Source organism: Stegostoma tigrinum, chromosome 29 (genome assembly GCF_030684315.1).
Source record: "Stegostoma tigrinum isolate sSteTig4 chromosome 29, sSteTig4.hap1, whole genome shotgun sequence".
NCBI classification, from domain to species: domain Eukaryota; kingdom Metazoa; phylum Chordata; class Chondrichthyes; order Orectolobiformes; family Stegostomatidae; genus Stegostoma; species Stegostoma tigrinum.
Window position 1 is genome coordinate 36144515 of NC_081382.1, and position 60948 is coordinate 36205462.

The following is a 60948-nucleotide window of genomic DNA, read 5'->3' on the forward strand; positions in this document are numbered from 1 at the left end:
ATGGGAACTGCAGATGCTGGGAGAATCCAAGATAATAAAATGTGAGGCTGGATGAACACAGCAGGCCAAGCAGCATCTCAGGAGCACAAAAGCTGACGTTTCAGGCCTAGACCCTTCATCAGAGAGGGGTATGGGGAGAGGGTTCTAGAATAAATAGGGAGAGAGGGGGAGGCAGACCGAAGATGGAGAGAAAAGAAGATAGGTGGAGAGGCAAGGCTGAAGAGATTACAAGAGAGTTGCAGTGAGAGAGAGATTCCCTGAGGTTGGTCTGGAGGTTGGAGGGTAACTTCTTCAGGTTAGGCGTCCCTGGAAGAGGCTTCGCAGTGAGGTTAAAATTGTGATCTGCAGCATCTGCAGTTCCCGTTATCTCTGATCACAATAACCTGAAGAAGTTACCCTCCTCCCTCCAGACCAACCTCAGGGAATTTTTCTCCCACTGCAACTCTCTTGTAATCTCTTCAGCCTTGCCTCTCCACCTATCTTCTTTTCTCTCCATCTTCGGTCCGCCTCCCCCTCTCTCCCTATTTATTCCAGAACTCTCTCCCCATACCCCTCTCTGATGAAGGGTCTAGGCCCGAAACGTCAGCTTTTGTGCTCCTGAGATGCTGCTTGGCCTGCTGTGTGCATCCAGCTTCACACTTGGTTAACTTGTATATTGGTGTCATTTTAAGGGCTCACATTTTACTCTCCTCTTAAGCTGCTCACTGTTTTGGCCCACTGCACTTCCTATTCACTCATTGAAGATGCCTCTCCACCTCGCATGGTTCTACATGGTCACAAACAGCTGCTGTACCCATTCCTTTACATTCAATGCTTCTGTTTCTCTAGTGCAGGAGACAATAGTTCACAGCTGAGCCTTGGGGTCCTAGACTGGCAGGGTATGCTGGATATGAAAATCTTCAGTGTCTTTGAGAAACAGGCCATTGAGGTCACTGGGGAAGGCTAGGATTACTCCTGTGTAATGAGACATACCAATGCGCTAGTAGCCCAGGAAGGAACTTTGTGTTTTGCTCTTCTCAGGAAGGCAAAAGCCTTGCTCTTTGAAAGCTATTCTGCATATTCAATGAATTATTTCTTTACTTTTCTGTAATTAACTTTCTGCAGGCCTGTCAGTGATACAACTATTAAGCAATTGTATAGAATGGTGCCTTTTGCAAATATTTCTTCACTTGCACTGTTCTAATTAGTCCTGTAGGACTGGAGAATGGACTCTGAAATGAAAGATGGGCAGTAATTTCAACCAGCAAAATCATGAATTGCATTGCAATTGCTACATCTTAGTTCCTCTCTCATAATTAGCAAAGTGCCAGCCTTTAGCCAATTCGATATTCTTCACACAATTTCAAGAATTGTCTGCACGCACTGGATACTGCAAAAGCCAAGGACACTGACAACCTTCCAGCAATAATATTGAAGGCTTGTGCGCCAGAATTTACTTAACCAAGCTGTTTCCAGACAGCTACAACACTGGCACCTACTGTACAAAGTGGAAAGTTCCCTAGGTATGTCCTTTGTACAAAAGGCAGGACAGATTCAACTGTATTAAATACTATCCTTTCAGTCCATTCTGTGTCATCAGTAAAGTGATGGAATGGGCCATCAACTGTGCTATCAAGTGGCACTTACCGAGCAATAACCTGCTCACTGATGCTCAGTTTGGGTTTCTCTAGGGTCATTGACCTCATTACAGCCTTGGTTCAAGCTTGGACAAAGAAACTGACTTATAGAAGTGAGGCAAGAATGACAGCCCTTGATATCCAGGTCACATTTGGCTGAGTGTAGCATCAAGGGGCCCTTGCTAAACTAGAGTCAATGGGAATTTGAGGAACAGTCTCTAGTGGCTGGGGTCATGCCTGGCACAAAGGTGATGGTTGTGATGTTGAAGACCAGTATCTCAACTCCAGGACACTCTGCAGGAGTTCCTCTGAGTGGGGCCAACCATCTTCAGCTCCTTCATCAGTGACCTTCCCTCCATCAGAAGGTCAGAATTGGGGATGATTGCACAATGATTAAGACCAGATACTAAAGCTGTCCATGTCTAAGTGCAGCAAGATCTGGACAATATACAAGTCTGGGCTGACAAGTAGAAAGTAACATCCATGCCACACAAATGCCAGACAATGGTCATCTCCAATGAGAGACAATCCAACAATTACCATTGACATTCATTGAATTAACATCACCGACACCCCGATCCCTCATCATATTCCTGCAGTTACCATTGACTGGAAGCTGAATTGGTCTCAGCATTTAAATACGGTGGCTAGAAAAGCAGGTCGAAGACAAGAAATCCTACAGTGAGTAACTCACCTCCTGAGTCCCCAAAGCCTATCCATCACTTATACAGCATGTCAGGAGTGTGATGGCATACCCTTCACTTGCCTGAGTGAATGCAGCTCCAACAACATTCAAGAACCTTGGCACCATCCAGGGCAAAGAAGCCTGCACATCACCACATCCACAAACATTCAGTCCCTTCACCACTGACACTTAGTAACAATATTGTGTACCATCTACAAGATGTACTGCAGAAATTCATCCAAGGTTCTTAGATGGCACCTCCCAAATCCACAACCACTTCCATCTAGAAGGACATGGGCAGTAGATACATCGAACACCAACATCTGGATGTTCCCCTCCAAGCCACTCCCCATCCTGTCTTGGAAATATATCACTGTTTCTTCAGTGTCACTGGATCAAATTCCTGGCATTCCTTCCCTAAGAGCATTGTGGGTCTGCCTACAGAACACGGACTGCAGCGATTCAGGAAGACAGCTCACCACCACCTTCTCAAGGGCAGTTAGGGATAGGCAATAATATTGAACCCAGCCACATCTCATGCATGAACTTAAAAAGAATTGTTGCCCAGCTCATGAAACTGCTTGGCTTTTCGCTAAGATTTGCTTGGCAGCCTTGGATTCTAGTGATATGTATTACGTAACAAGTCTCATACTTTGGGGGAGGTGCCAAAGAGGGAGGAGACTTATTGCATTGTCTCAGCACTGGTGACAGACCTTGCTAGACTCCTGCATCTGAACAGTGCCTGTGAACATTGATCTGACAGAAATGACACAGAGAATGAGCACCAGCTATTACAGGTATGATATTGGTAAAAGCACATTATTAAATGAACCTATCCATGGGTAGACTACTAGATTACTTACATGTAAATGTGTAGAATTTGAATTGAAATAACTAATCTTTATATATGGAGATGAATTTATTTGTTATCCTTAATCATTTAGATAGATGCGTTGATTATCAAATTCTACCCTAAATGTATTGCTGCTTAACTGCTTTGGAAATATTTCTTTTCCTGAACTATCCATGAGTATAATGAGTGTCTTGAAATGCTGGGATTGTGCTTAACATAAAGGATTTGCACAATCTAAGTTAAATATGCTTTATATAGATGCCCGATACTTTTTTCCCAATTAGCTCACTACCCTGTAAAGATACTATTTGTTCAGGTCTTGCAGTGAGCTCTATTTAAAGCCTCCTGACAGCACTTGACAATTGCATCTTGTCACCTTTTGGTTCCATTGTCTAGAGTATACCTCTGCCTTTTCAGTAATTATCCTGAGCTCGTGTCCCACCTTGTCCCTGGCATTAAATGTGAGCAGGCAGCTTTCCCCACGCCTTTGATTCAAAGATAGAAAGTACTGGGAAAACTCAGCAGATCTGGCAGCATCTTTAAAGAGAGAAATGGAGTTAAGTTTTCAAGTTCAGTGACCCTTCATCAGCCTGATGTTTCCGGCTCTTCCCGTCCTTGTTTCAGATCTCCAGCGTGTGCAGTACTTTGTTTTATTGTACTGCGGATTCAGCAGGTGAACTCGCCTTCCACTTCACCCTCTTCCTTTTGGGGAACACATGATAGCTGACACACTGGCAGAGATCACCACCCCATGTACAGAGGGTACAAACCCACATCCTCCTGGGTCTTGATGCTATTTAATGGTGCACCCACATTTTAGTTTACTCGAGCATTTCGCCGCTCTTAGATCCTTGAGATGAGCTTTCCCTTGATATTTCAGTGGATTGTGTCATTTCAACTCTATTGTTGGTCTCCTCTGTAAGTATGTAAACATATTGCAAACTTTTTACACACGTTTACAACTTCTTATCACAAACGCTCCAGGGGTGATTAGCAAATGGCTTCAGTCTCTGTCAAGTATCTCATGAAACCTCATCCATTCCCGTTACTGGATGAATATTGACTGGATTAACATTGGGACTCAGAATGCTGCAAGTTGATGGACTAGTTGTCGCCATTCAGCTGGCAAGCCTAGCCACTCATTACGGTTTCAATTAATGTTTTCCCCATTCAATCTCATCCATTCCTGCCCTGTGGATGCTGACTGGCTACAGCTGGGTTTGTCAGCTGCCTGAAGGCAGCTTACTCAAATTGCCATCTTCAAGCTGTGAGTCAACAACGTAAGTACTTAAGGGGGCTTTCATATGCTAGAGCCAAATCTAACAATGAAGGGAGGCTACATCTTCACACCTACTTTCCCCGCACCCTCTAGGACATCCATCACTGAGGATTTGTCGGCAATGAGCCAGAACCTGGGAATCCCTGGGCAAAGCTCTGTGAAGCACCCACAGCACATGGGCTGCAGTCATTCATACCATTCCTCTCCTCAGGGACATTCTACCCTATGGCACCAGTACCTGCAGGTTGACAGTGGATCTGCTTGGTCACCTGAAGGGCAGAAAACCACTGTTTCCACCGTGGGCAGGACATTGCATGAAATAGTAGGATCTGGCACGCTGGAAGGCCATTCGGGCGGCTCAGTGGTTCGCACTGCTGCTTCACAGCGCCAGGGACCCAGGTTCAATTCCACCCTCAGGTGACTGTCTACGCAGAGTTTGCGCATTCTCCCCATGTCTGCATGGGTTTCCTCTGGTTTCCTCCCACAGTCCAAAGAAGTGCCGGTTAGGTGGATTGGTCACTGTAAATTGCCCATAGTGTCCAAGGATGGGCAGGCTAGGTGGATTAGCCATGGGACATATGAGGTTAGATGGATAGGTTGGTGGTATGGGTTTGGGTGGAATGCTCTTTGGAGGGTCGGTATGGACTCAATGGGCCAAACAGCCTCCTTCTGCACTGTAGGGATTCTATGATTCTTTCTTCCTCTGTCACCTCATTAAAACATTAGTACCAATGTTGCAAATTGAGTGTGGATATGTGCGAACTCAAAGTATGGTTAAGAGCAGCTGATGCTCCTGTGAGAGAGGGTTGATCCATGGAAGAGAATAACGAAGAGTGTGACTAAATCAAAGCGACAGAGTGGCTCCCATTTCCCCCTTGACTGGTTGAACATTGACCACATTAACATTGGGACTTAAAAATGCTGCAACTTGCTGGGCTAGTTGTTGTCATTCTAGTTGCAAACGTCCCCAGTCAGTACAGTTAATGGCACCATGCTTCCAGCAGAGCTGCAGATTGTATCTAAAGCGTTTTCTTTGGTCTTGCCTGAAATTGGGCCATTTGTGGATTGAGGGAACAGGATTTGGTGAGAGCGGTCCTGTCAGTTGAGCAACACCTCCTCAAGGTCAACTAGGGATGGGCAATAAATGTGGCTGTCCAATATAGATAAAAATACTCATCAGGAGCTCCCTCCTGGATGCTTGTGATTTCAATCACAATATTCCCTTTGCTTATGTGGCAGAGGGTTAGTCAACACAGCATATGTTGGGGGTTCTCAACTCATGTTATTTAGCTGGGTTCTCAAAAAATAAATAGAAAAAGAATCACTGGTTGTAAGGAGAGGCTTGGTCATTTATCATGGGGCTGGACAGCATTTACTAACACAAATTTATCATTGGGATGATATCAGCATGTCTTTGGGGAGAGCTCGCTTTGTTGGATGGAACATGTTTGCATTTATTATTCAAGGAGATAAATTAGTCTGCCTAAAAATACAATGGCAGGTTCCTGGAATTGTGCCATTTGATAGAGTTTCGTGTTTCAGATTTCTCTAACTTGTGAAGCTGCTAGGAGACTAACACCTTCAGCTGTCATTTTGGGTATCAGCCTACACAATTTCAAATTCCCATGAAACATACATAGTTGCACTGTACTGTACTAGCATTTCAGCAGCTTGTTCAATTATTTATTGTCAGTGTTTGTGTAGTGTCGACACTCTCTAACATCAAACACCTGAGAAACCATTTCAAAATTAACCCGATAACAGGCAACGTGGAGTCTTAGTGTGGATTATATGCCAGTAGGTTCCACTCATGCCAAATACTCAGCTGATAAAACAAACACACTTAGCATCTGGAGGCCTCTGACCAGCAGTGTACCACAAGGATTGATGCTGGGTCCATTGCTTTTTGTCACTTATATAAATGATTTGGATGTGAACTTAGGAGGTACAGTTAGTAAGTTGCAGATAACACCAAAATTGTAGGTGTCGTGGACAGTGAAGAAGGTTACCTCAAAGTGCAATGGGATCTTGATCAAATGTGCCAATGGACTGAGGAGTGGCAGATGGAGTTTAATTTAGATGAGTGTGAGGTGTTGCGTTTTGGAAAGGCAAATCAGGGCAGGGTCGATACACTTAATGGTAAGGTCTGGGGAGTGTTGCTGAACAAACAGACTTCAGAGTGCAGGTTCATCATTCCTTGAAAATGGATTCCCAGATGGATAGATTAGTGAAGAAGGCTTTTGGTCTGCTTTCCTTTATTGGTCAGTACATTGAGTATAGGAGTTGGGAGGTCATGTTGCAGCTGTACAGGACATTGGTCAGGCCACTTTAGGAATACTGTGTGCAATTCTGGTATCCCTGCTATTGAAAAGATGTTGTGAAACTTGAAAGGGTTCAGCAAAGATTTATAAGGATGTTGCCAGGTTTGGAGGGTTTGAGCTATAAGGAGAGGCTAAATAGGCTGGGGCTGTTTTCCCTGGAGGGTCAGAGGCTGAGTGGTGACTTGATAGAAGTTTATAAAATCACCAGGAACATGGATAGGATGAGTAGGCAAGGTCTTTTCCCCAAGGTGGGAGAGTCAAAAACTAGGGAGCATAGGGTTAAGGTGAGAGGGGAAAGATTTAAAAGGGACCTAAGGGGCAGCATTTTCACACAAAGGGTGGTGCATGTATGGAATGAACTGCCAGAGGAAGTGGTGGAGGCTGGTACAGTTACAACATTTAAAAGGCATCTGGATGGGCATATGAGTAGGGTTTAAAGGGGTATGGGCCAAATGCTGGCAAATGGGAACTAGATTAATTTAGGATATCTGGTCAGCATGGATGAGTTGGACTGGAGGGTCTGTTTTTGTGCTGTACAGCTCTGTAACTGTATGTAGTTTGATTCATCTTATAAGCTCTTCAATCTTCCTCTCTGTGTGTGCTGTGTCCTGTCTGCCTATTTGTCTCAATGTCCATTCAAATGTTAATTGGTATGTGTGTACATGTGTTTGTATCTATCATTCTATGAATGCTTGCAAGTATTTAACTCTCTGCATACCAGTCCGGGTGTAAAATTATGTCAACCTGAATTTTTCTACAGATGCCACAGTACATGTAAGTATGTGAATATTTAACCACTGATTACCTGACACTTCACTTACATTCTGGAGAAGAGGGGCTGCCAAATAACAAAGGTTGGAATCTTATCGAAGTCTGACCACCATGGGCTGTACCGAGCTGTGAAGAAGAAGTCCAGCAAGACCTATCCAAACGCCAGGAGCAAAGTGCTCCATCTTCTAAGATAACAAGGTGTAGAGCTGGATGAACACAGCAGGCCAAGCAGCATCAGAGGAGCAGGAGAACTGACGTTTCAGGCCTAGATCCTTCTTCAGAAAAGCAGGGTCTTGGCCTGAAACGTCAGCTTTCCTGCTCCTATGATGCTGCTTGGCCTGCTGTGCCCATCCAGCTTTACACCTTGTTATCTCAGATTCTCCAGCAGTTGCAGTTCCTACTATCTTTGCTCCACCTTTTATCCTTTTTTTATAAGCAGTTTAGTGAGATTCCCTCTTGGGAGTAGCATAGTGCCAATCAACAAGGATTGAATCTCATTAAATACCTTGGTGACAGCCCAACTCACCTCAGTAATACTTAATCTTGTATCTGGCAGACTTGCCAAAGAAGCCATGCATGAGGAAATGCAACACAGAGATCGGAGCAGGTACCTGGAGGCTTCAGCTCACTGCTTTCTCTGAAGGAGCTCCATGTTGGACACCAGCATCTCAGGGCACATTCCATGACCACCAGTCTCACCTCGCCCACATCCACAGATGTTGGCATCCAACATGTGCCAACCTCTAAGACCCTTCATGCCACAGCTCTGATCTACTTACAGGATACTTCTACACTTCATTACCACACCTTGGACTACACCAAAAATTACCATTGTAATGTGGCAGCAAACACACTGTGTATTCAGGGACAGACGCCCAGCCCAAGGACTGAGCCAGGCTGTATCTCTACACTGTTCACATGTTGTCTGAGTGTTCACTCACTCTGAGCTTGTCTGAACACTCACAGCATCCTTTTTGCACTTTGCCTCCTCAGCCAGAGACCTGAGGCTCATGTTACTTCTGTCTTGCCTTGCTAATTAGTGCAAACACAAAAGAATCTAGTCAAGTTAAGGAAGAGTTAAGAGAAAGCAGAGTAATTGTTTCCCTTCTTCAGAATAAAGGAAGAACCTGCTGAAGACCCTTTGAAAATGGGTCACTGGACCTGCAACATTAACTCTGCTTCCTGTCTACAGAAGCTGCCAGACCTGCAGAGCTTTCACTGCAATTTCTGTTGTTTCCATCTTTCTCGGGTTCTCTAGATGACAGCAGATCCACAATTCTCCTGTTTTACAGTTAACGTTTGTTGAATCTTTATATTTATTTTTTTCACAGTCCATTGATCTCATGCCAAGACGACCATCCTGTCGACTATTTTTCCAAAGTGAACCAGGGAAAACGACGTCCCCAGAGAGGAGATGAGGTGAGAATCATCTACAATAGAACTGACAATATTCTTGTCTGACTAAACATTGAGGGCTGGAAATCAGAAACATAAACGTGGCACTTTCAAAATGGACAGTAATTTAGTCAGCCTCTGATAGACTAAGCTCATTTAGAATTTCTGGTGCTATACTGAACAGGATGCCCCGGCAAAAACTCTTTTTCTAATCTCCCTCCTTTTAGTTTACTGACCATCCTATTATAGATTTTTAACATCTTTTTGCTCATGAGGTAAAGTCAGATAAGATATAACTTAGAGTTTCTATCTTCTGCTCTCTATGCATGCATTGGGCATTTTGTGGTGAGTGGTAGACTTCATACCATGAGTCAGAAGGCCAAGCAGCATCGCAGGAGCACAAAAGCTGACGTTTTGGGCCTAGAGTCCTCATCGGAGAGTGTAGAGTGTAGTCCATTGGGGATGATCTGGTTCCATAGGCAGGTGCTGAGGAAGGTAATGTGGCTGTGGTACCTGGTTTGCTTCGGGACATGGTCGAACAGTTTCAAGGCTGAAGAGATTACAAGAGAGTTGCAGTGGGAGAGAGATCCCCTGAGTTTGGTCCGGAGGGAGGAGGGTAACTTCTTCAGGTTAGGCATCCCTGGAAGAGGCTTCGCAGTGAGGTTAAAATTGTGATCAGAGATAATGGGAACTGCAGCTGGAGAATCCAAGATAACAAAGTGTGGAGCTGGATGAACACAGCAGGCCAAGCAGCATCTCAGGAGCACAAAGGCTGACGTTTCGGGCCTAGACCCTTCATCAGAGAGCCGAGGCCCGAAACATCAGCTTTTGTGCTCCTGAAATGCTGCTTGGCCGACTGTGTTCATCCAGCGTCACACTTTGTTATCTTGGATTCTCCAGCATCTGCAGTTCCCATTATCCATGAGTCAGAAGGCCCTGGTTCAAGTTCAACCCAAAAAAGGTTGATTTAACAGTTAGAGTTACCTGTCATCTCCGTCACTCTCTATCCTCCCTAAATATGAGCAGGGCCCCGTTTCATTGAAAGGTTGAAGATACATTTCAGTTAGCAACAAGGCTAGAAGAGATGGTAAGATCCAGAGCTAGTCTTGAATGTGGTTGAGTGAGTTTATAAGTAGGCAGAAGAAAGAAGGATAATGAACCTAGTGGAGACTTGAACTCATAACCTCCTGCAGTGAGAAGGTTACCATAGAGAGGCAGCTTCTCACACTGACTGAACACTTCCATGATTAGTGGGTGCCAAAGATCACAAGGGCCATTGCTAGGAAATCCTTCATTTCCAGGTAGGATGGCAACTGTACAACAAGTAGTAAGGGAATGGAACGCTTTGCCTGCCACGGTAGCAGATTCACCAACTTTAGGTACATTTGAGTCGTCATTAGATAAGCATATGGACGTACATGGAATAGTGTAGGTTAGATGGGCTTGAGATCGGTATGACAGGTCAGCACAACATCGAGGGCCAAAGGGCCTGTACTGTGCTGTAATGTTCTATGTTCTATGTTCTATGTTCTATAGCAATCTGAAGCCCATCTAACCTACACTATTCCACGTACGTCCATACGCTTGTCCAATGACGACTTAAATGTACTTAAAGTTGGTGAATCTATTACCGTTGCAGGCAAAGCGTTCCATTCCCTGACTACTCTCTGAGTAAAGAAACTACCTCTGACATCTGTCCTATATCTTTCACCCCTCAATTTAAAGCTATGCCCCCTCGTGCTCGCCGTCACCATCTTAGGAAAAAGGCTCTCCCTATCCACCCTATCGAACCCCCTAATTATTTTATATGTCTCTATTAAGTCACCTCTCAACCTTCTTCTCGCTAACAAAAACAGCCTCAAGTCCCTCAGCCTTTCCTCGTAAGGCCTTCCCTCCAGACCAGGCAACATCCTAGTAAATCTCCTCTGCACCCTTTCCAAAGCTTCCACATCCTTCTTATAATGCGGTGACCAGAACTGTACACAATACTCCAAGTGCGGCCGCACCAGAGTTTTGTACAGCTGCAGCATAGCCTCTTGGTTCCCGGAACTTGATCCCTCTATTAATAAAAGCTAAAACAATGTATGCCTTCTTAACAACCCTGTCAACCTGGGTGGCAACTTTCAAGGATCTATGTACATGGACACTGAGATCTCTCTGCTCGTCTACACTATAAAGAATTTTACCATTAGCCCTATACTTTGCCTTCTGGTTACTCCTACCAAAGTGCATCACCTCACACTTGTCTGCATTAAATTCCATTTGCCACCTCTCAGCCCAGCTCTTCTGCTTATCTATGTCTCTCTGCAACCTACAATATCCTTCATCACTATCCACAACTCCACCGACCTTAGTGTCATCTGCAAATTTACTAACCCATCCTTCTACGCCCTCATCCAGGTCATTTATAAAAATGACAAACAGCAGTGGACCCAACACCGACCCTTGCGGTACACCACTAGTAACTGGTCTCCAGGATGAACATTTCCTATCAACTACCACCCTCTGTCTTCTTTCAGCAAGCCAATTTCTGATCCAAACTGCTATATCTCCCACAATTCCATTCCTCCGCATTTTGTACAATAGCCTACTGTGGGGAACCTTATTGAAGGCCTTGCTGAAATCCATATACACCACATCAATTGGTTTATTCTCATCTAACTGTTTGGTCACCTTCTCAAAGAACTAATTTATTTACTCAGTCCTCATTATCCATGAGGATTAGGGCATGGACTAACAGTGAACACAGTAAAATGTGGGCACCATTCCTATGTACCTCCCCCATGTACTGCGAAGGTTTATTAAGGCAGACTGGATGAGATGACAAGGGCCAAAACAATGGGGTCTTGAGTTGACTTCAGGAACATTTGTTTATTTGCGGAGAGTAAATCAGCAGGAATTGGGTGCAGTGGTACCAGATGGTGCATAGTCTATGAGGCCTCTCCAATGAAACTGAGGGTTGTCTATAATTCTCTGGAGCAGGGACTCCCAAAGTTGTGGTTTGGATCCCCAGTAGGATCACGGGCTACAAAATCATGAAATCCAAACCCCAAGGCTGTCACGATCAGTATAGAGCACAGACCAAGTTACATCTGTGTACTCCTGCTCTAACAGGTGGTCACTCTCATTGTGCAGTCTCTAAATGGTGTCTCAGTGGGAAAGAGTTTTGAGGGACGCTCTGCTCCAGAGTTAACAATCATCTGACAAAGTTAGGAATCATGTGACTCTGATACCGGTCTATTCAGAGAATTCTGTCTCATCTGAACGTTACTAATTTAGAATTAAACATGTTTTATTCAAAAGAGAGTCCTGGCCTCAAAATTTTTGATGAGGGAGAAATCTCCAAATTTTCACAGTGTCATAAATCCCACTCGTGAAAAGAATCTTCAAATAGCTACTGCCCGGCACCTCGATGATGAAATGGGGGAGTAGTGGGTGCCATTTGCTGATAACTTCCCTGTGGTTTAGAAACTGGGGAAATGTCCATGTTCTGTCATAGGTCCAGGGAAATACTGACTGCAAAGTGACTGAGCAATGAATGGAAAGAACCACATATTGCATAAATAAATAGAGACAGAGCGTTAGAGATGATCAGTAGTCATATGAATTGTCTAGAAGACTTCATTCCATCAATACCTGTATACTGACCAGTTAGACAAGGTATTTCCAGCAAGACTACTCAGTTCCCCAAGGTGGAGATTTATTTTAAGTTAGAAACTTAAGTGTTACCAATGCCATGTATACAATTACAGTGATCATAAATTGTGGTCTCCATTCATAGGCATCCAGTCCTTGGCCTGCTCTTGGACGGAATATGAGACCAGTTCACCTGCGGGCCCTCACTTCGAATACAGATGGTGAAGGTGGACTTTTCCTATTAGAAGATTTAGATGTTTCTGATCTCTACCAGGTACCATTATCCCATATCCCACTTGACACCACTGTCTGCCAACTGGGCTATTCCTTAAGCTAGTTTCCCAGGTTGCTGAGGCTAACTCTGTCTCCAGGCCCTCATAATTGTCCTTGCTTAAGTTTAAAAAACTTGCCTTAGATCCACTTCTCTCTCTCAAACAAAATGCAAAATCAAATTGTATTATGATTATTCCTACCTAGGGGTACTTTTACAATGGGGTTATCAATTAATCTTGTTTCATGGCATATCACCAAATCTGTCTAGCCTGCTCGCTGGATGGCCCTAGAACATGCTGTGGTCTCAAAAATATTCAACGAACCCATCATCCAGACTACTGTAAAGAAGTAAGAATGGATTGCACCAATGGGGTAAAATTTGGTTGCCAACAGGCCGCTGATTCATTTGTGGAATTGTGACCAGTTGCAAATGCCAAATGCCATCAGCCTGGCTGCAACAATCTGATTGGCCAGCTTGTCATTTCAAACATTATTGGCAGAAGTCTTTGAATTGTTGAAAGGGCAGGTGGTGTGTCACTGCTTCTGAAAACCCAAAGAAAGCCAGTTTATTTTCTTCCACCAGTTCCTGTAAGGCATTAACCAATAAGCCAGAGGCTGAACGATTCATGAACCAGATGGTCTGTGGTTCCTATGAAAAAGTTAGAGAAGCAGAAGGAAAAGGTCAGAGAACTGAAAGATTTGGGAACCGAAACAAACTCTATTGAATCCTGAGCAGTTTTACTATTAAACCGTCTGCCTAGTATTTTATCCCTCCACCAATGTTTGTGTGTATCTGCATATGGGTTGGTGCAGGGGGAAGGTGTTCAGAAGGGGTTTACAGTCTTAGCTAGCAGACATACAAGTTGATAGTTCATGGTTATTTACCTGTAGTTACAATTAATTTATTTGTAACAGACAGAAGTTCTTGTTAAGCAGAGAAATCTGGTCCATATTTCCCATGGACCTGGATCTATTGAACAGATAAGTTAGGGACTAGTTGCACTTTGTGATGACTCTGGGAATAGCGGATCTTGTTTCTGGTGCTCAATCCCAGGGAGGTGTAATACTCCCTTTGCCAATCTGACAATGTGCATGTGGATTAAAGTCAGTCATGGTTATAGCTGTTCCTTTCTCACAACCCCTACTATTGCTTCTTGTATATCCCAGCCTACAGAATGGTTGATTTTAGGAGCCTGTAAACCACTCTCACAAGTGATTTCTTACCTTAAAGGGAACAAAAGAACTGCAGATGCTGTCCTGAGGAAGGATCACCAGACCCGAAATGTTAACTCTGTTTTTTCCCTTCACAGATGCTGCCAGACCTGCTGAGCTTTTCCAGCAACATCTGTTTGGTTTCCTGATTTTGTACCTTTACTGTTTATCAATAAGAGAGAGGTGACTACCTGGTGATATTATCGCTGGACTCTTAATCCAGAGACCTAGATAACATTCTGGGCACCCGGATTTGGTGGAATTTGAAGTCAGTGAATTAGGAGTCTAATGATGACTGTGAAACCAATGTCAATTGTCGAAAAGTCCATTTGTTTCACTAATGACCTTTAGGGAAGGAAACTACCATCCTTACCTGGTCTGGCCTACATGTGACTCCAGGCACAAAGCAATGTGGTTCACTCTGAACTGCCTTCTGCGGTTGGTAATAAATGCTGGGTTAGCCAGCAACGCCCACATTTTATGAATGAATAAAATCATATCTCACCAAACTGAATCTACATCCTGTTCTCCAGAATTAAGATCTGGAGGACCGTGTGCAGTTCTGGTCACCCTAATTGTTATTAACCTGGAGAGAGCTCAGAAAAAATTTACCAGGATGTTGCTGGGAATGGAGGGTCTGCTTTATGAAAATAAGCTGGATTTTTCCACTGGAGCTCAGGAAGTTGAGGGGTGACCTTATTGAGGTTTATAAAATCATGAGGGGCATATGTAGGGGTGAGTTGTAAAGGTCTTTTCCCTGGGGCGGGGAGTTCAAAACTTAGGGGCATATTTTTAAGGTGAGAGGGAAAAGATCTTAAAAGTACATGAAGAGATACTTTATTACACTGAGAGTGGTTTTTGTGTGGAATGAACTTCAGAGGAAGTGGAGGGCGCAGGTACAGTTAGAACATTTAAAAGACATTTGGATAAGTACATGGATGGGAATGGTTTAGAGGGATATGGGCCAAACACAGGCAGGTGGGGCTGGTTTAGTTTGGGAATATGGTCAGCATGGATTAGGTGGACCAAACCGTCTGTTTCCATGTCTCTATGACTCGTAACTTGCATTAATATTAGGATATCTCAAGTCAAATAAATAATAAAACAATGGATCTGACATAAAAAATATATCCACCAGAGCATGGACCATTAGCTTCACCATGTAATTGGTCTATGTCAGTACTTATAACCCTCCCATTCCTCTTCCTGTCCATTTAATGTTATATTCTTGTTGCCATGTTAATCCATTAGCTGTTGTGAAAACAAAGCAATTAGGTGATGTGGCTGACAATCAGACTAAAAAGCTGGCCTGTAGAAAAGCAGAGATTTCAGGAATGGGGAAGTTGCTGACTAAGGTTGAAGCACTTGAAAGCTCCAGTGAATGGGAGGAGGAGAGTTGTTTATTTTAAGGTGCTTCGCATACAGTTTCCATCTTTTTTCTCATGTTTGCTTATGCCCCTCTCGTGTTCAATTATTTCCATAGGCTTACAGCTTCTCTTTCCATTCATATTCACTTACATTACACGTAATGCCAGAGACTATTTCCCAGGGCAGAAATGGCTAGCACGAGGGGTCATAGTTTTAAGCTGGTTGGTGGAAAGTATAGAGGGGATGTCAGAGGCAGGTTCTTTACGCAGAGAGTTGTGAGAGCATGGAATGCGTTGCCAGCAGCAGTTGTGGAAGCAAGGTCATTGGGGTCATTTAAGAGACTGCTGGACATGTATATGGTCACAGAAATTTGAGGGTGCATACATGAGGATCAATGGTCGGCACAACATTGTGGGCTGAAGGGCCTGTTCTGTGCTGTACTGTTCTATGTTCTATGTTCTACGTTCTAATGACTGATCCCACGTCTATATAACCATGTAAACCTCACTTAGTGTTGTGTTAATGTCATTACAGCTGGAGCATGGAACCATTCACAAGCAGAGCTCAGGCAGTGAGCCAGAGAACAGAAGGTGCCTCCCCCTCATTCCAGCCAAGAGGATGCCTGTCCATCCAAGGTCAAATCACAGCTTCCAACAACCTTCTGTACATCTCACTGGAAGGATTCACAACCACGCTTTGCCCAATCACTTAAGATTGGCAAACAAGGCATCTGACCGAGTGACAGAGAGGACAGGGAAGCTGGCTTTGATGGGAAAAAAGTGCTTCAGAAACAGAAAGGTAGAGATTAATTCAAGTTAAGTGACTATACTTGGAGTAAAAATCATGGTCAGTGAGAGGAGAGGATATACTGTGATAAACAACAACCAATATTTCTCAGGCACTGTTCGGGTATAAAATGAATGAAGAGTTTCACAGAGATGATTGACTGACAAAATGCAACCCCGGGTCAAATAATGAGATATTTTCAGACAGGTGACCAAATTGGTTAGGTCACTTTTGGAAAACTGCATTCAGTTCTGGTCTCCCTGCTAGAGGAAAAGTGTTGTGAAACTTGAAAGGGTTCAGAAAAGATTTAACTCATGCTGGAACTTAGCTACAATTCTATTAACGGTGTCTGTCTCTGGACGTGTCCAGGGTTCGATCCTTATACAGTGTTGCTGTGCAATTGACTTGTTCCGACATTGAATTCTAATATAACAGGTAGACACGATAGTGAAGAGGATGATTGGTACACTTGCCTTTATTGGTCAGTGCATCAAGTTTAGGCGTTGGAAGGGCATGTTGAGGCTGTACAGGACATTAGTTAGCCTACTTTTGCAATATTGCATTCAATTCTGCTCTCCCTGTTGTAGGAAGAATGTTGTTAAACTTGCGAGGGTGCAGAAAAGATTTGCAAGAATGTTGCCAGTGTTGGACGGTTTGATCTACAGGGAGAGGCTGAATAGGCTGGGGCCATTTTCCCTGCAGCGTCAGAGACTTACGGCTGACCTTTTAGATGTTTATAAAATCATGAGGAGCACGGATAGGGTGAATGCAGAAAGTCTTCTCCCCACGGTGGGCGAGTCCAAAGCTGGGGAGTATAGGTTTAAGATGAGAGGAGAAAGATTTAAAAGGGAACTGAGGGCTAACACAGAGGGAGGTGTGTGTATGGAATGAGCTGCCAGAGGAAGTGGTGGAGGCTGGTACAGTTACAGCATTTAAAAGGCATCTGGATCGGTATATGAATAGGAAGGGGATAAAGGGATATGGGCTAGACTAATTCAAATTAGCTGGTCAGCATTGATGAGTTGGACCAAAGGGCTTTCATGCTGTACATCACTTTACTCTGAGTAATTCTTAAGGAGTGTCTTAAAGTAGAGTAATCAGGTCGAGAGAAAGAAAGTTAGTCCAGAGGTTATGGCCCTAACAGCTGAAGGCAATAATGACGTATCTAACTTAAGAGTTACTTAGATTTGCCAATAAGGAGGACTCGTGTTCAATGTTTCAGAGATAGTTTGAACTGCAGATGCTGGAGAATCTGAGATAACAAGGTGTAGAGCTAGATGAACACAGCAGGCCAAGCAGCATCAGAGGAGCAGGAAAGCTGACATTTCAAACCTAGACCCTTCTTCAGAAAGTTGGCCCAAAGCATCAGCTTTCCTGCTCCTCTGATGCTGCTTGGCCTGCTGTGATCATCCAGCTCTACACTGTGTTATCTCACGCTCAATGTTATTGCTTCTCTCTGAGAGATTCCATCTGCATGAATGATCAGCAGACATTGTATCGAAGGCCACAAGCTACAGAAGGATCTGCCAGGGAGCTCTTCACAAACATATCAGTGATGTTGTTACACAACAAATAAGTGACTCTTCGGCAAAGGCAAAATGTTGGAGATGCTGGAAATCCGAAATATAACCACTTCCAAAGGATAGTCAGAGATAATGGGAACTGCAGATGCTGGAGAATCTGAGATAACAAAGTGTGGAGCTGGATGAGCACAGCAGGCCAAGCAGCATCTTAGGAGCACAAAAAGCTAACGTTTCGGGCCTCAAGCCTTCATCAGAAAAAACGAAAATTTTTTTCTGATGAAGGGTCTAGGCCCGAAACGTCAGCTTTTGTGCTCCTAAGATGCTACTTGGCCTGCTGTGTTCATCCAGCTCCACACTTTGTTACCAAAGGAGAGTCATATTAGACTCAAAATGTTAACTGTTTCTCTCAGCACAGCTGAAATTCCTGCTGAGTTTCTCATGTGCCTTACATTTTTCTGTTATATAGTTTGGTCAAGTGACCCTTTTCTATCTTTCACTTACATATAATTTCGTGTCAATTCATCTGATAGTGATCAAGAGGATAAGCACTGACTGAAATTTCCCTTCCCTGATCAAAGGCACTGGGGATAATTGTGAAATCTCCTCCTCCACCTCCCCACCTCTGATTCAGCAAATACACCCAGACTGGGGGTCAACTCAATGGGCTAAATTGTCCAGCTTTCCAGCTGGACATCCACAAATTCACGGATTCGCCATATCACAGGAAGATGGATAGTGTCATTGCTTTTAAACGTCTAAACAGAGCAACTTAATTTGTGACTTCTTCAGATTCAGGTATCCAGCCTTCCACAAGACTTCCAGAAGATTCCACAGGCAGCTGGCCATTCCGACGCCCGTATCACAATGCTGTATCTCGGGAGAGGACTAAAGATCCCTGCTCAGAGTGTCCAGCCGCGAGATGAACTGAAGGTCTTTCAGCAGATCTGTGGAGCTGAGAATATTTGTGTGTACAAAGGGCACCTCACTCAGAGAGGTAGGGTTGGGTCTGTGCCTTCAAGATCACTGGCTCATCTTGGTGTCCATTCCCTAGTAATTCAGCTGGTATCCTGCTTCATTGGTATCGTGTGAGCCTTGGCATGAAGGGTGCCATTCACAGAGAGCAGCTGGTTGGAATGGAATGGGAAAACAAATAGTCACCGTGGAGCTCAGTGCAGCTGAGGTCACTTGTGTTCATATGTTCACTCACCTTTGAATGGCCCTTGCTCAGTGTTGCCAGTGTTTGCTCTCTGTAAGAACTCAGCATAAGTTGGACAGTCTCAATCAGCAGGAGTTGGCATGGTGCCTCAGTGATTAGCACTGTTACCTCATAGCTCCAGGGACCTGGGTTTGATTCTACCCTCAGGCAACTCTACCCATGTGAAGTTTGCACATTCTCCCCGTGTCTGCGTGGGTTCACTCCAGTTTCCTCGCACAGCCCAAAGATGAGCAGGTTAGATGGATTGGCCGGTCTAAATTCCCCGTATTGTCCAGGAATGTACGGGTTAGGTGGACTGGTCATGCGAAATTCAGAGTTATAGGGATACGGTGGGGTTTGGGTCTGGGTGGGATGTTTTTCAGAAGGTTGGTGTGGACTCGATGGGCCAAATGGCCTGCTTCCACACTGTAGGGATTCTGTGATTCTGTTCTTAATGAAGCCATTGGCTCAGAGCCTGAAACTATTGTCATTGTTGATTAATGACGGGGATGCAGAAAGTAGTATTGTCAAGTTTACAGATGATACAGAAATTGGTGGGAAGGATTACAGGGTCTGTAGAGGGATATGGACAAGATCTGCAAGGTTAAGTGAGTGGGAAAAATCTTTGAAGATAGAACATAATGTTGAAAAATGTGAGGTTAGACACTTTGACAGAAAGAATAGAGGAGCTGAATATTATTTAAATAGAGAGTGACTCAGAAGGTTACAACACAGAGGGATTTGGGAATCCTTGTGCAAAAATCTCACAAAGGCTAGGATACAAGTTCGGCAGGTAATAAGGAAGGCAAATGGAATGTTGGGCTTTATTTCATAAAAATATAAGACTGAAACCTATGTATGAAGACCTAAAATTCGTCCATTCAGCCCATCGGGTCTGCTCTACCATTCGTTCATGGCTGATTTGTTTCTCCTGCCTTCTCCCTGTAACACTTGATCCCTTTAGAAACAGAATTTCGAAGGAAATGGAGTATAAAAATTGAAGAGTTTTGCTAAAACTTTATGCAGCTCTAGTCAGACCACAACTGAAATACCGTGAATAGTTTTGGTCACCTGATCTAAAGAAAGATATGCTGGCATTGGAAGCAGCCGAGATAAGGTTCAGTAGGTTCATCCTGGGTAAAGCAGGACAGTCTTCTGTTGAGAGGTTGAATAGCCTGGGCCTGTACCCGTTGGAATTTATAAGAATGACAAATAACCTTATTGAAACATATAAAATTCCTAGAGGGGATAACAAAGTGTGGAGCTGGATGAACACAGCAGGCCAAGCAGCATCTTAGGAGCACAAAAGCTGACGTTTTCGGCCTAGCCCCTTCATCAGAGAGGGGGATGGGGAGAGGGTTCTGAAATAAATAGGGAGAGAGGTGGAGGCAGATTGAAGATGGATACAGGAAAAGATAGGTGGAGAGGAGACAGACAAGTTAAAGGGGCAGGGATGGAACCTGTAGGTGAGTGTAGGTGGGGAGGTAGGGAGGGGATAGGTCAGTCCAGGGAGGATGGATAGGTCAAGGGGGCAGGATCAGGTTAGTAGTTGGAAATGGAGGTGCGGCTTGAGGTGGGAGGAGGGGATAGGTGAGAGGAAGAACAGGTCGGGGGGCGGGGACGAGCTGGGCTGGTTTTGGGATGCAGTGGTGGGGAGGGGAAGAGCTGGGCTGGTTTTGGGATGCAGTGGGGGGAGGGGAGATTTTGAAGCTGGTGAAGTCCACATTGATACCATTGGGCTGCAGGGTTCTCAAGCGGAATATGAGTTGCTGTTCCTGCAACCTTCGGGTGGCATCATTGTGGCACTACAGGAGGCCCACGATGGACAGGACAAGAATACACGTCTTCCCACCCACCTTCCTGCAAAAATTCCATCCCCTATTCCCAATTTCTTCGCTTCTGCCGCATCTGCTCCCAGGATGAGGCATTACACTCCCATACATACCAGATGTCTTCGTTCTTTAAGGACCGCAACTTCCCCCCCTGCAGTGGTCAAGAACGCCCTCAACCGTGTCTCCCGCATTTCCCTCAACACATCCCTCGCACCCGGTCTCCACAATAACCGCCCAAAGAGAATCCCCCTCATCCTCACATACTACCCCATCAACCTCCGGATACAACGCATCATCCTCCATCACTTCCGCCATCTACAATCCAACCCCACCACCAAAGACCACTCTCTCCATGACTCCCTTGTCCGCTCCACACTCCCCTCCAACCCCACCACACCCAGCACTTTTCCCTGCCACCGCCGGAAGTGCTACATTTGCCCCACACCTCCTCCCTCACCCCCATCCCAGGCCCCAAAAAGACTTTCCACATCAAGCAGATGTTCACCTGCACACCTGCCAATGTAGTATACTGCATCCGCTGTACACGGTGTGGCTTCCTCTACATCGGGGAAATCAAGCGGAGGCTTAGGAACAGCTTTGCAGAACACCTCCGCTCGGTTCGCAATAAACAACTGCACCTCCCAGTCGCGAACCATTTCAACTCCCCCTCGCATTCCTCAGATGACACGTCCATCCTGGGCCTCCTGCAGTGCCACAATGATGCCACCCGAAGGTTGCAGGAACAGCAACTCATATTCCGCTTGGGAACCCTGCAGCCCAATGGTATCAATGTGGATTTCACAAGCTTCAAAATCTCCCCTCCCTCCCAAAACCAGACCAGCTCGTTCCCGTCTCCCTAACCTGTTCTTCCTCTCACCAATACCCTCCTCCCACCTCAAGCTGCACCTCCATTCCCTACCTACTAAACTCATCCCGCCCCCTTGACCTGTCTGTCCTCCCTGGACTGACCTACCCCTCCCTACCTCCCCACCTATACTCACCTCTACAGGCTCCGTCCCCACCCCTTTAACTTGTCTGTCTCCTCTCCGCCTATCTTCTCCTCTATCCATCTTTGATCTGCCTCCCCCTCTCTCCCTACTTATTTCAGAACCCTCTCCCCATCCCTCTTTTCTGATGAAGGGTCTAGGCCGAAATGTCAGCTTTTGTGCTCCTAAGATGCTGCTTGGCCTGCTGTGATCATCCAGCTCCACACTTTGTTATCTTGGATTCTCCAGCATCTGCAGTTCCTAAGATCTCTGATACAAAATTCCTAGAGGACTTGACTGGGTCAATGCAGAAAGGTTGTTTCCTCCTGTGGAAAAGTTTCGGACCTGACGGCATATCTTAGAACAAAAAGACACACATTTTAGACAAAGATGAGTGTTTTTCTCTCAGAGGGGAATGAATGTTTACCCCGGTGGGGGCGGGCGTGCTATTGAGACCAGGTCAATTAGTGTATTCAAGGCTGAGACAAGCAGGTTTTTAATCAGTAAGGGGAATCAAGGGGTATGAGGGAAAGGCAGGAATACAGAAGTGAGGATTATCAAATCGGCCATGATCTCATTAAACGACAGAACAGATGGGCTGAATGGCCTACTTGATATTATTCAGCGAGATGAGAAAGGACGATGGTGTGTAAAGTGGGGAAAACGAAGTGACACAGGAGATATTCAAACTATTCCCCAGGCAAGAAAAGTGTTGCAGCTGGGTAATTGTTCATGAAATCTCATCATTGTCCTTTCTCCAGCACAGGCTCTGTATCTCGTGGATTGTTTTACTGAGGCTGGGATAGACACATCAATGGGACAAGGTGGACAGAGCCTTACAATGCAACCAGTGAATATTAGCTGAACTGGAAATACTTGATACTGACTCTAAATATTTTGAATACAGAGGTATCGCAGCGCTGACAGTTAATTTTCTCAACAAGAGATAATCTCCAGTTAACTTGAGGCTGCCCAATTGATATTGTATTACCAGCAGGTTTATATTGTAAAGTATTGTACATTTAGGACCAGGCTGGCGGGGTGGTCCTGTGGTACAGTGGTAGTGCCCCTAGCTCTGAGCCACAAGACCTGGGTTCAAGTTCCACTTGCTTCAGGAATTGCTGTTCCCAGTGCAGGCACAGTGGGCTGACTGGCCTCCTCCTGCATGGTATCAATTCTGAGAAGCCTGTAATAATGTATCTGAATTGGTTACTTAGAAAATATCTAGACCCAGATTAATATTGAATGACTCAGGGGCCTCAGAGAGACCCTTGCTGTTATTCTGTGCATGAACGTGAGTAGATAGTGCTAGTTTTAAGGCAGCTCCTCACATGTTTAGTGAAGCCCTTAAATTGGGTGACTCAGAATTGAAATAAAAAGGGAGTGACATCTTGGAATTATATCATTGCTCATTCACTGTTGCAGGTCAAAATCCTGGAACTCACTTCCCAACAATATGGTGGGTGTTCACCATACCATCTATAGGTCACTGTAGTCTTACCAGAAATATAAGACTGCACTATCATTAAAGAGAGAGAGACAAATAGTGGCAATTTTAACCTGAGGGTCGCAACACCTCAGGCAAAGGGAAAGGCTGAGGATACCCCTCCATGTTAGCCTCAGCTTGAACCCACACTATTGGCGTCCCTTTGCATTGCAACTCAGCCATTCAAACTAACATCACATGGACTGGGGCAGTTCAAGGTACTACTCACTATCCCCAACTCGTGTGCAGTTGGGGAAAGGCAAGAAATCCTGGCCGAGCCAATGCCTCCCACATCCCATGAAGAAACTTTCAATAAACAGTAATTAAGTGACTAGAGGGGACTGGGCACTGTCATTGTCTAACATGCATTTGTGTGTTCGCCTTTGGCACCTAGTTTAAATCGAGCCCGGTATGCGAGGCTAAATAACAAACTGTGGAGCTGAATGAACACAGCAGGCCAAGCAGCTTCTCAGGAGCACAAAAGCTGACATTTCATGCCTAGACCCTTCATCAGAAATGGGGAAGGTTCCACTTGGGAATCCTGCAGCCCAATGGTATCAACGTGGATTTCACAAGCTTCAAAATCTCCCCTCTCCCCACCGCAACCTAGAACCAGCCCACCTCGTCCCTGCCTGCCTAATCTGTTCTTCCTCTCACCTAGCCCCTCCTCTCACCTCAAGCCGTACCTCCACTTCCTACCTACTAATCTTATCCTGCCCCCTTGACCTGTCCGTCCTCTCCACACTGACCTATCCCCTCCCTACCTCCCCACTTACACTCACCTCTACACGCTCCATCCCTGCCCCTTTAACTTATCTGTTTTCTCTCCACCTATCTTCATCCTTATCCATATTCGATCCATTCGCCCCACCCCTATTTATTTCAGAACCCTCTCCCCCTTGCCCTTTTCTGATGAAGGGTCTAGGCCAGAAATGTCAGCTTCTGTGCTCCTGAGATGCCGCTTGGCCTGCTGTGTTCATCCAGCTCCACACTTTGTTATCTTGGATTCTCCAGTATCTGCAGTTCCTATTATCTATGAGAGGTTAAATCCTGTGTGCTGGGCCAAATTGTCCGAAATTCCTAATACTCCACATAAGACATTGGTTCCTCTGTAATATGAGAGAGGCCACATGTTAGCAAGAGTGGGAAAGGTGCTGAAATGACCAATTGGTGCTGCTTGCATTTGCAAATAAGGCCAAATGTCGAGTATGGAGGTTTTACACTACTCCTGCTGAATCTGATGGAGAAGTGGTTGCTGTAGATATTGTTTGATCAATGTTGTCAAGTGTTCCATTCTGCAGCATTAACATTCAAGAACTTGGACAAAACACAAGCTCTACCAACCGAAGTCATATAGCATCACCCCGCACTGGATTGACACAACTCCATTCTGCTCTGTGTCCCAGAAAAATTCCAGTTTTCCTCAAGGCGTCACCGTGGTTTTCCGTTCAGTGCTACGATCTACATCAATGGGATGGCAGCAGCACGGATCAGCTGGTGCTGTGAGCACAGATACCACTCCAGCTTCCAACAGGGGAGCAGAAGCTGTTTCCGCGTACTCTGTGTTCAGGGAGGAATGCCCTGTTACAGGTAGGACCCGCACAGCGGAGAATCGGGCCATTCAGCCCATCACTCTACATGCTGCCTCTTTGAAAGATATGGCTCCACTTAGTCCCTTCCTCTTCCTCAAGGCTTGAAAATGTCTTTTTTCTTACTTTCAAATAGTTATTACATTAAATTGCATAAGATTAATAGCCCTAAAACAGATATATTGGCTTGAACAGTCTGCACTGGCCCTAATGCTTTACACAGGTTATTATCAGTAATGGTGGCCATGAAATTATCATTGATTGCTGTCAAAACTGATCTGGTTAACTAATGCCAGCCTTTCTGAATCTTGCCTACATGTGATTCCAGACTGCTATCAGTGTGGTTGACTCTCAACTGCTCTGTGAAATGGGTTAGCAGGCCACACAGGTCAAGGGGAATTGGGATTGGGCAGCGCACACAGACATCGCCAGCAATACTCACAACCAAAGGAAGAATAAATATCTGCCTCCTGTTTTTCCTTTTCCAACTCCATTGGTACAATCCTCTCTTTCTTCCTCCCTCATTTGCTTATCTAATTTTCCTTTAAATGCATCCCTTCAATCACACCCTGTGGTATTATCTTTAATTTCCTTTGGAATTACAATTAAATCTGCAATCAGTGCCCTTCCTGGCAGAGGATCCTAATTTATCACAACTCAACTGTGATGTGCAAAGGTAAGGACTTGGGCAGGGTTTTCTGTTCTCTGAGATGGCGAGGATAACATGTAATGAACTAATCCTGTAAGAGTCTGAAAATCAGATTGTAGCTATCGAGATAAACTTTCGCAGTTATGGCCTCCCTCCTCAGACTTGAGTTCACCTTCTTATCATCAGATGATGACATTTGAAAGTGCAAGATTTGCCCATCATTAATTGCATGAGTCACTGAAATTAACTTCTCCCTGCTAATGACCTTTTGCCTAACTGAGATAATCAACACTACCTCTAGACTCGAAACATTAGCTTGCTTTCTCTCCATAGATGCTGCCTGAGCCGTTGTGATTTACAGCATTTTTTGCTTTCAGGACAGATGCTTGACCACACAAAGTAAAGTAGACCTGGTGACTTGGTCTTTAGCCTCCAGTCCAGTTAAACTCTTTTCTTTTTTGCCTCGAGTGAACCATAGCCAATGTTCATTTCCTTTACCCCTTGCCGTAAGTGCTACATCTATAGTAGGTGCATCCAAGAGGAATGTGTCACTTAGATAACAAAGTGTGAAGCTGGATGAACACAGCAGGCCAAGCAACATCTTAGAGGAAAGCTGTGTCCCTGAGCATTGCAGAATCTGACTGGAGAACAGCAATGTTAAAGCTTGTCTCTCAGAGCACAGTTCAATGCAGAAGGTAAGGCAGCAGTTTGTGGGTGTAGGGCATGGTGCAGCATCAATGTTAAAGGGTTAGTCCCTGTCAATAAAGGGGATAGTGCATAGTGCACTAGGTATTCTTTGTTCAGCCTATCCAAACTCTTCACTATTCCACACATCTTGGTTAAGTCATCCCACAGCCGCATCTGTTCTAAGAAAAGCAACCCTAGGCAACCAACCTTCCCTCAGATTTACAGTTTTCAAACCCTGACAACAACTTTGTAAATTCCTTCCTCACTGACCAAAGAGAAATTATACATTTCTTGTAAGCAGAACTGTGCACACAGGGTTCCAGCTGTATCCATCTGGTGACTCACACATATTAATATTGAAAGAACTGCAGATGCCGTAAATCAGAAACACAAACAGAAATCGCTGAAACCCTGAGGAAGTTCTGAGGAAGGGTCACTCGACCTGAAACATTAACTCTGAATTTCTCTCCACAGTTGCTGCCAGACCTGTTGAGCTTTTCCAGCATTTTCTGTTATTGTGTCTTATAGATAATATTTTGCATTCTATACATTGTCCAATGAAGAACAGCAACCCAACTTATCAGCTATTCCCTCAGTGTTAAGGAACCTGTGAAAATGTACTCTAAGGTCTCTCACTTCCTCCAAAGCTCTCTGATGCTCATTTATTGTGGGTTCCCTCACTTTGTTTACCCTTGCTGCATATATAACCTTACACTTCTCTGAATTAAATTCTTTTTGCCACAGGCACCCAAACTATTGATATCTTCTTGCAGTTGACAACCATCCTCACTTTCAACTACCTGACCAATTTTTGAGTCATCTGCAAATGTCCCAATCATCCCTCCCATATTTAAGCCCAAATTATTAACAGCAAGGAACCCAACCCTGAGCCTTTTGGGAAGCCACCAGCCAGCACTTTGCTTGAGCATAAACATCCATTGACTATTATGCGTTAGTTTTAGTCATTGGAAAATTTTAGATCCAAATTGCTGCATTCCACTATATCCCACGGATTTTTACTTTTCTGACCAGACTGCAATGTGGAACCCTGTCGATTTCCTTATGAAAATCCACATAGAAAACATCCACCGCACCTCCCTCATCAATCCTCCTTGTTAATTCTTTGAGAAATAATATTAGAAATAAAACAAAAATAAAATAAAACTAAATCAAATAAAATGAGAAATAAAATAATGACCTTCTTGTAACAAAGCCATGTTGACTATCCCTGAGATAACAAGGTGTAGAGCTGGATGAACGCAGCAGCATCAGAGGAGCGGGAAAGCTGACGTTTCGGGTCTAGACCCTTCTTCAGAAACCCAAAACGTCAGCTTTCCTGCTCCTCTGATGCTGCTTGGCCTGCTGCTGTTCATTCAGTTCTACACCTTGTTATCTCAGATTCTCCAGCATTTGCAGTTCCCATTATCTCTTGACTATCCCTGATTAACCTTTCTAAGTGACAGTTTATTCCAACTCTTAGAATAGGATTCTCTCGAATACATTGCCTACAAAAGATGTCCGATTTACTGGTGCATTTGGCACATCATTCACTTCCTTAACTATGGGAGATGGTGAGCTGCCTGCTGTCAGTGAATAGGAGTTGCAGTGCCCTGGGTGGTTGACCGGTCCAGGAGGATGAGCTGGTGCTGAACCCTTCGGTGTACGTTATGTGTGTGACTGAGGTCAGCAGGCAATGACTGTTTGTGAGCCACCTGAGCAGAGGTTGCGTTCATTTGTGCATAACGGATGATGTAAATGCACCCAGATTATAAAAGAGAGATACTTTATTCCATTGGCAATGAATCATCATAAACGTTAATGGAAAAACATAGCTCAGAAGAACAAATTAATTACCCAGTTCTCAAAGAGGACGTTCCAGCAACACCTGTAATGTGGCGTCAGTGAAATGCAGAGCAAGTTTCTGTTTCTTGGCTAGCGTCTTCAATGGGTTTGGGGATGGCCAATGTAGAGAACGTGGAAGACCCTGTCTTGCAGGGACTGCAGAGGTATCCAGCTTAAATATGGTGCCAGAAATCATGGGTTCTGCAGATTCCACCAGGGGTCTCCCCATTTGCTCACCCCCATATAATTCACTGAGGCACTTTACCAAAACCTCACTTGGATAGATAATGAGATGAAAAGCATGTAATTGTGTAAGATAACTCAGCCTGGGTCATAAGAATGAACAACTTCACCTCACTTGGTGCCAAACTTAAATTCCAAAACCGAAAATCCCAGCCATAACATTTCTATAATTCTGGAAATTATTGTGGCTTCAGACGCTGACTGTATCCTCGCATTTTTGTTTCTGAAGCATAGTGTCTCTTTCCCTTTGTTCAAGCTATTTCTGTAGTGAGCACATCTACCATTAATGCCTACAATGGTCATTACCTCTGACTGGATTAATTTCACTGAGGAATCTGTTACATTCCCTTCCACAATGACGGTCATCTGAAAATGAAGGATTTATATCTAGAGGACACAAATGTCTCTCAATTTAATTCCCCGAAAAATTTTAAAATGTATCGTTTTTCCTTCTCCAAATATTTCTGAAGTCAGGATTCCCCTCAATGCCAAGTACAGCAACACTGCACCATTTTTAGGCTATATTTACAGTTTAACTCAACACTGAATTAACATCTTAACTGCGATGTAATACTCCCTACTTGCCTGGATGGGTGTAGCCCCAACAACACTCAAGAAGCTTAACACCATCCAGGACAAAGCTGCCCACTTGATTGACACCACATCTGCGAACATTCACTCCCTCCGCCGCCAACTCTCTGTAGTAGCAGTGTGTACTATGCACAAGACGCACTGCAGAAATTCACCAAAGATCCTTAGCCAGCACCCTCCAAACTCACAACCACGACCAATCAGAAGGACAAGGGCAGAAGATACATGAGAACACCACAAAAACAGAGGTTGCTGGAAAAGCTCAGCCAGTCTGGCAACATCTCTGAAGTTAAAAAAATCAGTTAAAGTTTTGGGTGTGGTGACCCTTCCTCAAAATGTTAACTCTGATATTTTCTTCACAGATGCTGCCAGACCCGCTGAGGTTTACCAGCAATTTCTGTTTTTGTTCCTGATTTACAGCATCCACAGTTCTTTCGGTTTTCATGAGAACGCCACCACTTGCAAGACCCCTCCAAGCCACCCACCATGCTGAGTTGGAAATACATCTCTGTCCCTTCAGTGTTACTGGTAAAGTCCTGGCAGTCCCTCCCCTACAGCATTGGAAATGGACTACACGGTCTGCAACATTCTAAGAAGGTGGCTCATTGCTATAATCTCTAGGGTTTGGCAATATATGTTGATCCAGCCAGTCACTAAAGTAAAAAATACATAATATCTCATGCCGTCACATTGTGACCAAAACAAAATGTTACTCTTGTGTGTTAAACAGGTGTTTGCTGGCTCAGCAGTATCAAAAACACAGAAGTAACCAAACAATAGAACAAATTTGCCCTGGAAGAAAAGGAGATCCACACTTCGAAGACAAAAGGACAGAAAATGGTGCGAAGCTGATTCCTTCACCATGTTATTTGATATGTATGTAGGGAGGATGTCAGTAAATGTTACAGAGAGGTAGAGAATTTTGAAGTGCAATCTTTTTTCTTCTGTTTCACAATTTAGGAGCCAAGGTGAGCAGCCAAAACTCATGGGATGTGGATAATAGGGAAAGGGAAGGATTGTTGGGATGCAATGGAAAGTTGAACAAAAACTTGGGTTTATAAAGTTCAGGAAGAGGAAAGGAAAGGTCAAGGAGTTAAGAAATGCTCGCGTTTGAAGCCCTTGGAAAGAAATGACTGTCATAATAGGTTTGATTTTCATACCTCAAATTGTACTCTTTAGATACTGTCCTGCACTGCAGTTAGAATAGACAATTGTCAATCATTTTGCCTGTGGGTCTGAAAGGATTAAGGAGTACCACAAATACCACTCACTATGATATTGTTGTATGGATATGTAGGCAGAATGGCTCAGGATTTTTAAGGAGGATAGTGAAGAAGGCATTTGGTACGCTTGCCTTTATTGGCCAGTGCATTGAGTATAGGAGTTGGGAGGTCATGTTGCAGCAGTACAGGACATTGGTTCGGCCACTTTTGGAATACTGCATTCAGTTTTAGTCTCCCAGCTACAGGAAAGATGTTATTAAACTTGAAAGGATTCAGAAAAGATTGATAAAGATATTGCCAGGGTTGGAGGGTTTGAGCTACAGGGAGAGGCTGAATAGATTGGGGCTATTTCAACTGGGGCATTGGATGGTGAGGGGTGACCTTATAGAAGTTTATAAAATTACGAGGGGCGTAGATGGGGTATATAGTCAGGGAGTTTACCTCAGGGTATGGGAACCCAAAACTAGACAGCATAGGTTTAAGATGAATGGGAAAATATTTAAAAGGGACTAAAGGGTCAAATTTTTCACTCAGAGGGTGGTGTGTGCATGGGATGAGATGCCAGAGGAAATGGTGGAGGCTGGTACAGATTAAAATCACCCATGATCATTGATATTCCCTTATCATTTGCATCTCTAATTTCCAGTTTAATGTCATTCCAAACATCACCAGTACATTTTGGGGGTCTATATATGACACCTACTAATGATTTTTGGCCCTGGGTAATTCTAAACGCTACCTATACAGACTCCACATTGTCAGAGCTAATATCCTTCCTCACTATTGTGTTAATTTCCTCTTTAACTAGCAATGCCACTCTGCCACCTTTTCCTTTGCCTGTCCTTCCTAAATACTGAAAACCATGGGACATTCAGTTCCCATCCCTGATCACCCTGCAACCATGTCCCCATAATCCTACTTATATCTTACCTGTTTACATCTATCTGTGTGATTAGTTCATTGACTTTATTGCAAATGCTCTGAGCATTATGGCACAAAGCCTTTAAGCTTCTCCTTTTAACAGTGCTTGTCTTTTCCTTATTTTTCTCAATAGCCCTGTTTGAAACTTGTCCGTGGTTTCTCAGCCCATCACTTTTCTTATTCCCTTTTCAACCTTTTGTTTTTGTCCTTGGTCCCTCCTTCTCTGACTCCTTACATAGCTCTCCAACACCCTGGCATATTAGTTTAAATCTTCCCCCAACCGCTCTAGCAAATAATCCCCTCTAGGACATCAGTCCCTGTCCTGCCCAGCGTAACACATCCAAATTGCACAGGTCCCACATCCCAGAACCCCCAGGAATCTGCAAACTCCCTCAACACCATCGTTGCAGCCAATATCCTGAGATCACTACCTTTGAGGTCCGACTTCTTAACTTCCTTCCTAGCTCCCTGTATTCACTCCATTTTTTTACCTGTGTCGTTTATGTCAATGTGGATCATGACCATTGGCTGTTCACTCTCCCCCTTCAGAACGCCCTGTACCCGCTCTGAGACCGTTGGCTGGACAATTGGTTTGTAATGTGGAGTGATGCCAATAGCGTGAGTTTAACATAGAACATAGAACATAGAACAGTACAGCACAGAACAGGCCCTTCAGCCCACAATGTTGTGCCGACCATTGATCCTCATGTATGCACCCTCAAATTTCTGTGACCATATACATGCCCAGCAGTCTCTTAAATGACCCCAATGATCTTGCTTCCACAACTGCTGCTGGCAACGCATTCCATGCTCTCACAACTCTCTGCGTAAAGAACCTGCCTCTGACATCCCCTCGATACTTTCCACCAACCAGCTTAAAACTATGACCCCTCGTGCTAGCCATTTCTGCCCTGGGAAATAGTCTCTGGCTATCAGCTCTATCTATGCCTCTCATTATCTTGTATACCTCAATTAGGTCCCCTCTCCTCCTCCTTTTCTCCAATGAAAAGAGACCGAGCTCAGTCAACCTCTCTTCATAAGATAAGCCCTCCAGTCCAGGCAGCATCCTGGTAAACCTCCTCTGAACCCTCTCCAAAGCATCCACATCTTTCCTATAATAGGGCGCCCAGAACTGGACGCAGTATTCCAAGTGCGGTCTAACCAAAAGTTTTATAGAGCTGCAACAAGATCTCACGACTCTTAAACTCAATCCCCCTGTTAATGAAAGCCAAAACACCATATGCTTTCTTAACAACCCTGTCCACTTGGGTGGCCATTTTAAGGGATCTATGTATCTGCACACCAAGATCCCTCTGTTCCTCCACGCTGCCAAGAATCCTATCCTTAATCCTGTACTCAGCTTTCAAATTCGACCTTCCAAAATGCATCACCTCACATTTATCCAGGTTGAACTCCATCTGCCACCTCTCAGCCCATCTCTGCATCCTGTCAATGTCCCGCTGCAGCCTACAACAGCCCTCTACACTGTCAACGACACCTCCGACCTTTGTGTCGTCTGCAAACTTGCTGACCCATCCTTCAATTCCCTCGTCCAAGTCATTAATAAAAATTACAAACAGTAGAGGCCCAAGGACAGAGCCCTGTGGAACCCCACTCACCACTGACTTCCAGGCAGAATATTTTCCTTCTACTACCACTCGCTGTCTTCTGTTGGCCAGCCAATTCTGTATCCAAGCAGCTAAGTTCCCCTGTATCCCATTCCTCCTGACCTTCTGAATAAGCCTACCATGGGGAACCTTATCAAATGCCTTACTGAAGTCCATATACACCACATCCACAGCTCGACCCTCATCAACTTTTCTAGTCACATCCTCAAAAAACTCGATAAGGTTTGTAAGGCATGACCTACCCCTCACAAAGCCGTGTTGACTGTATTTGATCAAGCCATGCTCTTCCAGATGGTCATAAATCTTATCCCTCAGAATCCTTTCTAACACCTTGCAGACGACAGACGTGAGACTTACTGGTCTATAGTTGCCGGGGATTTCCCTATTTCCTTTCTTGAAGAGAGGAATTACATTTGCCTATCTCCAGTCCTCAGGTACAACTCCAGTGGAGAGCGAGGATGCAAAGATCTTCGCAAGTGGCGAAGCAATTGCATTTCTCGCTTCCCAAAGCAGCCGAGGACAAATCTGATCCGGGCCTGGCGACTTGTCAATCTTAATGTTTGACAAAATTTTCAGCACATCAGCTTCGTCTATCTCTATCCATTCCAGCATGCACACCTGCTCTTCAAAGGTTTCATTCACTACAAAGTTCGTTTCTTTCGTAAAGACAGAAGCAAAAAACTCATTTAGGCTTCCCCTACCTCCTCAGGCTCCACACACAAGTTCCCTATGCTATCCCTGATTGGCCCTACTCTTTCTTTGACCATTCTCTTATTCCTCACGTAAGTGTAAAATGCCTTTGTGTTTTCCTGGATTCCTTCTGCCAAGCCTTTCTCGTGCCCCCTCCTGGCTCTCCTCAGACCATTTTTGAGCTCCTTCCTTGCCTGCATGTAATCCTCTCTAGCTGAACTTTAGTTCCCACATCCAGCTAAGGTCACTTCAAAGATCCAGAAACAAGATCAGAAAGCACTGGAAAAACACAGCAGGTCAGGCAGCATCTGTGGAGAGAAAGCAGAGTTAGCATTTCTGGTCCAGAGACCCTTCTTCAGAGATCCAGCCTCCTTAACCTTTTCCCTCACCTGACGTGTGGTGACCCTTAGGTTAAACCAATCATCTCTCCCTGTCAGAGAGTGGGACTAAGACAACATTTGCTTTTTTAATGGTTAACACAGTCAATCCTTGCCACATGCATTCTGTATTGAAATGGTAAGCAGGAAAGAGCACAAAATATTGAACAATTAGTCTGACCAATTTTTTTTTAAAAATTGTGCCTTTTTCCTTCACAGGTTTGATACCAAGATCAGAGTTTAATTCATTCAGGAGCAGTGGAGAATGTGAGAGAGATGGTAAGATAACTGTGAACAGCAGACCTTCAAGCAACTCTGATCACCAAGTGCTTAAAGCCAAAGAAACTCCACTGTGTTCAGGTGGGGACAGAGTTAACACCAACCTGCTGTACACTGGAATGAAGCAATGCCCACATGGCTGGGTATTGAGGGAAACTTTGAAGGTGAACAATCCTCTGCAGAATCTGGATTCTGATAGTGAAGATGTGAGCGGTAAGGAGCAGGGGTTAATGAGAAAGACTTTTGGGAACAAGTTGTGCCCAAGAGCTGATAACACTGAGTGCAGTAGCCAAGCATCTGCTGGAAATGATGAAAATGCTTCAAGGGAACAACTTAGAAACCAGGAGGGAGACTGGAGAAAAGACTGTTGTGGGGCAGATCGGGATTACATTGATCAGGAAAGTGGCAGCAGCAATGATTCTGGCCGAGACAGGAGTATAAGGAGAAAGGTAAGAAAGAAGAAAGTAAGGAGGCTGCAAGCAAGAGTGAATGCTGAGGCAGAGGATGAGAAATTCTCTGATCCAGTGAGCAAGGATGTGAGAAAGACATGGGCAAAAACAAGGAGGCAAAAGAAGATAAATTTTCTGAAAGGTGGACATATGACATCTGTAATACAGCACAGAGCAGTGGAAGATGGTGAGTGATATGAGTGCTACTTAATTTACTAATTGTGCATTGAAATCAGAGCAGTGACATATTTGAAGAATTTAACTCCAAGAGTGTAATAGTGTATCCACAACTCGTTTTATTTTCACTTTTATTTTCACTAAAGTCCAAAGATGCCATAGTCAGATTACACCATGGGATCAGATAATCGATTATTTAATAGATGACACCATGAAAAAATATCCTCCTGGAGACAAAGCAGGAAGCAAATGCAGTGAGTACATCAATCCACTTAACATCCAAAGTAGATATTTGAGTCAGACTTAATGTTTCACTTTTACGTTCCAGTTTTTCTCCTTGCTTTTGCTTAAGACCTTTCTGCAGCCTCTCCTACTCTCTCTGTGGTATTCTTCACATGTCAACCTAGACAGGGAGAATAGTCCTTTACAAATCACTGTGAGTGTAGGTGGCCTACATGGGTCTAAATGGTCGCTAGGACACTGCATGGCCAATATGGACCCTAATGATGAGCAGGAGTCTAAATGAACAATAAGGGCATAGATGGACGGTATGCATCTAGATGAACTGTATGACCTAGACTAGAGGTATGATTTAGATGGTGAGTGTGAGCTGATATTGTGCGTAGGAGCCTAGATGGATGGTATGGGCAAGTTGGGCTTGAGGAACCCTCAACCAATATTGACAATCTGAGACAACTGGGCATTGACAAGGACAGAAAACTGTGGCTGACCTTTTACCCTAGCCCAAGATAATTGCAGGGAAATTTTAGCTTGCCAAATAAAAGGTAAAATCGTTATAGTCCCACGGGACAGTTCTGTCATTATGGAGAGATGAATGGTGTTGAGTTTAAACTGAGAGTCACTATGCCTCAGGCGAGGGGCCAGGTTGAGAGTTGAGAACCTCAAAATGACTGCAGCAGGCATAAGAAATGAACTGGCACTACTGGTGTCACAAAGCAGGAGGCAGAGCTAATCCCTTTACTTCTGTGACTGAGAACAGAATGAGGATTAAAGTAGAGACTCCCTGGTATCTGTAGCCTCTGTGTTATACCACGATGTACCTCTGGCCATTTTGTTAATGGGAGAGCAAACCGTATCATTTTAATTTTCATTGTTTAACTAATGTTCATACCAGGAGGAAGCACTGGTTATGAGTCCTAACCAGACTTACATTAACTCCGTTGTGCCTCACCTGTCCAAACTTCAGACTAATCGGTGCAAAGTTGTTAATGTTGTTGTGGAATTTTCGGGAAAACAAACTGTTGATATTATTGTCAGGTTTCTGGAAAAATGAAGCTGAAAGCCTTGACAACAATCCCAACTGCATGGAAGAAGGAACAAAGATTGTACAAGACACAGAGAAGGTGTTCGGAGACGTCACTCAGGGAGGGGATTCAATAGTAAATCATGAAAAGATGGGAATGAAAGAGAAAACAGATATTACACAGAAATTGTCAATCAACAAGTCGACAGACCAGAAACTAGATAATTATTTCAGCGGAGAGCTGAAGGAAGGACACACGGAAGTGAAAGTTCAAGGAAGTGGTGGTGATATTGCAGAGAGGCTGGATGATATGAATAATCAACAAACAAATATCCACCACACCACAGGCAAGGAGCTCGGTAAGGATGGTGAGTGGGAATATATCAGGGATCTAGCTGCAAGTCTGATTTATAAAGTGCTTTAATCCTGATCATGAACTGGATTGGAATCAATGGGGCAAAGCTTCTGAAACTTTTTCCCATTGTTTCTCTATTCTAATGCCTTAGATTTTGAGTGAGTCTGAGTAGAAATTTGGGGAAAGTAAGAGGGTTATTGATTCTTACAATGGTTGGACTGAGAAGATTTGTTAGATTCACCATTACCATCCTCCATCCTTCTTGCCAGTATTAATCTGACCTCCTGACACTTTGCGGGGAAGGATGCCCACTCAAATCATTGGCAGAAATGAGGCTCAGCCTTGATGAACAGTAAGTTAATTCCATATTACTTAATAGTTAGGTGCATTGTATTGGAGATACATGGTAGTCTCTAACAAAACCCAATCTAACAGTAAGTATACATTGAAACACATTAGTAACCATACACATACAGAACTGTTACAGAACACTGGACAATTGGACATACCCTCAGGAACATCCCGCTGGGCAGAGCTTTTCTGATGGTCATTCACCGCTTCAGGTACTAATGTCTTGTACAACATTATACAGCATGTGAGAGAGAAGTAGGGGTGAGGTTGGGGGTAGATTTTAGACAAACAGCTTGTGTAATTATAATTGGGGAGTGCACTTGAAACAGCCAAATACTTGCCGTAACTCAACAAAAAATTTGGAATGTTGTAAAACCTACATCATAAACTGGATTTACGTATAATTAACTCTATATACTTCTATAAACGCTATGATTCTTAGTTTAAAAAATTGTACAAGTTTGATTTCTGCTTGTACAGAACAATTGAATCACCAGAAGAGTTTTCACTACACACCATAGAAAATATTGATGTGATACACAATCTAAAGCTTCTCCTCCCCTACAAGAATGCCATGGCTCCTTAAACCTTATTATAAGTTCTAATATATACATTTAAAATTGGCTTTGAGGTTAGATTGATTGCACAAGCTTCAGCTGTTGCAATGACAAAGAGGTAGAAAACATGTTGCAGCTTTCTTAATATGCAGGAGATTTTGCGTGTGGTTTTCCATTGAGTTAGTGCTTTGGGAAAAAGGTATTTATACGGTGGCTCAGTGGTTAGCACTGCAGCCTCACAGCGCCAGGGACCCAGGTTCAACTCCACTCTCGGGTGACTGTTTGGAGTTTGCACATTCTCCCTGTGTCTGTGTGGGTTTCCTCTGGGTGCTCCAGTTTCCTCCCACAGTCCAAAGACATGCAAGTTAGGTGGATTGGCCATGCTAAACTGCCCATAGTGTGAAGGGATGTGCAGGCTGTGTTTATTGGGCATGGGAAATGCAAGGTTACAAGGATAGGGTGGGAAGGTCTACAAAATGAAGCTGAAGCTGGTGTGGACTTGATGGGCTGAATGGCCTGCTTCCATATTATACGGATTCTATGATCTTTTCACAGGCTTTTTCTTCTGCTGCAGCAATTGAGCCCAATGGGCAGTAATGATTGGTTGTGAAATCAGTTATGTAACACAAATCCTAAAATGATAATCCTTATGCCAGCAGATGGAGTGAAATAGTAAACACTGACCTTTCGTTAAAATTGCAGACTTTTTGTAAATTTAAGATGAGATAAATTAAATATCTGGACAGCTTGGCAATTCTACAGGGATATAAATGTTGCAACAGTTTGACAAAATGATTTGAATGAGTTTACCTGTGTTGTACACACATTCATGTCTACTTTCAACAAAATGGCCCCTTACCTTTCCTGATGGAGTAACATGACCGATCTGACAGGGTCCCAAACCTCTTTGAAAGTGTGCCCTACGTCTCTGGGAACCTAAACAAATGTAAGGCCCACAAGTAGGGGTTTAGATAACCCACTGCCAAAGTTTTTGATCTTTTTTAAAGTCAGCTGCTTTTATATATCCAACTTTCCATGAATCTGTATGATGGGGCTATATGACTAATAATCTGCCCCCATTCACCCCCTGGCTAAAATGGTGGGTGTCAGGTTCAAGCCATATTCACTATGTCTATACGCCATGCTCTCTCAATATCTCGAAGTTATCTATCACTTCACCTTCTCTTTTCCAGAGGAAAAAGCTTCAGCCTGTTCAATCCTTTGTGATAGCTCTTTATGCTAACTGTGTTTTCACTGCCTGTAGTGCCTCTTACTGCCTTTCAGGTCCCCAGTCCTGCCATTGAGCATTCCCTGAGCTGGAATCTAAAAACATGATTTAGAGTAATTTTTGTTCTACTCTGACCTCAGATTGTGCATCAGTTGCAAATGCAGATCTGTTATACTGGAAGATGAAACACAATTTAAGACATTAATGTGTTTTTTTTTATCAGAATGGAGAAAATTGACATTCTACAAATATAAAATTATATTTTCAGAGCCAGTAAAGTAGCTCCGTTTTGAAGACTATGAAAAACCCAATTAAGAGTTGTAACTATGTCAAGTCTTCTCACAGGCAAAACAACACCATAAAAGGCCAATTCTCACCAATTGAATGGTTTCTAATTTATTACAGGATCTAATTGATTGTAGGATTTGTATTGTATGACTGACTTCACAACATATTATTGTCACAGTGGGGTGCTTGTCAGTTCCGCAGTCTGATTGCCAACTTCTACACAGACATCTTGAGCTCACCATCTGTTGTCAGCTTCAAATCACCAACAACAACCTCCAGATTTTTCATTTAACTGTGTTTGCGCAGGTCCAAAGTTTGCAATCTCTTCCTCAGTGCAGCAAAATGAAGGAACTAGTTATTGGCTTCAGGCAGTAGAGTGGAGGGCTTGTCTCTGACTGTATCAATGGTGCTGAGGTGGAGATTGTCGAGAGTTCAAGTTTCCACGAGTAAATATCACCAACAATCTGTCCTGGTCCATCCACGTCAACGCTACAGTCAAGAAAGGATAGCAACACCTCTACTCCCTCAGGAGGCTAAGGAAATTTGGCGTGTCCGCAAAGACTTACCAATTTTTATGGATGTACCGTAGAAAGCACTCTATCTGGATTCATCACAGCTTGGTGTGGCAACTGCACTTCCCAAGACTGCAAGAAATTGCAGAGTTGTGAATGCAGCCCAATTCATCACGAAAACGAGCCTTTTTTCTACTGACTCTGTCTACAAACCCCGCTGTTTTGGGAAAGCAACCAATATAATCAAAGACTCCTCCTACCCTGGTTATACTCTCTTCCACCCTCTTCCGTCGGGCACAAGATACAAAAGTTTGTAAACACGATTTAAGAACAGTTTCTTCCCTTCTGTTATCAGGCTTCTGAATGAATTTATTAGAGTCAATCTTTCCCTCTACTTCTCTGTAGCTGAAAGATTATATTCTGCATTCTGTTCTATTACCTTGGTGTGAAATATGATTTGCCTGGATAGCACACAAAACAACACTTTTCAAGGTATCTCAGTACATGTGACAATAATGTATAATTTCAAACCAGAATCAAATCAGTTTCAGAAGAGCATTAGTGGCAAATACTGGTAATTTCATTCTCATTACTACTACAATATTTAGGTTAAAATAAATGAAATACAGGGAAGACAGAGTGAGGTGTGTGGGTTTATAGAGGAAGTTCTATGTCTGGTTGTGCCAATCTAAGCCAAGAGTGCTTTTTGTGATGGAGGATTGTATCTTGAAGAATATTTTTTGAATCTGAGTAATCACATTTCAATACCTCTATACCTATAATGCCTCTTTCAAATATTTTCCTTACAATGTCATTTTTAATGTCTTTTGAGGCAGAAGTGGCATGCTGTGTTCGAGAGAAACTGGCTTTGGCTCTTCAATCCACCACTGAATGTGTCTGGTCTGAACCCGAACTTAGTGAGACCAGTGAGACCAGCAGAAGTGAAGACGGGCAGGAGAGTGAGGAAGAGGCAAACAGCCCAGCGCAAGGAGGGATGAGCATTGGTGAGGAAACTAACAAACAAAACTTCACAAGGTCTGAGGTCGCCATGCAGATTGTGGGATTGCAGATCTGCAATTTACAATCGCAGATTGTGACACGAGGGGCATTTTTATTTTAGACAGAGAGTACTTTATGTTTGGAATGAACTTCCAGAGGAAGTGGTGGATGTGGGTACGGTTACAACGTTTAAAAGACATTTGAATAGGTGCATGAATAAGAGGGATATAGGCCAGCTGCAGGTAGGTGGGACTAGTTTAGTTTGTGTTGGCAGGAAGTAGTTTGACCAAAGGGTCTGTTTCCATGCTGTATGAGTCTATTACAAATTTTCAACACGGTCACCATGAAGCCAGTTTTAGTTTTAAATCAAGATTTCTGTTGAAGTCAAATTTCACCATTTGATGCCATGACCCCAGAACATTGACCCAGGCTTCTGGAATTACAAGCCCTAGTGATGTTACCACTAAACCACCATCAATGCAGGGTGCTCACTCTTTACATAAGATAGTCACATTTTGCAGCTTCCTCTTCTCTCCTGGTCCTAGAGTTTTTATCAGTTATGAGGACAATATTGAATTGTACCTGGCCTTCTGCAGATGCTGGGGGTGTGAAAAGCCCAGTAAACTGGCTTCTGAAAGCGCTGAGAGGGAACACCAACCTCTTCCTACTGCCACAGGATATTGTCAATTTCAGGAACAGAGGCAAGTTTTTTTTAACTCATTCACAGGATGTGGGTATCACTGACCAGGCAGCATTTATTGCCCATCCCTAATTGCCCAGAGGACAGTTAAGAGTCAACCACATTGCTGTTGGCCTGGAGTCACATGTAGTCCAGACCATATAAGGATGGCAGATTTCCTTCCCTTAAACGGCATTAGTGAACCAGATGGGTTTTTCCTGACAATTGGCAATGGTTTCATGGTCATCGTTAGGTTCTTGATTGCAGATTTTGGTTTCGAATTGTATTCAAGTTACACCTTCTGCCAGGGCAGGGTTGGCACTGGTTTCAAATAGTCCAGCCTTCCCACTGGCCAAATATTTCAAATAATTGCCCAATTAGTGGCACAGCCAGCCAAGCCAGATTTTAACCAGCATTGGGATGGACCATGCAATGATGTTATAACAAGATGGCTTCCCGCTGGGTTCCAAGGTTGAGGAAGATGGGGTGAAAAGGAGAGAAAGCTTACCATAAAGTCCAAAGAATAAGGCTGAGCCAATAAATTCAACAGAGAATTGACCAGATAGTTATTCAGTTCGAGAGTGGTGAGAATGTAGAAATGACTGCCGCAAGGCGTTGTGATCTGCTTGAGGGCAGGTCTTCTGCTCGCTTATTCGATGCCTTGCAGTCTTGCATTTCCTCTTCAGTTTGTATGATGTTCGTATGTTCAGTTGTCCACTGTTTTCCACTTCAATAGGATTCTAGAAAAAGAATACATAAGGAATTTCCTCATTGCTTTCATCACGTGTGCTGCCAGGGAAACATTGTTAGACCTGTCAAAGGATTCCTGACCTGTAAACCACAAAGTTCTTCCAACATCATCACTGGAAATACACAGCATTTTTGTTAGATTAATGAAAGTGGATTTATTAATGACACAGTAATGTAACAAAGTGACGTGACATTAGCTACCACATACGTTCAAGAAGTGAGGATGGAAGAACCTGTACCCAAGAGCTGTGTTACGGAGATCAGTATTAGAAATAAAGAAAGGTGGCTCAGTGGTTAGCACTGCAGCCTCACAGCACCAGGGACCCAGGCTCGATTCTACCCTCGGGCAACCGTCTGTGTGGAGTTTGCATGTTCTCCCCATGTCTGCATGAGTATCCTCTGCGTGCTCCAGTTTCCTTCCAAAGCTGCGCAGGCTGGGTGCATTGGCAATGCTCAATTGCCCCGTATGTTCAGGAATGTGTAGTTTAGGTCGGTTATAGGGGGATGGGTCTGGGCGGGATGCTCTGAGGGTCGGTGTGGACTTGTTGAATCAAAAGGACTGCTTCCACACTGTCAGAATTTGTATGAAAAGGTGTTTGCTGAAATATTAGCAAGTCCAACAATAGGACCACTTCGTATGGGAGACACCCAGGGAAGAGGCAGTACAGAATGAGGAGAAAACTCTCAGAAGAACTCTAAACCTCATGGCAGGCTAGTGTATGAGGACTGAGCATTGAAGGGTTGTATCAGTAAAGGCAGATGAAAACATTTCTCCCACTGGCCACAGTCTGAAACGCTGAGCATGGGCTCCTTCTCTGGGCTTTGGTGACTATCAGGTCTTCAGTTACCCTGCTGCTCAACTGCAAGGATTTGTTGAGGCAAAATGTATAGATACATTAAGAGGAAGAGGATAATTGCATGAAGGAGAAAGGAACTAGAAGGATGTATGGATAACTCCAGATGAAAAATGATGGCCGGAGGGTCTGGTGGATCATGCAGACTGGCCCAATCACCATTTTCTTTGCTGACTATTCGATGGTAGTTATAGAGTCATAGAGTTATACAGCATGGAAACAGACCCTTTGGTTCAATTAGTCCATGCCAACCATAAGCATAAACTAAACTAATCCCACCTGCCTGCGCTTGGCTCATTTCCCTCCAAACCTTTCTTATTCATGTACTTATCCAAATGTCTTTTAAATGTAACTGTACCCACACCCTCCACTTCTTCTGCAAGTTCATTCTATCTGCAGCACTCCTTCATTAGGCAACACATGCAGTCTCGTAAAAAGAAATTAAATATATATTCAGCAATGAATCAATCCTTGAATAATTTAAACGCATCAAGAAAGAAAATACCACTGAGCTCGAGTTCCACCTCGTCACCACTGCACTGTGCTTTCCATTTGCAAGGTCTTCACTGCATTTTACACCCACAAATCCACAGCAGTGTTCAGGCCTGTGACTTCTGTCAGTCAGAAAGACAAGTTTTACCTCAATATCACCACCAAAATTATTCTCGGTGACTTTAAAAAAATAGTAGTCAGAGTCCTAACTGATTAATTTGGGCGCCAGTTCTTTTAGTGGTGAGTTTTAAAAAAAAATACAGATACATCAAATGCCAGTTAACTTTTCCTGAGATAATTCAAGAACTTTTCTGTTTGAATCCAACACCGATAGCAGGTCTTGCAATATTAAATTAGAGGGAGGATTCTGCTGTGGGAGTCACTGAAATCAAGAACAAAAACAACTTGCATTTCTGTCACTACATTCACAATGTAGAGATGTCATAATTTGCTCGTAGCAAGCTCCTACAAACAGGAATACGATAATTGCCAGATGGATTGTTAACAACTTTAGTTATGATGATTAAGTGATAAATATTGGCCAGAACAATTCAAAAGCTCTTCTTTTAAATAGTGGCATGTGACCTGAGAGGGACAGAGGACCCAAATTTAACCTTGTATAAAAATAGCTGCATTTCTGACAGCCACACTCTCCTTTGATATTATAATGGTGTCAGTACAAATCTCTGCAGTGAGACCTGGATCCATAAATGTTTTGACTGAGAAGAGAGAGAGTTTGAGATAACAAAGTGTGAAGCTGGATGAACACAGCAGGCCAAGCAGCATCTCAGGAGCACCATTTGTGGTAGGACACTTACTTCTCAATGATTCAGTAGTTCGAGTCCCACTCCAGGGCTACAGCACAGAAACAAGCTGAACATTCTGAGCTGTACTGAAGGAGTACCGCACTGTCTGAGGTGCTGCCTTTCCAATGGAATTCAAAGGTAAGATGCTGAGTGCTTGTTTGGGGGAATGTGAAAGATCCTATGCCACCATTCTGAAGAAAAGCAGAGGAATTATCCCCTGTGCCTTGGCCAATATTTACTGCCCAGTCAATTTGGAGTGGCTCAGTGGCTCAGTGGTAAGCACTGTTGTGTCACAGCACCAGAGACCGGGGTTTGATTCCAGCAATGGGTGATCCTCTGTCCCTCTCAGGTCACACGCCACTATTTAAAAGAAGAGCTATTGAATTGTTCTGGCCAATATTTATCACTTGATCATCATTACTAACGTGGTTAACAATCTGGAGCATGCATATTCTCCCTGCGTCTGTGTGGATTTCCCATGGTGCTCCGGTTTCCTCCCACAGTCCAAAGATGTGCAGTTTAGGGTGGATTCGCTGTGCTAAGTTACCCATCATGTCTAGGGTTGAACAGGCTAAGTGGATTAGCCCTGGGAAATGCAGGGTTACAGAGATAAGGTGGGTTGGGTTTGGTCTGAGTGGGATGGTGTGGATTAGATGGGCTGAATAGCCTGCTTCCACACTGTAAGGAATTCTATGATTCTATATCACACAAAAACAGATTATCTGTCTTTTTACTGTACCCTTGTTCTATATTGAGTGTTATTGAAGTTGTTCTCAGTCGGGTAAGTGGGGAGTATGAGAATGAACGTTATATAAAAAAAAGAGGTTGGTTACCTCAAAGCTGAGAGGATTGACCTGTATTTTGCTCAAACTTTATGAGTTATTCTTCCATTTACTTATGTAGAATATAGAACATATCTTTAAATTCATTCATGTTATATCCAGATCCAAAGTATTCAGGATTAAAATTACACATGGGCTTTATGAACATGTAATACATATGTAGCATCATTGTTACCTAGGCTTGTGAAAGATGCATTTGGTTAACATTAAAAACTGAAGAATCATTGTCCAATATGACAGCCTCTCCTTTGCTGAAAGTTAAAGACAGTTCCTTTGCATAATATGATTCCAATCACAGAAAGCAATGAACAAAAGTGTTGATCAGTCCATGCCTTGCCAAATTCTAAGGTTGATTTAAAAAAAAGTTTGCGATGTGCAAGGGAGTTGTCACTGCAAGTGATCCAGGGTGTGAGGGATGAGGTATTTGGACTGAGATAAATAGAAAAGTATATGCATCATTCGAAGATACAGACTGGAATTTGAGTTTCTCTAATTTGCCTCAGAGCAACTGCAGAGCATGAGATTCAGACAAAAATCAGCCAGGTGGCCCCAGCTGTAAATAACACAGTGACTTCTGCTGGAAATGGAGATTGGATAAGGTCATGAAAAAGTATGGTTGTGATTTACTTTAGGCAACACTTTCTGGCTCACAGAATCAATATTGTTTTTTTTAAATCGCTTGTGGAAAATGGGCATTGCTGGTTCACCGACATTTATTGTCAGTCCCTATTTGACCTTGAAAAGGTGTTGGCAAGCTACTTTCTTTAACCACTGAAGCCCATGTGCTGTAGGCAGACCCGCAATGCCAAAAAGGAAGGAATTGCAGGATTTTGACCTAGCACAATGAAGGAATTGTGACATAGTTCCGAGTCAGAATGATGAGTGGCATAGAGGAGGTGGTATTCTCCTGTATCCAATGCTATATGTGTCCTTCGAGATGGAAGTGGTCCTGGGTTTGAAAGGCTCTTGGTGAATTTGTGCAGTGCAGTGTAGATGGTACACACTGCTGCTACTCAGTGTTGGTGGCGAAGGGAGTGGTTGTTTGTGAATGTGGGGCTAATCAAATGGGCTGCTTTGTCTTGGATAGTGTCGAGCTTCTTGAGTGTTGTTGGGGCTGCGCTCACCCAGAGCAAGTGGGAAGTATTCTGGCACACTGCTGACTTGTGCCTTGTAGATGGTGCACAGGCTCTGGGGAGTCAGGAGGAGAACTACTCACTGTAGGATTCCTAACCTCTGACCTGCTCTTGTAACCACTGTATTTATAGGAACATAAGAATTAGGAGTGAGAGTGGGAGTTGACAATTCAGCTCTTTGAGCCCGCTCGTCCATCCAATACTATCATGACTGATCTTACCTTAATCTCACCTCTACTTTCCTGCCTGATCCCCATGGCCCTTTATCCAGCTTTGTATCAGAAACACATCTATTTTTTTTCCCAAATCTGTTGATTGATTCTGTTTCCACTGCACTCTGGGGCAGTGAGTTCTGCAGATTCACCACTCTCTGACAGTAGTTTCTCCTCATCTCAGTTCTGAACCTCTCTCCTGTCACTCTATAACTATGACGTCTTGTTCTTGGCTGCCCCACAAGGGGAAATATCTGTCCGATGTCCACATTATCAATCCCCTATAGCATTTTATACACCTCAATCAGATCCCCCCTCATTCTTCGGAAATCCAGCAAGTACCGGCCCATGCTGTTTAACTGCTCTTCATACGACAGCCCTTCATCCCTGGAATCAATCTGGTGAACCTCCTCTGAACTGCTTTCAGTGCTGCCACACCCTTCCTCAAGCAGGGAGCATAGGCCTTTCCACAGTACTCTAGATGTGGTCTCACCAACACTCTAAATAATAGTTTCTTTATTTTTATAATCCAGTCCTTTTGCAATAAATGCCAGGATTCCATTTGCCTTCCTTATTATATGCTGCATGTGCATACCTAATTTCGGTATTTATGCACAAAGACACCCAGATCCCTCTGCACTGACGCACTTTGAATCTGCTTCCCATTTAAATAATCATTTTGCCTTTTATTTTTCGGGCTAAACTGGATAACCTTGCACTAATCCACATTAAACTCTGCCTGCCAGATCATGTACCATTCTCCTAACCTCTCGATATTGACATCTTTATCTCCTTATCACTGCCTGCTTTCCCACCTATTTTCATATCATCTGTGCATTTTGCTTTGTTACATTCTGATCCTGCTTGCAGCTCATTTATATTGTTGTAAAGCAGAAGTTGGCACTCCCTCCACCTCTGAGAACTAAAACTGAAATACCCAAAGAGGAGCAGCTCATCCTATAATCAGTAAAAGGAGTGTGAAAAGTAGTGTAACCTGCCTTTCAGCTACTTCCATGAGAAGGACACACTGATCCCAACCCTCTGCTTTCTATCAGTCAGCCAATCCTTTAAGCAAGCCAATACCCTATCCTTAACATCCTGGGGTCTAACCTTCTGGTCCTAACCTTCATGTCGCACCTTGCCAAATGCGATTGGAATTGTAGGTTTAACACAAGCACTGGATCCCCATTTTCCATCTTCCCGGCTATGGCCTCAATGAATGCCAGTAAGTTTGTCTAGCACAACTTTCCCATTATGAAACCACTGGTGAATCAAGATAACAAGGTGCAGACGTCCAGACCCGAAATGCCAGCTTTCCTGCTGGGCCTGCTGTGTTCATCCAGCTCTATAACTTGTTATCTCAGATTCTCCAGTATCGGTGGTTCCTACTATCACTGATGAATTGAGCTTTGTTTTTCCAAGGCTTTCCATTATCTCCTTCTTTATGACTAACTCTAACAACTTACCCTCAACCGAGGTCAAACTAACTAGTTCACAGTTTCCCACTTTTTGCCTGTCTCCTATTTTGAATTAGCAATTTTTCCAATCCATTGGTATCTTTCCAGAATCCAACAAATTTTGGAATATCAGAACTAATGCATCCAGAATTTCTGCTACCACTTCCTTTAATGCCTTAGGGCGAACGCCACCAGGTTCCAGTCACTTATCTACCCTTTATCCCATCAGTTTACTTAATACATTCACTCTAACAAAGTTCCTCTGCAGTAACTACAGCTTTTGGGAAGAAATTATTATCTTCCATGGTGAAACAGCGAGAAAATATTGATTTAGGATCTCTGATGTTTGAATTTCCCATTATTACCTCACCATTTTCATCCTCTGAAGGGCCAACATTTACATTCACTATTCTCTTGCTTTTTATATACTTAGAGAAGCTTTTGGCGTTAGTGGTTATGTTTCCTGCTAGTTCTTTTGTAATGCTTTGTTGTCATTTAAAATTCCCCCAATTCTTATAGGCAAGTCTGGTCCAACTTCTGGAGTGTTAACAATGGCTGTTATTTGTGAGACAGTCCCACAACTTGAATCACCGTCTTTAATCAGGAAATGGTGGGGACAGGTGGGGCAATGTTTGAGTTGGGAGAGAGTGTGAGGGTGTGGATTTTGAAAAGCAAATGCCCATTAGCCCCTTCATAAATCTGTGATGTAAATTCAGGTGAGCACATTCTCTCCATGAGCAGGAATTAGTCATAGAATCATAGAGATATAAACAACGAAACAGGACCTTCGATCCAAATCATCTATGCCGACCAGAAATCCTAAATTAATCTTGTCCCATTTGTCAGCATTTGGCCCATATCCCTGTCACCCCTTCCTATTCATGTACCCATCCAAATGCCTTTTAAATGTTGTAATTGTACCAGCCTCCACCACTTCCTCTGGCAGCTCATTCCATACATGCATCACCCTCTGTATGAAAAAGTTGCCCCTTAGGTCCCTTTTATATCTTTCCCCTCTACTCCCCCACCCTGGAAAAAGACCTTGTCTATTCACCCTATCCATGCCCCTCATGATTTTATAAACATCTATAAGGTCACCCCTCAATCTCTGATGCTCCAGGGAAAATAGCCTCTCCCTATAGATCAGACCCCAGCAACATCCTTACAAATCTTTTCTGCACCCTTTTAAGTTTAACGACATTGTTCCTATAACATGGAAACCAGAATTGAAGGCAGTATTCCAAAAGTGGCCTCACCAATGTCCTGTGTAAACATATGGATGATAATGGAATAGTATAGGTTAGAAGGGCTTCAGATTGGTTTCACAGGTCGGCACAACATCGAGGGCCGAAGGGCCTGTACTGTGCTGTAATGTTCTATGTTCTATGTATAGCAATAACATGACATCCCAATTGATGTTAACCTTTCTCAGAGTGTCAATAATGCAGAGCATTACTAAATATACCAATAACTTACAGAAACACTGGTATTTTTGTCATAACTTTTGCAGATGAGATTGGACTGCTCTCACTGTTGAAAAGGAATGATCCTGGATCAGTAGCTGGGTGGAAGGATGGTGATGGTGTGGTAATGGTGACGAGTGTCCAGCAAATAAACACAAAGGTCTACAATCGTACAAATCCACACAGTGTGCAAACAGGGAGTCAATTGGAAACAAGCTCACCAGATCCAAAGGATGTTGTAGCCTGCTCTTCCACCAACTCATTGCAGGAAGGATGTGAGCCTGGTCATATGTCAGGCATCAGGTCTGACACAAAGGGAAATGAGGACATTGGAGGGGAACCAATTCCCAAGCAGAAAATTCAAGACCCCGAAAATACTGAAGTGCATCACTGTCTAAAGACACCAGTAGAAATGTTTGCAAATCCAACTAGTGTAATCAAACCCAAGGAGGGTGAAGGCAAACAGACTTTACCCAGCAACCAGTCCAATTTCCAGCCACTTGACAATTTAACGTGCATTAATGACACAGACAGGGAACACCATCAGCCTGTATGTTACAACATGGAGCTCAGGAATGGGCACACTCTATCTAGAGAGGTAATGGCAAAGGCTGAAGGTAAAGGTGCAGGTACTGAGCAGCTCCTAGCCTATCCAACGCTGGAAAATAAAGAGGAAGAAGAGACCACGCTAATTGTCAGCTCATGGAGTCAGCAAGCAGCGGGCACCCTGAGAAAACAAGTAAACCTCCTGTCTATTAACACATTATTATAGAGCATAGAAAGGTGCACATGTGCATGTTGCTGTGTGCAAGAGTAAAGGACATTAAAGAAATACAGTGGGCCAAAATTCAATATCATAGAGACATGAAACAGCTATGCATTAAGCAGATGATTTTGGGCCAGTTTGGTTTGTATGTCCAGCATCACTGCTAAATGTAACAAAGTTGTTTCGGTAACATATTCCCAGCAGTAGCCTCTACTCACCAGGCAGCGAACCATGCGTTGCAGGATGAGATTTTTCAGTCGCAAATTCTGAGAGTGCAGTGGCAGTTTAGACTGAATTTTGACAGCTGCCAGGGCCCTTTGATTCGATTAGTTACTGTTACGTTTACCAAGATATAGTGAAAAGTATTGTTTTGCACGCTAACCAGGGTGGCATGGTGATTCTGTAGTTTGTACTGCTGCCTCATCGAGCCAGGGACCCGGGTTTGATTCCAGCCGTGGGCACTCTCTGTGTGGAGTTTGCAAATTCTCCCTGTGTCTGCCCAAGTTTCCTCTGGGAACTCTAGTTTCCTCCCACAGTCCAAAGATGTGCATGTTAAGTGGGTTGGCCTTAGTGTGGGGCTACAGGGATGGGTGAGTCTGAATGGGATGCTCTTGAGAGGGGCAGGATGGATTCAATTGGCTGAATGACTTGCCTCCACACTAGGGATTCTATGAAATCATACCTTACATAAATAATCGGGGTTATAGAGCAGAAAATAGTGTTACAGCTAAAGAGAAGGTGCAGAGAAGGATCAATTCTAATATTTGACAGGTCCATTCATAGGTCTGGTAATAGCGGGGAAGAAGTTGTTTTTGAACCTGTTGGTTCATCTTTTCAAACTTTTGTATCTTTCACCTGAAGGAAGAGAGTATAACTTGGGTGGGAGGGATCTTTGATTATGTTGGCTGCATTCCCAAGGCAATGGGAAGTGCAGGCAGAGTCAATGGAAGGAAGGCTGGTTTGCAAGGTGAACTGGGCTGTGTTTACAACTCCTTCTAATTTCTTGCAGTCTTCCTGACAGTGGGTGCAGTGTCTTTTCCCTGATGCTACAGCCACAGGCTGCAAAAAGGTAGATCTTTGCTTTTCCAATCAGCTATAGTCCAATGCTCCACACCTTCCCTATCTGCTCAAACTCGAAGCAATCTCCCTCTGGGCTTACACGAAATTTGAGGCATTAAAATGCAGTAACATCAGGGAAAATGCCAGAATAGAAATATTCAGGAATTCCTATTCTGTTCTGTATACAGTGCTGTTCTATTACAACATTATCTGTGGTCTGTAAACCATCTGCTTGAGGCTCTGGAATGAGTGAGCAACAATTTATTTAAAAAAAACACGTTGCTCTGTTAGGGCAGAAATGCTCCTACAACCAGACACCCTTCACAGAATTGTTACAGTGCAGAAAGAGGCCATTCGACCCATTGTGCCTGCACTGGTTCTATTACCTAGTGCCAAACTCCTGCCTATTGTCCCACATCCCTGCATACCATTTCAATCCAAATAACCATCCAATGCTCTCTTGAATGTCTCAATTGAACTTGCCTCCACCATGTTTCCAGGCAGGACATCACAGACCCTAACTATTCGCTGTGTGAAAAAGCCACCCTTACTACTTTAATACAGCACCTCAGCTCTGTGCCCTCGCACCCTGCCCCCAAATTTGACCAATTGATAGCACAAGGGGGAATGACTCTAGAAACTAAAAGCAGGATATTTTGTAGGTGGAGATAACAGCTGGGCCTGGGGTGTGGTGGGCGGGTTGATACGATGCTGGGGAGATCAGTGACTTGGTGAGATGATGGGCCAGAGTGCTGTTGGGATCTGGAATGATATCCAGAGTGACCATCCATTTCTTGAAATGTGCGATAACCTTGGGGAGGGCAGGGGAAGAGTCTCTCTGGCCTGAACTTCCAACTAATGACAGAAGAAACACAAGGTTACAGGAAATATGGGTCCCTGAATATCATAAAGCCAGCATCCAAGTTCAATAGGTAATAGGAAAGTCAAATGGAATGTTGGCTTGACTTCAAAACGAATGGAGTATAAAAGTAGGGAGGTTTTGCTAAAACTGTACAAAGGTATTAGTCAGACCACAGCTGGAATACCATGAACAGTTCTGGGCCCCTTATCTCAGGAAAGCATTGGAGGTAGGCCAGAGGAAGTTCTCTGGACTGATACCAGGTCTTATGGGGTGAGATTGAATAGGTTAGGCCTATACTGGTTGGAATTGGGGCACATTTTTTAAAGGTGAGATGAGTGAAATTTAAAAGATACATGGGGCATTTTTTTTTACATAGAGGGTGGTTCATGTGTGGAGTGACCGTCCGGAGGAGGTGGTGGTCGTGGCTACAATTACAACATTTCAAAGATACATGGGTATTTGGATGAATAGGAAAGGTTTGGAGGGATATGGATCAGGAATAGGCAGGTGGGACTAGTTTAGTTTGGGATTATGCTTGGTATGGACTGCTTCAACCAAAAAGGGTCATACAGCACAGAAACAGACCCTATTGAAACCTACAAGCTTCTGAAGATCCTTGACAGGTACGTACTGAGAAGTGGTTTTCCCTTGTGGGTGTGTCTAGGACCAGAGGGCACACAATCTCAGAGTAAGGGGTTCCCCAGATAGGAAAGAAATGAGAAGTTTCTTTTCGCAGAACATAGTGAACCTGCAGAATTCTTTACCACAGAGGGCTGTTAGGCTGTATCACTAAGTATATTCAAGGTTGAGGTGGATGAATTTTTAAACAGTGAAGAAATAAAGGATTGTAGGGTAAAAAGCAGGAAAGTGGGTGAAGATCATCAGATCAACCACAATCTCGTTGCATGATGGAGTTGACTCGATGGGCTGAATTGCCTATTTCTGCTCCCAGAATTTAGGGTCATATGGGCTAAATTGGCATCCTAGGAAGCAATGCTATACGATGATCTGGTAAAGACAGAACAATTGATCGCTCTCCCTCCCCAACTCTAGACTGACCTTCTGACCTCAAACTGTTCTGTATCCATTTAGGATTTGATTGGTATTTGTAACAACAAGACTGTAAGACGTAGTTAGGGTGCACGCTGCTCATCTTGAGATCAGTACAAAATAAATTTGGGCCATCAAGTCTCTTCTTGTATAAATTTGCTAGAGGTCAATTTATACTGCCTGTGAAAAAAGCCTGATCTGCAGAATAAATAAGTGGCTTCAATTCTCAACTTCATCTTAAGATTCCAGAATATCAACTCCACCATTTACCAATGAGTGACTCTAGTCAAATCTTAATTAGGACCAACGTCTTTACAAAAGAACTTTTTCAGAAAGTTTTCTCCCACATACAGAATTGCAGAAGTGTTACTTTACACAGGGAGACCATTCAACGCATGATGTCCGCACCAACTCAAGTGAGAATCATTACTTACAGCTAACTGCCTGCTTTCTCCCTTATATCCTCATATGTTATTTTTATCAAGGCAGTGCATTCCAAACCCTACCTACTCACTGTAAGAAAAAAAGTGTTTTTTCACATCATGTTTGCTTCTTTGGCAAACCACTTTAAATCTGCCGCCTGGCTCTTGATCCTTTTAAGAGCAGAACCAGTTTCTCTCTAGCTACTCTATCACATCACGTCAAAAGAAACTACAAAGAGTTGTGAGCATAGTACAGTCCATCACACAAACCAGCCTCCCATCTATTGACTTCATGTGTATTTTCCACTGCCTTGAGAAAGCAACTAACATAATCAAAGACCCCTCCCGCTCAGTTATACTCTCAGACACACTCTTCCATCGGGCAGAAGATACAAAAGTTTGAATACACATACAAACAGATTCAAGAACAGCTTCTTCCCTGCTGTTATCAGGCTTTTGAATGGGCGTCTTAAATGTTAATGTTGATGTCTCCCTGTACCTTCTCAGCAGCTGTAACACTGTATCCTATATTCTGTTCCATTACCCTGATGCACTTGTACAGTATGATCTGCCTGTGAAACACAGAAGACAACACGTTTTCCCTGTACTTTGGTACACATGACAGCAATAAATCAAATCATAATTTTGAAAATCTCTACCAATCTCCTTGACATTAGTTGCACCCACTGTACAGAGAAGAGTATCCTGGTGGCTTTCTGACATCCTTCACAACTGTCCTCCCAATGCAAATCTCAAGGACATGAATGGCACTATATGAATGCAGGCTGTTTCTTTGTGGGTGTTGGCTCTACATTAGGATAAGCAGTGAAGTTCATCCATCTCTTTGCGCAAGTCTTTTCCTAAATGTAACCAGTGCTTTCTCTGGAGCTCAACAATTGTCTAAATAAATGATCTCTTTGGTAGTTAGGAATCCATTTTATTACAGTCAGTTATGTAAAGCCTCAATCCAACAAAATGGGAATTACCAGTGTAGGTGTTCTGTTTATTGAATAGCTTGAATGACAAAGCAAGCTGAATCAGAATGAATTGACACTCCTTCACACAGCTCAGTTTCCAAAAGATGAATTGGTTGTTCTCTTTCTTACATTTCCATCTGTGTGTGCGGGCTGCAACAAGTAACCAATTTATTCAAGAGACCACAAGACCTACAGACTCTGTTATTGTACATCAATTCTACAAAGTCGCATTTCTGTGGTTTTGGGACCTCATCTCTAGCAGTACAACTCAGGAATGTGCACATTCACCCTAATGGTTATTGGAAAGAGCATTGTAGGCAATTCCCAATATATTCATGATCATGACACAAAAAAAATCAAAATACCGCAGATGCTAGAAATTTGCAAGGAAAAATAGGATGTTGCTGGAAATATTCCACAGCTCTGGTAGTATCTGTAGAGAGAGAAGCAGAGTTGACGTTAGAACACGAACAAAGAAAATTACAGCACAGGAACAGGCTCTTCGGCCCTCCAAACCTGCCCCGATCCAGATCCTCTATCTAAATCTGTCACCTATTTTCCAAGGATGTGTATCCATCTGCTCCCTGCCCATTCACGTATCTGTTTAGATACATCTTAAATGATGCTATCGTGCCCACCTCTACCACCTCCACTGGCAACGCATTCCAGGCACCCACCACCCTCTGCGTAAAGAACTTTCCACGCATGTCTCCCTTAAACTTTTCCTCTCTCACCTTGAAATTGTGACCTAGGTCTCTGACCCAAAACCGAAATTCTGTTTCACTCCCCATGCACATTTCATAGAAGTGACTTTTGCATCTCTGCTTGGCACTGGCTTCTGTGGTTTTATTCACTCAATTAAACATTAATTTTCATTGGGAATGAAGTAATTTCTAATCTTACAGAAATTACCCTTCTGTCTATTGAGTCATACGTTGGCAGTTCTTTCTTCCGGTTAAGTTCACTGTTTTGACCTCAGGATCTTTCTCTGTGTGAAAGACATTTTAAAGGCAATGTGTTGTTATTTGCGTCACCTGAAACGCAAGCTTCTTGGAGACACCTTGTACTATGCCCTTACGAGCCCATCCCAGCTTAATAAAACAGCATCAGCTTAAAATATTGCAGGAAATGTTTACAAAGTAACAAGCCTGGAGTTATCAAGATTAAAAATAAATAGATGTTTGGCAGCAAATTTCCTGATGTGCACCACTCAGTTCCAGGAGTTTGTAAACCCATGGTCCAGAAAGACAGTGGCCATTCAGCCCATTGCACCTGATTGCCCATTCTTTGAAAGTTTTCCAATTAGTCCCACCCCAGTTCTTCACTTATAGCTCGTTTTTTTCTCCTTTTCAAGCACATATACAATGTTGAGCTAGAAAAACCCATACACATTGTGTGCAACTCTTCACTTCCCCTAGAGCTACTCTTTTTCAAACGGTGACAATACACCTAACTTTATTCAGAACGATTCTTAAAACTAGTATTTAATAGACAGACTATCTAGTTTTCGATAGTCTGAAAAAAAGCATGCAGGAATCGAGAGATCTGCAGTAATTAGAGAATACAATGACAATAATGATATAAGTACCGTCCCTGTAGTGATTTTAGCAGTTTTAAATCAAAACACACACTCTAATCCAAATTTCATGCTTTTGAATGGATTCCAAGCTCAAGAGCCAAGGCAATTCTCATGGCCTCTGCATCAAGACGGCTTGGCAGGAGAACAGCAGGCAAAGATGAGAGCTGTTCTGAAGCTGGGGAAATGAAGTGGCATTTGTGTTGGCTGCTATTTCAAAATTGTTGTAAATTAAAATTCAAATTCAATTACATCACAGGGAACGCTTTATAATTCAGAAAAAGTAAAGCAAAAAAACAGTGGATGCTTGAATATCAGAATCAAGAACAGAAACTGCTGGAGAAACTCAGCTGGTTTGGCAATGTCCGTGGAGAGACAAACAGAGTGAATGCTTCGGGTCCAGTGGTCCTTCTTCAGGTTTATAATTCAGTATTTCCCCTTGCAGATTATAGACACAGTCACGGTGCTCTGGGCATGCAAATCGGTGGGGCAATTGATTGTGAGGAACACCGGGCTGACCGATGACCTCCTGGAAATGCTTGTCAGCACACTGGTTAGCAACAGTGAATCAGAGGTGGAAACAATTAATCTCAATTTAAATAACCTTGGGCCATTCAGTGCTCAACTTCTGGTGGAGCTTCTCAAAGCCAAGCCTTCAGTGAAGTGCCTGTTGTAAGTAAAACCCTTGTCAGCTCTGTGATGACTGATCATGAACATGAGGTTATTCATTCTTTTTGAGCTCAAAGTTTTGAAAAGTTTTATTGACCGGGCCAAACCCCCTCAAAATATATTAGGTTAGGAAAAAGGTAAAGGCAAGGGAAATGTGTTGCATTCTAAATGCAATTTGATTGGCCAAACTACTTAACTTTAAGCAAGATACTCTTGCAGAAAATAGAGTAGCAACAAATGCATCCTTCTCAGATTAGCAGGTTATCAGTAGCGTGTTGCATGCATCAGGGCTGGGGATTCAGTTGTTCACAATCTATATCAAAGAAAGAGTTGCAGGGGACAATTGTGAACACAAGTGTAAAAGATCAGACTGTAGCATTCGTGAATGGGAATGGCAAAAAAAACTTAAATATAAATTCCAATAAAAGCACAGATAGCAGTACAGGCAACCAATTTAAACAGGTGTTGAAAATTTCTAGAATAACCATGGTTCGGGCTTCAAACGTAGAATTACTGCATAGAAATAGGTCATTCAGCCCTTCCATTAAATGTTGGCATTTACACCACGCTTTGCACCAATATACACCCATTTCTCCCTCGGGTATTTATCCAACTTCATCCTTAATTGCAAATTGTGGCAATGAGTTGCATTTTTAAAAAACCTTGTTTGGGTAAAGATATTCCTTGTGTTTCCTGTCAAATTTATTAACATCTTGATATTTATGACCCCTCTTTTGGAGGAGGTCCTCTGATAATTATCAAAAATGTCAATCTTTGCTGAATCATCCCTGCTACTAAACGTCAGCTTTTGTGCTCCTAAGATGCTGCTTGGCCTGCTGTGTTCATCCAGCTCCACACTTTGTCATCCCTGCTACTAATCCTGGCCACAAGCCCATGACAGCATTCTGAACAAATGATAGAGCAAACTTAGGAATTTCACAATGCGCAGGGCTCAGTACAGACTTCATAAGTAATTGCAGGAGAGGCATCTTCTTCCAGAGGGTAGTGAATCTGTGGACTTAACCTACAGGGGGCTGTAGAGGCTGAGTCATTAGATAGACAGCCAGATTTTTCATTCAGAGAAGGGAATCAAGGGTTATGGGGAAAAGGTGGGAAAGTGGAGCTGAGAGTTATCAGGTCAGCCATGATCTCTATGAAAGGTGGAGCAGACACTAAAAGGCCAGATGGCTTGTTCTGCTCCTACATCCTATGGTCTTTGGCAGACATTTGATATTATTTTTCTATATTATGTATAGTGAACTAGTACATTTTTCTGCCTTGTCAGTGTTACAAAATTCACCATTTGAATTGATTAGATGTTAAAGTGACAGGCCACGCAAACCAAGCAGTTAATAAAGCACATAGGATACTGAACTTTATAAATAAACAAGAATACAAAACGCAGGAAGTAATATTAAATGTATGTAAAACTAGTTTGGCCTCAGCTGGAAACTGTATCCACAACTGGCCAATATTCCTTTATGGAAGAAGTGAAGTCTCTAGCAAAGGTTGGGAGGAGAATTACTCAAAAGTTTCTGTGGACGTAGGATTGCAATCAGGTGGATGGACTGTGGAAGGTGGGATTGTTCTCCTTGGAGCAGAGAACACTTTTGATGTGTGCTTCAAAATTGTGGAGGTTTTACATGGAGAAAATAAAGTAAAACAGTTATCAATGGTTCAGAGTTAAAGCGACTGGCAAAAAAAAAAGAGAAATGTGGAAAATGCTTTTAATGCAAGTGGGTAGTGAGAATTTGGAAGCACTGCTTGATAGATACAGATCCAATAGAAGCCTTCTAAAGGGATTTTGATGAATACTTGAAAGAGAAAAAAACTACAGGGCTATAAGGGAAGACTGGGAGGGGGTGGGGGGAGAAATCATTGCTCTTCAAAAGAGTCAGCACAACCTCAATGCGTTAAATGTTTTTTTGTTTGGCCAGCCGAATGTACGATTCTAACTATGACAGTAGCAAGATTTTTATTTAGACAAGGTTCAGTTTCCTGGAACATGGACAGAATGTTGGTACAGGCAACAACACATATACAGGCTTCAGAAGTTTTAATTGCATTGTATAAAGTGAAGAAATAAGAGAGAACTGCATATAATTTACATCATGAAACAGGTCCAGGTCCATCCTAATGCTCTATGTGCTGCCTCCTGCCCTTTATTTACATAACGCCTTCAACTCATCCTTTTATCCCTTTCTTCCTCTTAAGAGTATAATCAACCATTCAGTGTCTTGAGTCCACTCCACAGTTCAACATCACTTCCCTGAAGGAGTTTTTTTGTGTCAATTCAAACTCGTGTTTTTCTAGCTGCCTCCTGGACACAGCAGTCCTGTTCACATCAACACGTGATAGTAACTTTCACATTCGGACATCTGGCTACTGCAGAAAGGACCAACACCTTTATGGATTATGGAGGGCAGATAAAATACATTAAGGCTAATTCCAACTTCTTCAAGAGGAAAAAAAGGCTTAAATGATTTTACTAATCACAATCCCATTACGAAAAGAAAATGAATGTCCAGTTATTCTTGTTTCTTTTTTATATATAATCTTCAGTACGTGGCAAGGTTTACCCTATATTTAGTCAGTTTTTAACAGCTGTAGTAGCTGCAATACACACTCGAACCAGTTAGGTGCTGACATTTGATCAATTTCATGTCAAGGTATTTAGACACATGGTAGTTATTACAGCAGAAGCTTACTGTCTGCATTTGGATAAATCATTACATTATTTGCCAATCACAATTACGTTTGTCACTTCTTTTTAAGGTTGTATGGAAACAAATTGGGTGACAAAGGTGTCAGCATCTTGATGGATGGATTAATTGACCTCTTCCTGGCTGAGAAGGCAGAACAAGTCAGAGTTAGTATTCCTCTGGGGGAACAGCACAAAGAGAGGCTGCAACTGATGGAACTTGACATTGGATCAAACCAACTGACGAATGAAGGGTTAAAAAGTGTGGCCAGGTTTCTCAGACTGAACCCGCCACTTGAATATTTGGGATTATCCCAGAATGCTGCTGTAGGCTTCACCAGCTGGTGCGAACTCTTCGATATTTTAAAAGACAAGGGGGCTATTTCTCACCTGCTCCTTGATGAAAATGGGCTGGGCAATGAGGGGGCAAAACGCTTGGCTGATGCTCTCTATGTTAATGGGAGTCTCTGCAAAATAGACCTTGACTGGAATGAGATAGGTGATGAAGGTGGCCTGGCACTAGCTGAAGCCTTGGCCTCCAATCCTCACCGATCACTCGTACACTTGAGTCTAGATGGAAATAAGCTCAGCACTGGAGTGAAAAAAGAACTGAATGCATTAATTACGGAAAATAACCAAAAGTCACCCACACTATGCCTGTCATGAATCTGGCGATCAGCACATTATGTACATCAATAAAAAAAAATCAAAAAGGAAGAAAGTATAACTAATGGATGTCAAAAATCTTACCACAGTTGGTAGTCCACAGTTGTTTCTACATTTGCTACGCCACATGAATATTTATGAAAGTGAACATAAGATGACGTAGAATGAATTTGTGCAAAAACTAATGATAATAATTTGCTAACATTTAACACCTTGAGAGCAACATCACGTCTCATCAAAACTTCTATGAAGTGATACCAACCGGAATGTGACAGCAGGCCCACATTAGGTCAGGTGATCAGAGGTAGGTTTTAAGTGGAATCTTAAAGGAGGACAGAGAAGCAGAAAGGATGAGGGAGAGGATATTAGAGTTTGGAGTCCAAGCAGCCCGAGTTCTATTTGAATAATTGCAGAATAGTGAAAAATTGAAAACGCACATGTGGCTGGATTACAGAGTGTTAGCAAGCTATGAAAAAAATGAAGGCAGAGTGATCAGGTATTCTTCTAACTTTTTTAAAGTTAAAGAAGACTGCCTCATGTTTAGAATTGCAACTTTGTGAAGCAGAGTGTGTGGGTAATGAGTAATAACTTAAAAAGTAAAAGGCCAGCACCTGAAATAGCAGAGGAAGAGGTCACAGGGAGAGATTATTCTGCTTACTACGGTCAGAGAAATCAAACATACAGTAGAAAGGAAATGCCAAAATGAATAAGCTGCTCTTCATATATGGTTAAATTCTTAAACAGAGAAAGGCAGATTTTAAGCCACAAAAAATACAAACTGAGATGGAAGGTACCAAAAAATTGTTTCCAATTAACCTTAAACAAGAGCCAATGAAATGTTTCTGCTTAGTCTGGGCAAACAGTTAGTCATGAAGCAATGAGTGGTTTTAGTAACAATGTCATCAATACGTAGTGGCTGACCCAAACAACATCAGGAAGTTGTTAGCAATTCCGATCAAATACCTTGAATATTACAGGGGGGTGTGAATTCTTCACAAGAGTGCAGGTGGTCTAATATCTGAACCCGACTCTGAAGGAATGGAATGAGGGCTCTTAATGTGCAGTGGCAACATACCTACCTGTGAGCCAGGAGGCCCAGGTTCCAGTCCTGCCATGTAATCTCTGAACAGATTGATTGAGGAACATTTCTGAAGAAAAAGAATGATAACAACCTCACCCCAAATGTGTCCTTTGCTGCTTAGGCAACAACAATGTAGGCTCACCATTGCACAATTTGTCCAACTGGAGAATATTAATAAATTCTGCAAATCTTTCTTAAAAAAGTAAAGGTGCAACTGAGCTGACAATGCAATTGAAACTTCAGTGGGCCAGCGATGGTAATCACGTGATATCTCAAGTCTTCAAAATATTGAGGAGAAACAGATAAGCTAAATAG

At 43.2% G+C, this 60948-nt stretch overlaps 1 protein-coding gene across 1 annotated transcript; it reads left to right on the top strand.

Annotated features, from left to right (window-relative positions):
- The first annotated feature begins 2761 nt into the window (after positions 1-2761).
- Positions 2762-59552, top strand: LOC125465270 (glutamate-rich protein 3-like). The gene is made up of 14 exons (XM_048558551.2): positions 2762-3098; positions 8857-8944; positions 12702-12830; positions 15944-16207; positions 18508-18712; positions 24624-24807; positions 29549-29658; positions 33877-34572; positions 34709-34816; positions 35841-36185; positions 39954-40121; positions 48852-49543; positions 55962-56188; positions 58961-59552. The coding sequence occupies exons 1-14, from the start codon at positions 3067-3069 to the stop codon at positions 59550-59552; spliced, it is 3840 nt and encodes a 1279-aa protein (XP_048414508.2). The 5' UTR covers positions 2762-3066.
- The last annotated feature ends 1396 nt before the right edge of the window (positions 59553-60948 follow it).

Bases quoted from the DNA above. Each gene is read 5' to 3' on its own strand.
- LOC125465270 (XM_048558551.2), top strand. From the start codon at position 3,067: ATGACACAGAGAATGAGCACCAGCTATTACAG. The intron at 3,099-8,856 runs GTATGATATTGG...TTTTTTTCACAG, and splicing joins ATGAGCACCAGCTATTACAG to TCCATTGATCTCATGCCAAG. The intron at 16,208-18,507 runs GTAGAGATTAAT...TGACTTCTTCAG, and splicing joins AGTGCTTCAGAAACAGAAAG to ATTCAGGTATCCAGCCTTCC.